Below are 72089 nucleotides of genomic sequence, written 5' to 3' on the forward strand. Positions count from 1 at the left end.
TGGGACGTTCGAAAACTATTCGATATTGGAAGTTTTAATTTTGAATCATAATAGAATATCGGAAGTACATATACATGCTTTTGTTGGCTTACCTTATCTGAAAGTTCTGAAGATACGTGATAATTTTATAAATATTACAAAGCTTTCTACAAGAGTTTTCAGTCCTCTTGTCAATTTGACGACTCTTGACATAGGTCGAAACGCAGAACAGTCACCTGTAAACAAATCTTTCGTCTATCCCGATAAAACATTTGCAGCCTTGAAGAGATTACAATTTCTGTCATTGGACTTATTTATGTTCCCGGAGTTTGGGGATGGATTCCGCTCACTGCAATTCATAACCGTTTTAAATTTTGACCGGTGTTATTTGAAAAACATGGATAGATTTACATTATCAAATTCAACATTTAGAAATTTTTCACCAAAGTTAAAAGAACTATACATTAGACGCTGCGTTAACTTTTTTAGACTAGACAAAGGCATTTTGCAGTATTTTCCCGAATTAAAAGTTTTGGACTTATCTAATTCAAATATTCATTTGTTCCAGGCACTAAATATACTTCACCCCTTTCAAAACAAAAAAATGTCTGTTATCAACTTTCACCATATAAGCGATAAGAGTCTCAACGATGACGAGTTTCCGTATTCTGTGGTCGTGACGAAAAAACTAATGAAATATCTTCGGACGATCTGCGTAGAAGCTTTAGATTTGTCAAAAACGGGTATTGTAGACGATCAACTGAACTCGTTGTTTTCATTCCAATTCCCAGAATGCTTCAAAACCTTCATAATATCATCCAATAGACTACCATCTACAAACATAGAACATTACATGGAAACCGTCATTTTCTTAACAAGGGCGACAAATATGACAACATATGACATGTCATACCTTGAAAGCCAATTTTTGAATCCGGTTTATCTTGATGTATATCATCCGGAAAAATTCATACCGAAACAAGAAGAGCAGCAAAGATTTCAGATGCCATTTCATATAAGTTTTAAAATACCGCCATCACTTGAATTTGTTCGCTTTACCCATATGTCAGTCGTTTCTGCTACTGTATCAATTACATGTGCAAATTCATCTATGAAATATTTTGATATTTCATATAGTATTTTTGAACAATATCCAATTGTACAACAGAAATGCGGAAAACATCTTAGATATTTAGATGTCTCTGGAATATCTTCAACAATGATATTTCAAACAATACCTCTGCCAAGACTGACAACATTAAAAATGACGCATGCCAGCATAGACAGGAGTATTCTTGAAGGCAAGCAATGGATGTTACAACAAGCTCCCGCACTAAAAAATGTAGATATATCTTTCAATAATCTTTGGACATTGCAAGACACGGAATTATTAAACACTTCAGGAATAACACATCTGAATATGTCGAATAATCTTTTCCGGTCAGTTCCTACATGTGTCTCTAAACTACGACACCTAGAATCGTTAGACCTTTCCAATAATTTGATAACTTCTGTTGATAAAACTATTCGAAAATGGTTAGATGAAATTATTGAGTCGACTCAAAATTTTAGCCTCGATTTGAATAATAATGCTTTGGTTTGTTCGTGCACTACACTTGACTTTCTGTTATGGTTAACAAAGACACCGGTGTCATTTGTAAATGGAAACACTTATACGTGTACAATGTCAAATAATTCACAAGTCAATCTAATGGAAGTCACCCAGGATATCAAGAGATACTTTGCTGACTGCAATGCCACCGTGTGGCTGAGAATTGGAATAGTATTAATTTCGTGTATTGTGAGTGTATCGATACCACTTTCAATTGTGTATTATTACAGATGGAAAATAATCCTGTTTATGTTTAGAAAATTCAGACGAGCAGTCGAGAGAGGGTTGCATGTAAATTATGAATATGATGTGTATGTTTCCTATGAAGAAAGAAGCATAACTTGGATAAAGAATAATCTCCTTCCGAAGACTGAACAAGAATGGGGACTGAAAATATGCTTACATGACCGCGACCTTCTTCCTGGACAACCTACTTCAGAATCTAAGGCTCTTTCAATTCATCAAAGTAGACATGCTATTTTTATCATTACTGAAAATTTCAACGAATGCGAGTGGGGGAAATTTGAAATCGAAAGGGCAAAGTATGAGAAATACACGAAAAACTTGATGAAAATCATTGTTATTTTACAAAACGTTAACGTCATTGATATCCCTGAACAACTTGTCGACATTTCAAATGATGTTAATTTTATCGAATGGCATCTAGACGAAACTGGAATTTGTGAAAATCAGACTGAATGGTTTAGACTTAAGACATTGCTTTTTCTAAATTAGAAAAAAAAGAAAATTTAGAAAAAATAGTAAGAACTACCCCTGATAATTTCGAAAATGGTTTAATTCATGTAACAATCCTCTATATACAGCTTTGTATCTTCTCTTTATCTAATCATTTAAAATAAAATATTTGCACAACCATCTGTTTTCATTTGGTTATCGCGTACATGACCGCCTGTTTTATTGAATTTGTATATGTGTTGCAACACGTGATCTATGAATTTTTAACATTGCCATAAAGACGAGATGTTTGATTTGTGATTCTCAACTCACCATTGTTTCTTAAAATGTCCTGTACCAAGACGGGAATATGGCAGTTGTTATCAAATAGTCCGTTTCTATGTGTGTTGGCGTTTGCGTTTGAAGCAGCTCAGTGTTTCTGATGTTCCGTTGTTTTCCCCGTATAGTAGATAAGTTTCCCTCGGCTTTGGTTTGTGGCCCCGTTTTGTTTTCCAATAATCGATTTAAGACTATTGAACATCGGTATACTGCTGTTGTGTTTATTTGACTCATTTTTCAGACTTAGACACCACCATGATTTAATCACATAAGAACACGACGGGTGCCGCATGTGGAGCAGGATCTGCTTACCCTTCCGGAGCACCTGAGATCACCCCTAGTTTTTGGTGGGGTTCGTGTTGTTTATTCTTTAGTTTTCTATGTTGTGTCATGTGTACTATTGTTTTTCTGTTTGTCTTTTTCATTTTTAGCCATGGCGTTGTCAGTTTGTTTTAGATTTACGAGTTTGACTGTCCCTTTGGTATCTTTCGTCCCTCTTTTAAGTAATGGTAAGACCATTAGCGTGTAGTCAATTAAATATGCTCAGTCTATGTTTGGACGATTCAGTTATTGTTATCAAGCTCTACCCAACACCATCATATTGAACTGTCTGAAAATCAACTGAAAAGTTGTTCCCTTCACTGTCATACTGAATTGTGGACTGTCAGAGTCAAAATTACCGTTTCAGACTATAATGTAATTAACTTTTAAAGTAGTATCATAAAAAAAATGTGCAGTGAGATGCCTTATTTCCTCCCATGCCTGTTTGAAACTTCGATTCCAGCGTCATTGGTGATTTTTTTTGGTAGACGAAAATCGCGTCTAGCGTACAATAGGTACATATGGTGAGTGTATTTGTAAGGATAACTACTTCTTGAAACCCATTCTTAAGATTCCAACAGGATATCAACAAGCGTTATGCAGGAGGTAAATTTAAAATTACACCAAGAACAAAATAAGATGTCTGGTTGTCAAAGTTTCCAAGAAACTAGTATTAGTACTGTACAGGGGCCTACTGACTGACCTAAGAGGGGCCGTTCTAGTCACGCTTCAGTGTGATTCCCTATATAAGCAACCAATGCACCCCCCCCCCCCCCCCCCAAATCCGCCTCTGCTGTATTCAATATGTCAACAATATGTTATGTAGGGAAAATTAAAATCAGAATAATACTGAACGTCGATGCAAATTCAAAACAGAAAGTCCTTCATCTAAGTTAACAAGCAAATATTTGAAAAATTAATATATACAAAAAAAACAAACGTACAAAAGACTGAGACAATTTTTTAAAGGTATGAGGTAACTAATACACTTATTCACACTACATACTGCCATGGTTTAACAATAAACAAAAGTATCAGGTAAAGTTGATCTATTTGAAACAATTTCACCTTCTACACTTTTCATCGTTCAGGGATCATAAGGAAAATTGCGATTTTTTATCAGATAAAATATTTCGATGCCTTTTCATATCTGAAAGGTGTTTCGTGCATTTAGTTTAGTGACGAGAAAAAAGGGGAAATAACAAAAATACCTAATCGAATTTTCAAAACAGAAAGTCTTGTCAGCCCTGTGTTGGGTAGTCGGTTACTTAAAGATATTTTTTCATTTATTAAACTGACTTATACTATTATTGTAGCTATTAATTATTTATCACACATATTCATATAAAGTTTTCTGTATTCCTTTTAAAACCGGTTTCTCTGTATGTTTCTTTTGTATCTTTGGCCTCTCTTTTCTTTTGAATAAAAAATCGGGTTATTTTCATTAACTTTTTATTTTTCATCTCGCTCTAATATTTTGCCATGTGATTATGGACTTTCCAAATTGATTTTCCTCTGAGTTCAGTATTTTTGTGATTTTACTTTCTAATGTAAAATATTATAAATACTTGTTGGGGACTTCAACTCTCGCACTGGCCAAAATCCAGATTATATTATTGATGACTCTTCTGACGTTAATGATTTTGGTTGCAACACTATATTAGTCAACACTTTTGTACTGACATGAATTATCATTGATATAGTTATATTTATAAATTTGCTGTTTACAAAATTCTGAATTTTCTGAACTAAGGCTGTTCTACCTCAGGCATAGATTACCTGAGCTGTATTTGGCAATACTTTTATGAATTTTGGTCCTCAATGCTCTTCAACTTCGTACTTTATTTGTCATTTTTAACTTGTTTTTGATTCGAGCGTCACTGGTGAGTCTTTTGTAGACAAAACGCGCGTTTGGCGTATATACAAAATTTAGTCCTGGTATCTATGATGAGTTTATTTACCACACAATTATTCTGTGGATGAAATTCCTAAGAAAAGAAACAACCACGATAATTTAAGTAATGCCCAAGGCATACATTTATTAGAAATTATATATTCAAATCTAAAGATTATTGATGGCAGATATGTTGGCGACTCCCTTGGTTACTTTACATGTATAACTACACATAGATTAAGTAGTATTGATTATGCTATAGTTAGTGAAAGTCTCCAGTCCTCATTTCTATATCTAGTTGCTCATTGTGAAAACCAAGGATTTACGTTGGTTCCTAGGAATCTTAACAAAACTATCCAAGAATTGGATCTTTCAAACAATATGATCAAATCATTGGAAAATGGAACGTTCGAAAACTATTCGATATTGGAAGTTTTAATTTTGAATCATAATAGAATATCGAAAGTACATATACACGCTTTTGTTGGCTTACCTTATCTGAAAGTTCTGAAGATACGTGATAATTTTATAAATATTACAAAGCTTTCTACAAGAGTTTTCAGTCCTCTTGTCAATTTGACGACTCTTGACATAGGTCGAAACGCAGAACAGTCACCTGTAAACAAATCTTTCGTCTATCCCGATAAAACATTTGCAGCCTTGAAGAGATTACAATTTCTGTCATTGGACTTATTTATGTTCCCGGAGTTTGGGGATGGATTCCGCTCACTGCAATTCATAACCGTTTTAAATTTTGACCGGTGTTATTTGAAAAACATGGATAGATTTACATTATCAAATTCAACATTTAGAAATTTTTCACCGAAGTTAAAAGAACTATACATTAGACGCTGCGTTAACTTTTTTAGACTAGACAAAGGCATTTTGCAGTATTTTCCCGAATTAAAAGTTTTGGACTTATCTAATTCAAATATTCATTTGTTCCAGGCACTAAATATACTTCACCCCTTTCAAAACAAAAAAATGTCTGTTATCAACTTTCACCATATAAGCGATAAGAGTCTCAACGATGACGAGTTTCCGTATTCTGTGGTCGTGACGAAAAAACTAATGAAATATCTTCGGACGATCTGCGTAGAAGCTTTAGATTTGTCAAAAACGGGTATTGTAGACGATCAACTGAACTCGTTGTTTTCATTCCAATTCCCAGAATGCTTCAAAACCTTCATAATATCATCCAATAGACTACCATCTACAAACATAGAACATTACATGGAAACCGTCATTTTCTTAACAAGGGCGACAAATATGACAACATATGACATGTCATACCTTGAAAGCCATTTTTTGAATCCGGTTTATCTTGATGTATATCATCCGGAAAAATTCATACCGAAACAAGAAGAGCAGCAAAGATTTCAGATGCCATTTCATATAAGTTTTAAAATACCGCCATCACTTGAATTTGTTCGCTTTACCCATATGTCAGTCGTTTCTGCTACTGTATCAATTACATGTGCAAATTCATCTATGAAATATTTTGATATTTCATATAGTATTTTTGAACAATATCCAATTGTACAACAGAAATGCGGAAAACATCTTAGATATTTAGATGTCTCTGGAATATCTTCAACAATGATATTTCAAACAATACCTCTGCCAAGACTGACAACATTAAAAATGACGCATGCCAGCATAGACAGGAGTATTCTTGAAGGCAAGCAATGGATGTTACAACAAGCTCCCGCACTAAAAAATGTAGATATATCTTTCAATAATCTTTGGACATTGCAAGACACGGAATTATTAAACACTTCAGGAATAACACATCTGAATATGTCGAATAATCTTTTCCGGTCAGTTCCTACATGTGTCTCTAAACTACGACACCTAGAATCGTTAGACCTTTGTCAATAATTTGATAACTTCTGTTGATAAAACTATTCGAAAATGGTTAGATGAAATTATTGAGTCGACTCAAAATTTTAGCCTCGATTTGAATAATAATGCTTTGGTTTGTTCGTGCACTACACTTGACTTTCTGTTATGGTTAACAAAGACACCGGTGTCATTTGTAAATGGAAACACTTATACGTGTACAATGTCAAATAATTCACAAGTCAATCTAATGGAAGTCACCAAGGATATCAAGAGATACTTTGCTGACTGCAATGCCACCGTGTGGCTGAGAATTGGAATAGTATTAATTTCGTGTATTGTGAGTGTATCGATACCACTTTCAATTGTGTATTATTACAGATGGAAAATAATCCTGTTTATGTTTAGAAAATTCAGACGAGCAGTCGAGAGAGGGTTGCATGTAAATTATGAATATGATGTGTATGTTTCCTATGAAGAAAGAAGCATAACTTGGATAAAGAATAATCTCCTTCCGAAGACTGAACAAGAATGGGGACTGAAAATATGCTGACATGACCGCGACCTTCTTCCTGGACAACCTACTTCAGAATCTAAGGCTCTTTCAATTCATCAAAGTAGACATGCTATTTTTATCATTACTGAAAATTTCAACGAATGCGAGTGGGGGAAATTTGAAATCGAAAGGGCAAAGTATGAGAAATACACGAAAAACTTGATGAAAATCATTGTTATTTTACAAAACGTTAACGTCATTGATATCCCTGAACAACTTGTCGACATTTCAAATGATGTTAATTTTATCGAATGGCATCTAGACGAAACTGGAATTTGTGAAAATCAGACTGAATGGTTTAGACTTAAGACATTGCTTTTTCTAAATTAGAAAAAAAAGAAAATTTAGAAAAAATAGTAAGAACTACCCCTGATAATTTCGAAAATGGTTTAATTCATGTAACAATCCTCTATATACAGCTTTGTATCTTCTCTTTATCTAATCATTTAAAATAAAATATTTGCACAACCATCTGTTTTCATTTGGTTATCGCGTACATGACCGCCTGTTTTATTGAATTTGTATATGTTGTTAACAACACGTGATCTATGAATTTTTAACATTGCCATAAAGACGAGATGTTTGATTTGTGATTCTCAACTCACCATTGTTTCTTAAAATGTCCTGTACCAAGACGGGAATATGGCAGTTGTTATCAAATAGTCCGTTTCTATGTGTGTTGGCGTTTGCGTTTGAAGCAGCTCAGTGTTTCTGATGTTCCGTTGTTTTCCCCGTATAGTAGATAAGTTTCCCTCGGCTTTGGTTTGTGGCCCCGTTTTGTTTTCCAATAATCGATTTAAGACTATTGAACATCGGTATACTGCTGTTGTGTTTATTTGACTCATTTTTCAGACTTAGACACCACCATGATTTAATCACATAAGAACACGACGGGTGCCGCATGTGGAGCAGGATCTGCTTACCCTTCCGGAGCACCTGAGATCACCCCTAGTTTTTGGTGGGGTTCGTGTTGTTTATTCTTTAGTTTTCTATGTTGTGTCATGTGTACTATTGTTTTTCTGTTTGTCTTTTTCATTTTTAGCCATGGCGTTGTCAGTTTGTTTTAGATTTACGAGTTTGACTGTCCCTTTGGTATCTTTCGTCCCTCTTTTAAGTAATGGTAAGACCATTAGCGTGTAGTCAATTAAATATGCTCAGTCTATGTTTGGACGATTCAGTTATTGTTATCAAGCTCTACCCAACACCATCATATTGAACTGTCTGAAAATCAACTGAAAAGTTGTTCCCTTCACTGTCATACTGAATTGTGGACTGTCAGAGTCAAAATTACCGTTTCAGACTATAATGTAATTAACTTTTAAAGTAGTATCATAAAAAAAATGTGCAGTGAGATGCCTTATTTCCTCCCATGCCTGTTTGAAACTTCGATTCCAGCGTCATTGGTGATTTTTTTTGGTAGACGAAAATCGCGTCTAGCGTACAATAGGTACATATGGTGAGTGTATTTGTAAGGATAACTACTTCTTGAAACCCATTCTTAAGATTCCAACAGGATATCAACAAGCGTTATGCAGGAGGTAAATTTAAAATTACACCAAGAACAAAATAAGATGTCTGGTTGTCAAAGTTTCCAAGAAACTAGTATTAGTACTGTACAGGGGCCTACTGACTGACCTAAGAGGGCCGTTCTAGTCACGCTTCAGTGTGATTCCCTATATAAGCAACCAATGCACCCCCCCCCCCCCCCCAAATCCGCCTCTGCTGTATTCAATATGTCAACAATAATTAAAATCAGAATAATACTGAACGTCGATGCAAATTCAAAACAGAAAGTCCTTCATCTAAGTTAACAAGCAAATATTTGAAAAATTAATATATACAAAAAAAACAAAAGTACAAAAGACTGAGACAATTTTTTAAAGGTATGAGGTAACTAATACACTTATTCACACTACATACTGCCATGGTTTAACAATAAACAAAAGTATCAGGTAAAGTTGATCTATTTGAAACAATTTCACCTTCTACACTTTTCATCGTTCAGGGATCATAAGCAAAATTGCGATTTTTTATCAGATAAAATATTTCGATGCCTTTTCATATCTGAAAGGTGTTTCGTGCATTTAGTTTAGTGACGAGAAAAAAGGGGAAATAACAAAAATACCGAATCGAATTTTCAAAACAGAAAGTCTTGTCAGCCCTGTGTTGGTTAGTCGGTTAATAGATATTTTATCATTTATTAAACTGACTTATACTATTATTATAGCTATTAATTGTTGATTATTTATCACACATATTCATATAAAGTTTTCTGTATTCATTTTATATCCGGTTTCAACGTATGTCTCTTTTGTATCTTTGGCCTCTCTTTTCTTTTGATAAAAATTCGGGTTATTTTCATTCACTTTTTACTTTTCATCTCGCTCTAATGTAAAATATTATAAATACTTGTTGGGGACTTCAACTCTCGCACTGGCCAAAATCCAGATTATATTATTGATGACTCTGCTGACGTTAATGATTTTGGTTGCAACACTATATTAGTCAACACTTTTGTACTGACATGAATTATCATTGATATATTTATATTTATAAATTTGCTGTTTACAAAATTCTGAATTTTCGAAATATTAAGGCTGTTCTACCTCAGGCATAGATTACCTGAGCTGTATTTGGCAATACTTTTAGGAATTTTGGTCCTCAATGCTCTTCAACTTCGTACTTTATTTGTCATTTTTAACTTGTTTTTGATTCGAGCGTCACTGGTGAGTCTTTTGTAGACAAAACGCGCGTTTGGCGTATATACAAAATTTAGTCCTGGTATCTATGATGAGTTTATTTACCACACAATTATTCTGTGGATGAAATTCCTAAGAAAAGAAACAACCACGATAATTTAAGTAATGCCCAAGGCATACATTTATTAGAAATTATATTTTCAAATCTAAAGATTATTGATGGCAGATATGTTGGCGACTCCCTTGGTTACTTTACATGTATAACTACAAATAGATTAAGTAGTATTGATTATGCTATAGTTAGTGAAAGTCTCCAGTCCTCATTTCTATATTTTTCTACGCCTGAAATTGGTTACTTGTCTGATCATTCACAGACAAAACTACTTCTCAAATGTCAATTGAGAAAGAATGTTCCAGCAGATTCATTTATTACAAATTGGCAAAATACTGTTGATTACAGATGCACAAACGACTCTAGAGTTGAATCTGTAAATGCTCTCAGCGATGAAAATATTATGAATGACATTGTAAATTTTGATTCCAAAACATTTTCAAAGGACCAAAATGGAATAAAATAGCTTAACTCAGTTTTTCTTAAGATAGCAGACAAATCATGTGAATTGTGAGAAAAGAAAAAATACGAAAACAAAACTGGTTAGAAAAAAGTGGTCCGACATAACATTTGAACAAAAACACATCTTTAAATTTTATTAGTACCAAGATAAGAAAAACCCCTTTAATAATGAACTGAAACAAAACTATGTTTTTCAATTGAAATCATTAAAAAAAAAGCTGTTAAAAAAAGGGCCTATTAAAAATTAATTTATTCATTTATAATAAACTCTCAGAATCTTTACTGAAAAGTCCTTCTGAATTTTTTGAAAACTCTGAGGTTAATTGACAGCAAGGAACAATCTAATTAAAATATTGCCTGATCTCTGCCAGAGATCAATATTTTAATTAGATATGTAGTATAACGTAATCAGAGATCAATATTTTAATTAGATTGAGCAAGGAAGGAAGTGAAAAAGATGAAGAAAAGGAGATAATTTCAGATTTTGAAAAGTTTGTAAAGCATGTTCAACAAGAAAGGTATATAGGGAAGAAAATTTTCAGACAAGTGCTTGTGTGTATGCATGTCTGTTTCGTAGTATTTTTGCGCTCAGACTAATTTATAGATGTAATAATTCCCCGTCTCTAAAAAAAGTACCCAATGTCAATGACATCCCTTGACGTTGTCTAGATACTGAATCTTATATATCAAGGGTAATCAGTTCAGTTCAGTTTCTTGTATATTCCTCCATTAATTTTGGACCACTACCCAGAGGGTATAGTTTGAGCAACTATGTAGACCTAATCACCGTTAAAATCCGGAAACATATCTTTTCTATTGCGACTTTGTGTAGACTATTAGAAAAGACTTATTGAAATCGATGAGAATTTGTATTTTTGTGTGCGTTTAATATTCTGAAGTATATATGTGACAGTCATCTGGTAAGAAGTTGCAATATTGATTTGCTTGTTTCCATACTCCCCCCCCCATATTTCGTTCAGTCATTTTTAGGTCAACATTACTTTGCCGTTTGTGTAGCTGTTGAAACTCATCTCCAGCAACATCAACCCTTGTCCAAATAATTATGCATACCTACCAACTATCACTATTTGAGGGGTATTTCCCCCATGGAGACTCCCAAATTAAAATTTAGAAAGAGCAATTTTGTCCACAATTTTACACAAAACAATTATTTTTTAGTGACGTTAGGCTTATAAAAGTTGATCTCATTGGGGTCTAAGCGTGACACAGGATTGCCAATTTTTTGTAAGCGTGAAAGTTAAACTATTGTGTCGTGAAAACAGGAAATGAGGTCTTGTGGTACCTGGGAAATGACAAAAAAATGAGAATTGCTTACATATATATATAGTGTAAGCGAGATATGGGAATCTGACAAAACAGTAAGCGGGATCTGGGATCAGAACCCCCCAATGAGACCCCCATAAAAGTATGAAGAAGCCAAAAAAAAAAACATTAAAATGTATTTAAAGGCCCCCTTGAAGGTTTTTTAGGACTATGACAATAATGACAGCCATCTTGCATGCAAAACCCCCCTGGGCATTTTGAAAAGTTGGCAGGTATGATTATGACGTCTTTGAAGGCTATTTTAGAATTTTTGCTTTGACATCGATGGTAGGCGTCAAAGAAAAGAAATAATATAATAGCCTTTCAAGATGTCATAATTATTTGGACTACACCAACCTGTGCCGTGGCAAATTATGAAAACATAATATAAACACTATATCCGCATTACACTTTAATACATTAAAATTAGATATTGAAATCTGTTAATAAACATTTCTCTTTGCTAACGTTTTCTTGTTCTATTAGCCAAAAAAAAAGGGGGGGAATTGTATCTGTTTTCAAGTTTTGGTCTTTCTTCAAGAGTGAAGAGTCAAGATACATCATGTACATGTAGTTTACTGAAATTTTATGGACACAGATTCGTAAATGTGGTGTGTGATTGCCATTGCTGCTTGGAGTGGTTTCATCAAAAATGTTTCTGACTTAAACATGCTCCAAAAACACTTACTGGATATAGAAACGGTCATATTGACTGATATTGTATTAAATAAAAGATTAAAGAAATTGTATGTTAAACATGTAATTGTATGTATTGAAAATATAAAATAAATGTCTTCAACTTTTATTATTTAGTACTTATAATATTACTAGTCAATGCTAGTCCCATAGTACCATATTTTGCTGTTGTTCATGTAACAATAACGTAATGTAACCTTAGCCTCAATAATTATTGTTACATTCATAATTAATCAGGTCCTTATCCAACCATGTTCCAGCATTCAGTCTCCAATGTAACTATAATATTTTTATTATTGTTACATTTCCATGTAACCATAGCCAGTGCCTATTTTCTATTTCCATTTCCTTTTACTGATTTTACTATTTTTCTTATTTTTTTTATTATCAATGTGCCATGCCACCTGACATATATACATGTGCATAAACCATGCATACACTACATGCACTATGGCATGTACACTACTAAAAAAACACCATTTCACCCTTTTTTAAACTGCTTTATATTTTTAAATATAAAAGCATATTGAACCATAGATAGAATCATTTATTAGATATATATGTGTAAACATCTGTTTTTTGTTGTAATTTGTAATGTTATGAGGGCCTTGAGGAAGATTAGTCATTGTAAATATCTTTATTTACCCGACTTGAAATTAAAAAACATATATTCATGATATTTGGATAAACGAATTCAATAACAAAAAAAATGAGAATTGTCAGGACTCAGAACTGTTCAGGATTTTAAAAACCAAAACAAAGTGAAATTTCTATTATGAATTTTATTAATTAAACTTGTCTCCTTGATATGGAGTTCACTTTACAAATAAACTCATCATAGATACCAGGATAGAAATTTAATATTTAAGCCAGAAGTGCATTTCGCCTACAAAAGACTCATCAGTGACGCTCTAATAAAAAAATGTTAAAAGGCCAAATAAAGTACAAATGTCATGTCAGAATGTATTTAATTCAATTTCAATTTCCAACACAATTGTTGCAATTGATGTTTCACCAATTGTGCAATGATGCAGACAAAAACAGCATTATTTATCTTGGTTCACTTAGCTTATTCTCTGAAAATCCATGAAAACTGGTTACCCAAAAATAATTATGAACACCCATAGTATGTGACTCTATTTCTGGGGCGGATCCAGCCATTACCCAAAGGGTGTTTCTAACGATATGTGCCCATTCAAATGCATTGATCATGCAAAAAAAGGGGGGTTCAACCCTGGATCCCCCTCTGAATCAGCCACTGCTAGTAATGTTTTGTTAGTTTTTTTCAGCCATTTTAATTTACAGCACACCTCCTCTGGCTCCTGCAATAAATAGTACAATAACTACAATGTTCTTCCCGAAATTTGTTTCCATACTCTAACTTTATGTTGCCGTAACCAAATTTTATGAAGCTAAAACGCAATGCTAATTTCTACAAAACACAGGTCACGTTTGAATTTGGGTGGTGTTTTTTACTTTTGAAGAGTTATGTCCCATATATTACCATGATTACAGTTGGAAAAATTTGTTTATTTATTTATAATGAACTCAGATATAATTTGGTGGCATATAAAAACTAGTATACATTATTTAAGGGTGAGCTGTAGTGTGGGATTTTCTGGCTGTGTTGAAGACCCATTGGTGGCATTCGGTTGTTTTTTACTCTTTGGTAGTCTCAGGTTGCCTCTTTGACACATTCCAAATTTTCATTCTCTGTTATACTTAAATCATGATTGCAGTTATATATATTTTTTTGTACTAGTGTACATGTTTTTGTCCAAAGTTTGAGGCTGTCACCAAAAATTTAGAATGAAATTTTGTTATTATTAAAGTACCCATTATTTGATTTGATGTATAAATTTCTATTTAGCACATTTAAACATGTTAAAAGGATTAAGTAAGTTTCCCTAAATCATCTCCTAATACTGTGGATCATTATTATTCTTGGGTACCAAATTTTGTGGATTTCATGGGTAAAGGTGAACCACTAATTCAAATGTTCAACGAACAACATAGTTTCAATAACTAGTGTACACAGATATTGGGAAAACCATGAAATCAAATATCCACGAATTTGCAAGCTTTTAGCAATCCACGAAAATTGATACCCACGAAAATAAATGAATCCACAGTAGCTGAATATTGATATAATTTGAATAATTTGAATGATCTTTCTGGTTATCAACAATTTATCTTTGTGAAGCTGCTTATTCTGAAATGAATGGAAAGTAATATTCTTAACCATAGAAATCGAAAATTCAGTTGAATTATCTCCCTTGATTTGGAAATTTTTACTTATCTCCTCTATCACAACAGTATCTCATGTGCAGCTGTTTATTACAGATTGAAATATTTTTAGATTTATTTTTAACTAAACTAAACCACAGAAATCCTAATTTAGTTGAAGTATGTCCCTTGAACTTAAATATTAGTGATAAAAAATTTGACTTATAATTTATATCCCTTTTCACAGCAGTATATTTCTTAGTGTTCACAGCTGTTGATTACAGAATGAAATATTTTAAAGATTTATTGTTAACTTAACTAAATCACAGAAACTTCCAAATTCAGTTCAATTATCTCCATGAACTAAAATATTACTAATCAAAATTTTGACTTATCTGATATCATGCTTATAATTTATATCCCCTTCAACAACAGTATCTCTGTCCTGTGTAGCTGTTTTATACAGAATGAAATATTTTTGTAATTATATTTTCTTTTAACTTAACTAAAAAACAGAAACTTCCAAATTCAGTTCAATTATCTCCCTTGAGCTGGAATATAAATGATGAAAATTTGAATTATATTCCCTTCCACAACAGTATATGTATCTCTGTGTAGCAGTTTATTACAGAATGAAATAATTTTAGATTTATTTTTAACTTAACTTAACCACAGAAACTTTCAAATTCAGTTCTTTTATCTGTATCTGTATAAAAAAATTGACTTATAATTTATATCACCTTCTCTGTGTAACTGTTTATTACAAAATGAAATATTTTTAATAGATTTATTTTTAACTCAACTTAAACCACAGAAATCCTAATTCAGTTGAAGTATGTCCCTTGAGCTGGGATATTAGTGATGAAAATATTGAATTATCTCCCCTTCCACAACAGTATCTCTGTGAGCGGCTGTTTATTATACAGAATGAATTAAAATATATAATCGTAACAACAGAAATTCCGAAATTCAGTTGGATGATCTCCCTTGAGCTGGAATATAAGTGATGAAAAATTTGAATTATCTCCCCTTCCATAACAGTATCTCTCTGAGCAGCTGTTTATTACAGAATGAATGGGAAATCAATACATGGTGTTAGTTTCTGCCAATCACACAGAAAGGTAATGTATTCCCTTCAATCAATAAATGGATGTTTTTCATCACTACACAGGAAACTGGAGGGCTTTCATAGTCATTGTAAGTGTAGGGTTATCTCAAATGGTTAACATTGTGGACTTGTAATTACAAATCTGGATTTCTATGAGGTAAAGATTGTTTTCTTTTTGATTTGAGAGTTTGTTTACTGTTTTCATGTAGATTTGACATTGTAAGACAGTCTTGTATCCATGATAGAGTAGGTGGAATTCAGATATTAGGAACATAAATTTTTGAAGTAGAAATGTTAAACATTTACAATGTCATGAATGTAGAGTACATGTAAGCCAAAAAAGTGTGCCATGAAATTGTGTCCTATATGGTAATTAATTGAGAAATTTTGTGAATTGAAAATATCATCAACTTGATTTTTTTTTTAAATTTAAAAATTTGATTGATTGGGGGTGGAGGTAGGTTGTGTCCTGATCCTTAAATCCTGAGGTCCTGATTGAACTTTAGAAATAAATTTAAATCCAGACATCCCGAAATACCAATCTTACCCAATCTTAAAAACACTGCTCTGGGAGTCCTGATAAAGGTCCTATCCCTACCTCATTGATATGAAAATTTTAAGATTTAGAAATGCTGTTTCTTAGAAAATTAGGTGTTGAACTCATTTTCCAGGTTGTCCAGAGCATTATTTGTACTTCACTTAGAACAAATCTCTTTTAAAACTACTGATTTGAACCAAACATTGAAGGAATGTTTCCTGGAGTCTCTGGTTTATAAACTATAGATTTTACACATGTATATATCTGAGATTTTGATTTGAAAGCAAACAGAAGAATAGTTCTAAAAATAGTACATGCAAAATTTAGCTAGTAACTGGTCAACTAAAGAAATTACTATTTTTACCATGTATGGCTATTTTTATGACCATAACACATTTGTTAAAGGCACAAGATAAAAATTTGAACACTAATTGCAAATTAACCTAATCAAGTTAAACAGGGAAAGATCCCAGTTTCACATAATTGCAACTATTAATATTCACGTTATTTTTCTACTTGTGAAAGTTGTGAAAATAAGTTGGTACTGAAATTTTTTTGGTTTACATTATTGCCATATATCAAAACATTGTATCAGCATTTGCATTTCACTATCAAAATTACATACATGGAAAAGATATATCTGTGTCAACTGACCAAGATTACTCACTAAGGAGTGTCAATGAGTCCTGGACTCATGAATATCTGTCTGGACTCATCACTTTCAAAACTGGTGAGTCCGAAGGTGCATCTGCACGAGTATATATAAGATTAAAATATTTTGTATGAAGTAAACACAGTTAAACACAAATATCATCATTAATAGCAAAATTTTAAAAGTAATGTAAATTTAATCATTTCATTGGTTTATAAGGTCATGGAAACTAAAATGATAAATTTTATTGCAATGAAAATATCTTGTTGTTGTTGTTGGACTCACCATGGCAAAAAATGACAAGTCCCTGGATTCGACTTCAAAAATCCTTAGTGAGAACCCTGTGCAGCACAAGAATTTATAAAGTGTCAGCTATAGAGGCTAGAGTTATATATAGGGGGAGGGTTGAGATCTAAAAAAAAAGTTTAACCTAGCAGCGTTTTTTTGACAGTCCCAAGTCAGGAGCCTTTGGTCTTTATTCGTCTTGTATAATTTTTAATTTTGTTTCATTTATATATTTCAGAGTTTTGTATGATGTTCATTATCACTGAATTAGTGCATATTTTTGTTTGAGGGTCAGCTGGAGGAAGCATCTGTTGATTTTCTCGCTGTTTTGAAGACACATTGGTTGTCTTGACCATTTTCTGCTCTGTGGTCTGGTTGTTATATCTTTGACACATTTGCTATTTCCATTCTTAAGGTTTCACTAAAATTAATTTGGCTCGTTTAATTTTCATAAATTTTTGACAATGTATTTACAGCTTTAACCCTTTGACAAAAATATAAAAAATCAAAAATTTTTGAACCTACCATTTTATCAGAAAAATTACACTGGTTATATAGCAGTTTGACAAACGCTAATTTTGATCATTGAAAAACTTTATATTCCCTTTACAACACAATGTAATTAAAACGTTTAGCTGACTTTACAGAGTTATCTCCCTGTAGTGTTAGGTACCACCTTAATTTTATTAGATATATTTTAGGATTTATGTACATGTAACCCTGACATATTTGACCTAAGTGTGACCCCACATTTGTAGAAAATCATCTAGTTTCCTTCAGCTGAACATGGCTAATTAATCGAAAACTCAATAAACATATATCCTGTCGTTCAATATTCATGATTGTGGCCTCTTAAAGCTTTTATGCCATTCTATCCATATTCAATACAAAATTCATTAATTTTTATCTCTAAATCTTTAAGGGACTCTTTCATTAAATCATATCAGTAATTTTTCTCAATTACTTTTATCGGCAAAATCAAAGGAAGTCAACTTATTTGTGTGAAGGTTATCTAGAAAGTATTTTTCTTTTTTAGATGTCGTATATAAGAAAAATCTTATTAAGATAGGATTAATTCATGGTTAAATACATGTAAACACGTATGAATGCATTGCCCTTAGAATCACATTGGATAAAACAAACATGTGACAAATGCGGAATTTTGTTGCAACACATTTTTGGTATGTAATTTTGTTTTGCCATGTGATTTTTTTGCATTATTGAAGAAATTAATGATTTGAAACTGTTAGATTACATTTACATGTACTTTATGTATATATATATATATCATGTATATAAAGTACATGTACAATGTACAATGTAAAAGGAATAAAATAGCTTCATTTATCTGACATGTTTATATATATAAATATATATTCTTCCACTATCTTAGTTATATATAAAGATAAGGGGATGTGATATGATTGCCAATTAGACAACTATCCACCAAAATCCAAATGAAATGCAGAGGCAGATTAAGAGGGTATTTCAGGGGGCCTGGACCCCCTTTTGAAGGAAATATTTGGATTATTATATAGGGAATCACTGGAGCATGTCTGGAGCAGGCCCCCTCTTATAGGCAGTCAGTGGGCCCCCTCTTATGAAAATATCTGGACCTGTCACTGAAAAAAGGAAAAACCTAAAAATACTGAACTCCTAGGAAAATTCAAAAAGGAAAGTCCATGAATCAAATGGCAAAATTAAAAGTTCAAACACATCCAACAAATAGAAATGGATGTTTCAATGGATAGTTATTTATAATTTTTTTTTATTCATTGTTTGAATGTAATATTAACTTGAAATTGATAATTGACATTATTTATCTTTTTATGCCCAACCTACGATATAAGGGGCATTATGTTTTCTGGTCTGTGCCTCCGTTCGTCCATCTGTGCGTCCGTGCGTCTGTTCGCTTCAGGTTAAAGTTTTTGGTCAAGGTAGTTTTTAAAGAAGTTGAAGTCCAATCAGCTTGAAACTTAATACACATGTTCCCCATGATAATATGATCTTTCTAATTTTAATGCCGAATTATAGTTTTGACCCCAATTTTATGGTCCACTAAACATATATAGAAAATGATAGTGTGAAGTTCAGGTTCAAGTTTTTGGTCAAGGTAGTTTTTGATGCAGTTAAAGTCCAATCAACTTGAAACTTAGTACACATGTTTCCTATGATATGATCTTTCTAATTTTAATTCAAAATTAAAGTTTTGACCCTAATTTCACGGTCTACTGAACATAGAAAATGAAAGTGTGAGTGGGGCATCCGTGTACTATGGACACATTCTTGTTTAACATTTTTTTTAAGAATAATAACTTTAATATAGATATATAATATATATGTGGTATGCTTACCAATGATTATTAAAGCTTCCTTAATCACAATTTATAAAGTTATTCTTCTCTTCCTGATCCTATTTTGGCACTAATATGCTTTAGGTTTAATTGTAATGAAGATGGTTTTTGCAGGGTTTCAACTGATCCTGGGGAACCCAAAACCCCAAAATGTTTGTGTTAAGGTAGCACAATACAAAGATTTTATAACTCCAACTCCCAAGTTTAAAAATGCTGTAACTTTCTTAATAATGCTTGAAAATTTATAAAAGTGGTAGTTTTGGATAGCTAACAGATTACTCTTTCAAATTAAAACAATGTTAGTATTATGCAACAATTATGTAACTAATTATAATTTTAACTGTGTCTAAAATATTTTTCACCAAATTTCCACTTTCAAATGAAATTAGCTTCTACATAAGTATCCCTAGAGGGTTGATTTTATTATATGTTGTTCCTATGGCCATTACCTACAAAAGGGTGTCTCAGGTTTCAAATAGAATGTATAGAACAAATTTTACACCTGATTACACCTTATCTTCTTTTATGTGGTTAGGATGTTAACACTAACTAGAGATTTATGAGAGAATGGAATACCATAGAGAAAATCTGAGACACCCTTTTGAAGCCCATGATGTGTTGAATAAGATTTCAATAACATTTTCTGTATAGTAAAAGAGATGAAAGAGCTAAATTCATTCAAGTGAACTTACCTAGATTTTGCCACTAATTACGTAATAATTAATTACGTAAAGATTGCATAATAAAATTATTGCATTCATTTAAAAGACTAATCTTTAATCTATTTTTATATACCTCTTTTATTATTTTCTAAGCATTAATAAGAAAGTTACAGCATTTCAAAGGTTGGTGATTGGAAGTAAAAAAATCTTTGTATTGTGCTACCTTAAACAGACAAAATGTCTGCAATATATAACTATAAATGTAGCTCTAAAAGGAGATATAAACACCTGTCTCCCCCTACTCTAAATTCACCTCTATTTAGTTTAAATCATTTAGTGATTATATTCTATTAAACGATCTTTAAATGCTACAGGGTTTATAAATACTGGATCAAAATAAATTTAAATTTGAAAAAAGATATACACAACAATTTACAAGAAGATTATAACAATGTTGAAACAAAATTTAAAAAAAATTAGAAATGACCACCATGAACAACAGAGAAAGTTTAATGGTCTGTTTATGTTTCTATTTGAACCATTTAATCCCTAGAGGGACATTACTTCAAATTAATGATAAAAGAAAGTTCAGTTTAATTGAAGTCTGGAGCTGGCATGTCAGTTAACTGCTAGTAGTCTGTTGTTATTTATGTATAATTGTCATTTTGTTTATTTTCTTTGGTTACATCTTCTGACATCAGACTCAGACTTCTCTAGAATTGAATTTTAAATGTACGTATTGTTATGCCTTTACATTTCTACATTGGTTAGAGGTTTAGGGGGAGGGTTGAGATCTCATAAACATGTTTAACCCCGCCGCATTTTTGCGCCTGTCCCAAGTCAGGAGCCTCTGTTCTTTGTTAGTCTTGTATTATTTTAATTTTAGTTTTTTGTGTACAATTTGGAAATTAGTATGGTGTTCATTATCACTGAACTGGTATATATTTGTGTAGGGGTCAGCTGAAGGACGCCTCTGGGTGCTGGAATTTCTAGCTACATTGAAGACCTGTTGGTGACCTTCTGCTGTAGTTTTTTCTATGATCGGGTTGTTGTCTCTGTGATACATTTCTGTTTTCCATTCTCAATTTTATTATATCTCTCTAATATAAATGTTTTGGTCATTGTTGAAGGCTGTGCAGTATTACAATATTATAAACCCCCATTGATTTTGGTTTTGTCAATTGCATTTATGTATGTGTGTCATGAATAAGGCTAAACTGAGGTATTATAATGCTGAGTTCACACATCATTCGAATTCCATTTGCAATAACTTAAGTTCGAATTAGTTTAATTCGCATTCGAAGCATTTTATGTCCTGACGTCAATTCTAATTCTAATTTTAATGCAATCGCAACAAATTTGGTTTACTGTCCGTAACGACGTTAACTTTTAATTCTTATTAACAAAAACATATTTCTAATGCGAATTGGATAATTCAAATTAGCCAATTTGAATCAATGAGAATTAAAAAATGAAGAGTGTGTGAACGCGATTAGCGAATTATATTTTTGATTCACATTCAATTTGAATTAATTATAAATGTACATGTGAATGAAGCATAACAGTTAACATTAGATATGTTCATGATTTCTGTGCATTTCTTTTCTCACTCAACAATATATGCAAGCATTTAATAAGTTAAAAAGTAATATAAACAGCCAGGAGTTCAACAAATTATTCTGAACACATAATATCAGTAAACAATATACATTACAAAATAATGTTTTCAATCTTTAAAGAAAGTTATTTAAATTTCTCAAAAGAAATAGTATATATAGAAATTCAATGTATTACAACTACTATCTTATCAATAGACAATTGTATGGTTACAAGTTTTCATCTTGAATATAACAAAAGTGGGATTTAAACAGATTGTATTATTTTGTTGAATGTTTTTATTACACCAGGTTGGATATACGGTTATAACTAATCTTCTAAATTTGTCTTGCCTCAAGTCACGATCAAAACAATTTTTGAACTTTTATTTTTAAATTTTCACCTGTACCTGTGCTGTAGCTGATAACATGATATTGATCTGACCATTTTGTAAGTTTTATATACTATAAATTCAGAAATTATTGTGTTCATTTATTTTTGTGATTTTGTGGTTTTAGATTAATAAATGCTATTTTAATTTTTTCAATATTAAGAAAAATCCTGTTTAATTTCTATACAAAATTTAAAAATGTGAGTTTAAATTATTGCTATTATAACCCTGTGTCATTTTTCGCAATAATGAAAACATTGCAACATTTTCTGAACTTAAAGTATATAATATATATAAATACAGATGATGGAAGAAGATGTACTTTATTCATTTTATTTTTCTCTGACTGATCGGTGGGAAATTCATAACATTATATTTATATATATTCCCCATTTATGGGTATTATGTTTTCTGGTCTGTGTGTCTGTTTGTTCGTCTGTTGTATTGTTTGTCCTTCTGTCAAGGTAGTTCGTGAAGAAGTTGAAGTCCAATCAGCTTGTAACATATAGTACACATGTTTCCTATGATATTTCTAATTTTCATGCCAAATTAAGAGTTCATTTACAGCACATGTACTATATTAACTTCCATGATTAGGCAAAGTGGGTTTTGAGGCTTGAAAATACTTATGATTAATAAATATTAATGACACAAATAATTGATTAGGTATGTGATCGTATTGATCAGATTAAGAATGATTATGCATTAAATGTACATCAACATAGTCTTCTGTTATCTGAAAGGCATCAGCCCCAATGACATGACACCCCCCCCCCCCCCTTTTCCTAAAAATCAAATGGTGGCTCCCTTATGGCCTAATAATAGGATACAATTATTTATTAGAAAACATGATGTCATAACTGATTAATAATGTATAAGATCTAGTCTTCTGTTATCTGAAAGGCATCAGCCCCAATGACATGACACCCCCCCTCCCCCTTTCCTAAAAATCAAATGGTAGCTTCCTTATGGCCTAATAATAGGATACAAATATTTATTAGAAAACATGATGTCATTACTGATTAATAATGTATTAGATGTAGTCTTCTGTTATTTGAATGGTGTCAGCCCCAATGATATGATACCCCCCCCCCCCTTTTCCTAAAAATCAAATGGTAGCTCCCTTATGGCCTAATAATAGGATACAAATATTTATTAGAAAACACGATGTTATAACTGATTGATTATGTAATAGATCTATATAAAGTCTTCTGTTATCTGAAAGGCATCAGTCCAAATGATCCCCCCCCCCTTTTTTTCTAAAAATCAAATGGTAGCTCCCTTTTGGCCAATTATTAGGATACAAATATTTATTAGAAAACATGATGTTTTAACTGATTAATAATGTATTAGATCTAGTCTTCTGTATCTGAAAGGCATCAGCCCCAATGACATGACACCCCCCCCTTTCCTAAAAATCAAATGGTAGCTCCCTTATGGCCTAATAATAGGATACAAATATTTATTAGAAAACATGATGTTATAACTGTCTGATTGATTATGTATTAGATGTAGTCTTCTGTTATTTGAATGGCATCAGCCCTTATGACATGACACCCCCCCCCCCCCGCCTTTTCCTAAAAATCAATTGGTAGCTCCCTTATGGCCTAATAATAGGATACAAATATTTATTAGAAAACATGATGTTATACCTGATTATTAATGTATTAGATCTAGTCTTCTGTTATCTGAAAGGCATCAGCCCCAATGACATGACACCCCCCCCCCCCTTTCCTAAAAAATCAAATGGTAGCTCCCTTATGGCCTAATAATAGGATACAAATATTTATTAGAAAATATGATGTAATTTCTGATCATACGTGTAACAGATGGTTCATTATAATGTGTATAGTACCATGATATATATATTTATTGACTAAATATTTATGACAGAATTTTGTTCTGTTTAATTAGTCACACTAATATAAATTTCACACATCTAAAGATAACAGGATTTAATATATCAATATGTCATAATGTCATTCAATGACAAAAGTAAAGGATAATTTTATTTTATAATATTTTGTAAAATATATATGCAGAATTATTGTGTCATCTAATCTGATCTGATAGGTTATTGAATACACTATTTAAGAAATAATTCATGGGGGCTTGAATATATCGTTATTTTACCACGGATTGGCCCTTTATGACAAATATTTTACCCTGAGCGATATCGAGGGGTAAAATATCGGCATAAAGGGACAACTCGTGGTAAAATCTAGATATATTCAAGCCTCTATGAATTATTTCGATTCTAATAAGACAAATACGACAATTCTTTTGGATCGAAGCGTTCTAGGTGGAGGCAAACATTTGCCGTTCCCATAAATTAACGAACTTTTAGACTGGCAGTAAAAAACGGAGCAAACAGAATAAGTGACATGCTAAAACTATTTACAATGACATATTTATATAGATTTGGATTAATTTTTAATGATAATTTACTTATATATCTTCTATGTAAATTAATAAAAAAGGGTTTAAACCACATTTTAGCATCGTTTGTTTATGTTTCCTTGTGATGATTTTCGGTATCAGAAGAGTGTATTTTCCCGTAAAATGCTTAAATGTTTACGTCATCATTCTATGACGTCGTGTACTTCATCCATAAACAATCATATGACGTGGGAGTACAATTGGAACAGCCCAACCAATATATTCATATTTTACCACGGGTGTGTACTCAAAGCGTTTGAAGGACGTCATGTTAGAATAATTATTATGCAATTCAGCACGGTAATGGTTAATACTTGAAAACTTCTAAAAAATTTGAACATTAAATTCAATAGTTTTGATCAGCATCATGTGACTGATTGGTAAACAGTCAGGGACTTAAAATCACTTATTTCAGTAGCAAATTCAAAGTTTTGTCACAAATTGTGATTGTGTAGTTTTACCAAAATTTTAAACACATTCAATGTAGGTTTAGATCATATCTTTTCATTAGAAAAATTGAAAAAAAGAACTTTTTGCTTCTTTTAAGTTACGTAAGTAGCACTTAGGATTATGCCATTGGTGCCAGTGGCGGATCCAAAACTTTTCTTAAGGGGGCCGGCTGACTGACCTAAGGGGGGCCCTCACCAGTCATGCTTCAGTGATTCCCTATATAATCAACCAAAAATTTAAACAACGAAAGCAGGCCCCCCAGGGCCCCCCTTGGATCTGCCTATGGATGCTATCATTTAGCTGCAAATTCTATTTAACTTAACAAAAAATGCTATTATTATGGCTTTACATAATGAACTGATACTTTCTTCACAGATTTTTTCCAGCAATGGGAGTATTTTTCCTGTAAAGTTCAAGGTTTTATCTTTCAGATTATGTAATAAAATGCTACTGTTCGAAATTGGTGGGGGTTATTAAAATAATGATACTTAAAAAAAGAAGTGTTTTGGGAAGGAAATTGAGGTATGATACTTTTATAAACAAGTGATTTTTATGTCATTATCCTAGATTCAGTACAAAGTCATCATCTGAAATGGCCTGGTCAACGGTGACAACCTATCAACACAGATGTTGGTTCTGATGAATTTAGCAACATAATTAGTCCCTGGATCATTAGTATTTTTAAAAAACTACAATAAAATTAAATCACTTCTTCTAGTGTTAAATTTGTACTACTTAAATAGGCCATTATTAAAGAAAGACAACTCTTACTTCCAACCTTTATGGACATAATGTTACTTGAATCATGCAGTGATTTAGGAAATCACTGATTTAAGTTAAATTAGTCCCCTGACTGCTTGAGAATTTGTGAAAAAAAAATGAACATTCAATTCAATAGTTTCATCCTGTGACTAATTGGTAAAAGGGTAAAGATCAACTGTCAGTTGTTGTAAGAGTTTTGATATGTTAAGTTGAAATCATGAATTCGTAAATTTTTACAATTTATATACAATCAAGAATTGGTTGATGGTTATGATTATTGGTTATTGGTTATGGAATATGCGTTTCAAAGATGATATCAGATATGTTCCTTATGTTGTATCTACAATCCGTTCCTTTTTCAAGAGTGTGACCTTCTGAATTAGACTATATTTACCTGGTTTGTTCTAACATCAGCAACATGACAGGTGCCATATGTGGAGCATGATCTGTTTATATAAAAAAAGAAGATGTGGTATGATTGCCTGTGCTATGAGATAACTATCCACAAAAGACCAAAATGACACAGACATTAACAACTATAGGTCATTGTACAGCCTTCAACAATGAGCAAAGCCCATAGTTTAATAATAAATAATTAGTTTTCTATGTTGTGTCTCTTGTAGTAATATTTGTCTGTTTGTTTTTTTCTTTTTTAGCCATGGCGTTGTCAGTTTATTTTCAATCTATGAGTTTGAATATCCCTCTGGTATATTTCACTGTGAAATTCTGTCTATGACAATATTTCCTAATCAAATTATGTCCTTTAATCAATGAAATTGTTTCAGGATTGCAAGTTTCTGACTAATCGAATAATTCAAGCCCTTTCCATGTCCGATTTTCTCCCACACCATGTAGCCTTCGTAGATCAGTGGAATATAACGACTGAATTATTCGGGTTAGTTTCTGACATTAAAGTTTGGTTTTCATTTGAACAGTTTGGAAATACTGCAATATTTTTAATGCAAAAATTAAAATAAATCTCATTATTGTATTTTATAAAAATGTATTATTACTCTATGTCTCTGCTGTCAATAACAACATTGATAAAACATAGATCTGTAAACTGTTTATCTTATAGACTATTATGTTAGCTTTCAAAATAAGTTTTATTTATCAATCTAGCTTTAGAGGTTCCAGAGATATTAGTTATAATACAGCAAATTTTACTTCCGTGTTTTCCACTGCTGCGTTTTAGACCCTCCCATCAAATTTTAGTACAATCAAAACATAAAATATATTTCACAATGAATAAAGCGCGTAGCAGGTTATTTTACAGTGTGGACCACATTATTTATGTTGTTTAAAATAGACTGACAATTAAAATATTACAGTTATTTTATATAATTCAATTCTAAATTTTTAAACTGGCGTAAATCATGAAAAAATGTTGATGACGTCATGGTCACATGACATAATTGTGTTTATGATAAGAATAAGAATAAGAATTTTATTAGTAATAGGATTTGATTAATATGATATGATTAACAGAAAGATGTCAGCCAATCTTAAGATACAAATCAAATCAAATCAAATCAAATATTTTATTATAGTCTCACCTCTCTACATGTACAATACAAACATGAACACAATATATATACAACATGTTTTAATTAAAAGTACAAAACAATCTTAAAAACATTCGAGAGCCACTCTCAAAAGAGTTATGAGAGACTTTTACATAAAAAAGGACAGCTCGATAAAAATATAAAACATTTTTTATCTATATAAAACATTCTTCCTTTGAATTAAAATATCATGGCAGATTTTGGCCGAATAAAAGCATAAATTTTTATTTGTAAATAAAAATATAAATTTTATATATGCACTACCTACAAAATAAATTATTAAGCTTTAATAACCGTATTATTAATATTTATAATAAAAGTAAGCATAACGAAACCAGGGCGAAGGGACTCTCTGGGCGAAAGTACCCAGGGCAAACATGTAATGAAGTTTGAAGGGACCTGATTCCTAATTCCATTGGTATAATATTAAAGTTACAAATGAAATCGGGAGAAAAGAAATCTAGAATTAAATCTGCTTAAGATTAGGCTGTTAGTTTTCTTGTTTCAATTGATTTACATTGTCATTTTGGTGCCTTTATAGCTGACTATGTGGTATGGGCTTTGCTCATTGTTGAAAGCAGTACAGTAACCTATAGCTGTTAATTTCTGTGTCATTTTGGTCTTTTGTCATGTTGAGGAGAGTTGTATCATTGGCAATCATACCACATCTTTTTTATATTAATTTTGATAAATGACCTTTTTTTGAGCTATTGAATTCGAATGTGAAAAAGAAACATGGGTGTTAAGGGACAAAATAAATTAACCTGTATCTTAGGAAAAAAAACTAATGAGTCCATACATGATCTGACAAAAATTCCTAAACATTTGACAATTTGTCAGAATATAATAATTTTATTTGCAAAAATACACCCATATGGGTCAAGCAAACACAAATACAACATTTAATACAGACAGTGAAGAATTACAAATAAAAACATAAAAAAAAAAACATAGTTATAAATGGTAATTAATGTAGCCTTTGATGGACATGGACCTCATTTTCGCAATTCTAATGATTGCTTTATAAAGTCACCAATTTCTGTCAAAAGCTCAGATTTAGGATTTAAAAGTTGTTTTAGCTTTAAAAGTGGGTATAGATGCACGTAATATTAAAAAAAAATCCCAATACCTGTATTTATCTTTATAAATATTTAATAACATTTACTTTCTAAAGCCGTATTTGAAAAAAATAAATTTTATAAAATCCGTGTTATTTTTTCATAGTTTATGAGAAAAAAAAGTTCCAGTGTTGAATGTACCGAGAGTCTAGAGAGAATAATTTCCCGCCAAATTTCTACTTGATAGAACTTGGATGAATTTCGATTTTCTCTAGTTTTATCTTCAAATCATACGCGAATCACGTGATCGCAAAAAATACAATAGACTAATAGGCAATCGTAACTACTCGGCCATTCTCGCTATGCAGTACAATAACTTCGTGCAACCAGAAAGGCCGAGTAGTTCCGATTGGACTAATAGGAAGGCAAGCGCATAAGTGAACGGAGGTCGATATTTCCGATTTAAGAAAGATGCCCGTTGATAGGATACTTCCTGACAACTCTAGGAGAGGATAAATTAATGATGACACTACGCATCTGATGAAACTAGGGATCGTTCCCAAAAATCAAAGTTCCAAGATATGGCGTTTGTCAGGAAAAAAATCTTCTGTCGCGACATGTCTTTTTCACCTTGCTTGTGGCCGCCATTAGTTCACAAATTCTTGGAATCACAAAATATCGACAAAGGAAATATTTGACGTCAAACGCTTGAAGTGTTTGTTGTATCAGGTCGAGTTCAAGTGTCATAAATTAGTGTCAAAGATTAACACAAAATAATTACTGCTGCACTTGCTGAATAGTCTCGGTACCTAGTCCCCCCTTTTTAGGCATGAGTAATTTTATTCGCTTCCTGGTAAGATAAAAAATAAAATAATAAGTAACATATGACATGTATTTTTTTTTTGGGGGGGGGGGGGGGCTATGCATTAAACGTCCTCATTTAATATTACCTCTCAAAAACCTGTTTATAATGTACACTAAATTAATGTATGATGGGTCATTTACAATTCCAGAGAATGTAGCAAATAATGTAAAGAATTCAGATAATGTCCTCGGATGATAATGAAAGAACCAACCTAATGTCAACTGAGGGTGAGAAACAGAAAAAGACTCCAGACTGGAGTAAGTTTGGACTCACTAGTGATGAACAGAAATGGGCGTCGCCTCAGAAATCTGACAGTACCTTTGGGAGTTATCAGCAGGGTGGAGACGAACAGCAAAATGACCTCTTTAGAGAAGAACAGGTAATTACTCATAGTAGATTTATATTATTATCAAGATTATGATCCTTGAAATTAGCAACAGACAGACAGGACATGTCCTATAAATGAGGGTGGTGATGGGGGTACATGTACAATCATGACGTATAACCATAAAATTGAGTGCAAATGATGTTAACAGTAATTTCTGGTGCATGATGATAAAATTTGCACTATCTTGTAGACGAGTTTTTTTTTTTTTTTACGAATTACGTTAATTTTTTTCTCCAAAAATAGCAGTAACGATAATTATTTGAGGAATCACTGTAAAAATTTAATCAATTAAAGGTTAACAGCAGCTGAAAAATGGCCTTTTGTCACCTGATGGTAAAGGGCATTACAACCCTCATTTACATTATTATCAACTTTATGTTCCTTGAAATTAGCATAACATAAGGAAGATGTGGTGTGAGTGCCAATGAGACAACTCTCCATCCAAATATCAATTTTAAAAAAGTAAACCATTACAGGTCAATGTACCGCCGTCAACACAGAGCCTTGGCTCACACCGAACAACAAGCTATAAAGGGCCCCAAAATTACTTGTGTAAAACCAATTACATAGTACATTTATCATGTTTATATTCTTATCAAGATTACGGTCCTCGAAATTAGCCCTGTACAGACAGGACATGTCTTATAAATTATATTCTGACATGTCAATTTTTTTGTTAATTTTGTAATACATTCCTCAGGAACGTTTGAAAAATCATCAATTCAGTCCTGTAAATGCCAAACCCAAATTTCTATGACTGATTATTTAATGAAATAATTTTTGACACTTGACTGAGATTTCAAGTATCAGTGATTGCCAATGTTCAATGTTTCTCACTTGATTTTAGTGAATTTGCAAGTGGCGCTTTAACAACCAGGATAATATATATCATAGGGTTTTTTTTTTCAGTACAATTTTTGGAGACTTGAGTTCAGCCTTCACGCTTAAAACTTTTTAAGTCCACAAGCCATGCAAACCAGAAGCTTAATTTTTTGAAAATTTTAAGTTGAGTTCGGATGGCTTGTAGAGAATTTTACAATCCCTGAAGAAAGTTTACAAGCCATGGCTGTAGGACTTGTAGTTGAATGTGAAGACTGAGAGTTTCTTTAAATTTTTTAACCCAGCACTTCACATGACCTTTTAATACCAAGACCAATTGTTTGTTTTTTCAGAACTTGTCAGAACACAAGCCATGGTGGAAAGCCAACTTTTTCATTATGGAGCCGGTGTTGTTTGGCACATGGGATGGTGTGTTCACTTCTTGCCTCATCAACCTCATTGGAGTCATCATCTTCCTTCGAATGGGATGGATTGTGGTTGGTATTGAATTATAAAGTTTTATTATTCTAATATTGTGGATTCACTGATATTCGTTGGATACCAATTTTCATGGATTTCTTTGGAACAGGCAAACCAAGAATTGAAATGTTCAACGAATGACAAATTTTTTGAAGGAAATTATGCAATTTTTTTCAAAACCATGAATTTAGATATCCACGGATATGCAACATTTTCTCACGAAAATGGGTACCCACTTAAATAAATGAATTCACAGTATTGTGTTGTATATCAGATTTAGTATGCATAGCAGAGTCAAGGGGTTGAAATTTTCTTTAATTTTTTTTTCAGAAATCGCTAAATTTCAGCTTGAATTTGGCCGACTCTTAAAATCTATGCGTTTGATATTTTGTTGGTCTACTCCTGTATTATAAGGCATGTAGGATATATATGGTACCCAAGATTCAACGTTCATTTCAGTGTATAATTTTTTGTTTCAATTTTGCTTTAAATTTTGAAAGTTCAGAAACATTTGTATTTTCAAGTGAAAGGACCCCACTCAGGAAGTAATGGGTCCTGTAAAGAGCACCAATTTACAGTATAAGATAGGATAGGAGGATCTGGACTTAATAATTAAAAGACTGGTACTAATTTGTTGTGTTTTCTATTCCAGGGTAATGCAGGAATATGGATGACCATATTCATTATCTTCTGTGCTGTATTTATTGTGTTCATTGTAGCCGTGAGTGGAATCGGAGTGTGTGAGAGATGTAAGATGGGTAAAGGAGGTGTTTACTTCCTGTTATCTCACGTGATGGGAGGACGAATAGGTGGCAGTCTAGGAATCATCTATTGCTTTGCACAGGTAAATGTCTTTTTATACCCCGCCATAGTTTGTCTTTTTATGCCCCGCCATAGTTTGTCTTTTTATGCCCCGCCATAGTTTGTCTTTTTATGCCCCGCCATAGTTTGTCTTTTTATGCCCCGCCATAGTTTGTCTTTTTATGCCCCACCATAGTTTGTCTTTTTATGCCCTGCCATAGTTTGTCTTTTTATGCCCCAACATAGTTTGTCTTTTTATGCCCCACCATAGTTTGTCTTTTTATGCCCCACCATAGTTTGTCTTTTTATGCCCCGCCATAGTTTGCCTCCACCAAATTATATGAAACTTACACAAATTATTTATCAAGTATCTCAAAACATAGATCAAGATTGAATTTTGGTGGCATCACTTAACTGGTCTAGAGATATGTCCCATTACTAGTGAAAAAATTTGTAAGGGTTCCGCGGAACCCAGTGTCTCGCCTACTTTTGCTGTAAATCGCAGGCTCAACAAAAAATGAGGAAAAAAATCATTAAAAAAATTCCTCTTGATACTATCTTTTGATTGTAAGAAGCTTCTGTCCAAGTTTGGTAAAAATCTAGGATAGTTAATGAATCTAATTAATGTTTTAAAAACTTAAACTGCCGACTGTATGTAATGTTAACTGGAAGAAAATCTAAGTCCATTTAAACGTAAAATACAGAAAAAATGGAGTTATCTTTTTACAATATTTACTTCTGGATACTATCTTATGGTCATAAATAAGCTTCTGTCCAAGTTAGGTAGAAATCCAGTATAGTTTAAGAAAGTTATTAAAATTTAAAAAACTTGAACCACAGAGTGAATGTTATGTTTCCCCGCAGAAAAACTAAGTCCATTTAAAAGTAAAATACGGAAAAAATGGAATTATTTTTTTACAAAATTTTACTTCTGGATACTATCTTATGATCATAAACAAGCTTCTGTCCAAGTTTGGTAGAAATTCAGTATAGTTTAAGAAAGTTATTAAAATTTCAAAAACTTTAACCACAGAGTGAATATTTGTGGACGACGCCGACGGAATGTAGGATCGCTTAGTCTCGCTTTTTCGACTAAAGTCGAAGGCTCGACAAAAATCATTCTCTAACTTTAGTTTGCCATTACCAAGTGTTATGAAACTTGTATGCAATATTTATTACAATACAACTAGAATCAAGTAGTAATTTTGGTAGTGTCACTTGTACAGTTATGTCCCTTTATAACTTTATACATGTATGATATGTAATCAGGGGCATCACCATTGCCCATTTATTATTTATATAACGTTTCGTCAGTCAGAGGATTTAAAGAAGTGATTTAATATGTAATCACTGAAATACGTACCATTCTGAAAAGTAACAAGATTTACCTCCCTTTGAGTACAATAAAAAATCACTTATTTAAGAACAATTTTTAATTAAAACTTAGGAAATCACTTATTTTAGTAATGTTTGTGTGATTTTGGTGTTTTTCAAGTAATGCATAATATCTTTGTCGAAAAACATATTTAATGCCAAGGTACCACTCTATACCTGATCAATAAGATTGAGAATGGAAAAGCAGAATGTGTCAAAGCCATAACAACCAGACCATAGAGCAGACAACAGCCTATGACTAAAAGAATTACACATACACCATGTACACCAATATAAGTTTTAATATTTAATTTCTTGTTTTGTAGGCTGTAGGATGTTCGTTGTCGGTGATGGGATTTGGTGAATCTATCCTTGGATTAACAGGGTTAGATAATCCATGGATAGCTAAAGGCGTAGCAACAGGTCTAGTCATACTTCTCTTAGGTAAATTATATTAGCAACTGGTTTAGTCATACTTCTCTTAGGTAAATTATATTTGTTTAACCTGGGAAAAAACTATAAAACAACAAGCTTAGACCATGAACAAAATTATATTTGTTTAACCTGGAAAAAACTATAAAACAACAAGCTTAGGCCATGAAAAAAAATTAATAAAAAAGAAGATGTGGTATGATGGCAAATGAGACGACTCTCCACCAAATGACACAGAAATTAACAACTAAAGGTCATATTATGGCCTTCAACAATGAGCAAAGACTGTACAGCATAGTGTTATTAAAGGCTACAAAATTGTGTTTGTATGGCCTAACCCTACCTACCCAGAAAATAGCTGCCTTAAAAATCTATTGTCCTGAAAAAGGTTTTATTTATCAGATAGACTGGATAATATTTACTTCAAATTCTCTTTGACGAAAAAAGAAAAGGAAGTGCATACCTTTAGGCCTATCTTCAGGTAGAGTTTGGGCAAACCAAAATATATTTAAATGTGGCCTGAAACACACAAAATGTAATAAATAAAAAAATGCAATATGCCATTTTGAAATATTTAATTATACGCTCTATGAATTTTCAAATTGAATCCTGAATATCAATTAAGATTTCTAGTCTTAGCAGTAATACATTTGTTTTATAATGGATTTGTTGAAAATGAATCTTATGTTGAAATGTAAAGTTGAACCCTATGATGGTCATGATGGCATTGTTTTAATGAGGCTGACCATAGTTGTAGTGTTGAAATGTAAATTAACCCTACGATGGCATCGTTTTAATGAGACTGACCATAGTTGTAGTGTTGAAATGTAAATTAACCCTACGATGGCATCGTTTTAATGAGACTGACCATAGTTGTAGTGTTGAAATGTAAAATTAACCCTACGATGGCATCGTTTTAATGATACTGACCATAGTTGTAGTGTTGAAATGTAAAATTAACCCTACGATGGCATCGTTTTAATGAGACTGACCATAGTTGTAGTGTTGAAATGTAAATTAACCCTACGATGGCATTGTTTTAATGATACTGACCATAATTGTATTTTCTTTGTAGGTATTAATGTAGCGGGTGTCAAATGGGTCGTCAGATTCCAATTAATACTACTTATTGTTATGTTTTTGTCTGTGATGGATTTTCTGGTGGGATCATTTGTACATACAGAGCCAGGTAATCTTAATAGATATAGGAAGATGTGGTATGAGTGCCAATGAGACAACTCTCCATCCAAGTCATAATTTTTAAAGTAAACCATTATAGGTCAAAGTATGGTCTTAACATGGATCCTTCAAGTTGGCTCACACCAAACAGCAAGCTATAAAGGGCCCTAAAAATGACATGTAAAGCCATTCAAACATGAAAACCAATGTTCTTATCAGTATATATAAACATGAGAAAAAAACAAGAAACTAGAAACACTTATGAACCACATCAACAAACGACAACGACTGAATATCAAATTTCTGACTTGGGACAGGTTCAAATAAATGCAGCAGGTTTAAACATTCGAAAGGTACCAACCTTTACCCTTATCTGAAACAAAAGTGTAGCATCACAACATAGAAATATTCTTCTCATTTCAGAGTCTGGTTTCACAGGATATGAAAGTTATAATCTCCAAAACAACTCAGGACCACATTATGTTGAGGGTCAGAGTTTCTTCACAATTTTTGGACTATTTTTCTCCACTGTGACAGGGATTCTGGCAGGCATTAATATGAGTGGTGATCTCCACGACCCTTTATCTAATATACCAAATGGCACTTTGGCAGCTTTAGGATCCTCGTAAGTTTACACTGAATTTTAATGTGCGTATTGTTATGTGTTTACTTTTCTACATTGGCTAAAGGTATAGGGGAGCGTTGAGATCTCATAAACATGTTTAACCCCGCCACATTTTTGCGCCTGTCCCAAGTGAGGAGCCTCTGGCCTTTGTTAGTCTTGTATTATTTTAATTTTAGTTTCTTGTGTACAATTTGGAAATTAGTATGGCGTTCATTATCACTGAAATAGTATATATTTGTTTAGGGGCCAGCTGAATGACTCCCCAGGGTGTGGGAATTTCTCGCTACATTGAAGACCTGTTGGTGACCTTCTGCTGTTGTTTTTTCTATGGTCGGGTTGTTGTCTCTTGACACATTTCCCATTTCCATTTTCAATTTTACGTATAAATAATCATGATAATTTGCATAGATCGAAGCTTTTGTGCTGTTTATGTTTTTCAGTATTTTGTTATTTATTTTTCTCCAATAAATTGATGCCTTATGGGCTGTTCCTTTAAAACAAACATGGTACCAAGGGTACAGTGTTCTCCCCAGATATTTCATTTAGCATCCTGGTAAAGAGGGGTAATTTTTGAAATACCATCTTGTTTCTAAAAATTATAGCATCACATCCATAACACAATCTTTAAGAAAATCTATTCAGTTAGCATCACATTTAAGATTTTAGCATCACATTACTATGATGCTAAAGGGCCCTGGGGAGAACACTGGGGTAGGCACTTCATATATATAGGTTGACCATCTATAGAGGCAAATCAAAATTTCACTTACATTTCCACTATTCAAAACAAGAATGACACCCACACATAGTTAAGATTTGGATGTGACTTCCATGACTCCCGGTGCATGCTATTATGGAATGGCCAAAAAAAGGTTTTAAAATTTTCCTTTTTATTTAGAATGCATATCATAGTTTTAATTCAATAGTTATTTTTTTACGGGAGGTAGGGGTGAGGGGATGGGAATTATTATACTAAATTGTTCAGTGGACATTTGGGGGAAGGGCTGGTGCAGGGGATGGGATGATAGTTATCATTTACAATTGTACATTATTTGTCATTTTCATTATATAACATGTGTTCATTCTTTGTAGGATGACAGTTCTATCATCTCGTTGAATTTATTTTTCAGAACTTTGCTGTATATATGTTTTACTATTGTGTTAGGAGCTTCATGCCTTCGTCCCTACCTCCAAGCTGACTATATGATATCACAAAAGGTAAGCTAGATTGTCAATTATTCAATTTATTATTAAACATTGGTTAATGAGGATGGTTATAGGGCTACCTTAGTGACAAATAACTGTAAAAATTCTTGCCAAACGACGTTAAAGATAATATTTGTAGCAAGACAGTATAATATGCATTCTTTTAGCCACTAGAAAAGTTGAATGATTTTGTCGAATTGTGTTTTTTTTTCAAAACTAACCTCAATTATTTGCAACCTCTTGACGAATCACGATAAGGATATTTTGATGGTTAAATTTTGACCAATTTGACGGTAAAGGGTATTACTACCCTTGTTTATGTCTTAAAATTTAATACAATTTTTGAACAACCTTCGATCATACTAAATTGAATAATGTGATCACTGTTTAATTCTGTAATACAGTACTTTTGAAATAAATTTAATGTCAATGTTTTCATGTTATTTGACTGAAAACAGAAAAGAGTTCTAAGAGATACAATATAAAAGTAGGAAAGTATGTCTGTATTACAAATTACCTAGCATTATTAACACACAGAATTATTTTATTTTAGACTGTACAGGGTAGTTGACAGCAATTCTATTTTGTATTTTAGGTATCTGTAAATGTTTTATAATGTTTTGTATATTTAGGTATCAGTAGTTGGTGTTTTATGGTTAGCAGGATTGTATATATCATCAATATCTAACTGTATGGGTAGTTTATATGGCCCACCTCGAATCTTACAGTCCATAGCCAACGAGAATGTTATACCACTTATCAGAATTCTAGGCCAAGGGGTAAGTTGACAAAATATTAGTTGATGTGTTGTCTCTTTCATACCAAATTTATCTTTTTTCACCCCATAATAATCTGATAAAAGTAGGATGATGTAATTATTGACTGTATATAGATATAGGAAGATGTGATACTAGTGCCAATGAGACAACTCACCATCCAAATAACAATATAAAAGTAAACCTTTATAGGTTAAGGTCCAGCCTTCAACACGGAGCCTTGGCTCACCCCGAACAACAAGCTATAAAGGACCCCAACATTTCAAGTGTTAAACCATTCAAACAGGAAAACCAACGGTCCAATCTATATAAAAAACAAATGTGAATTCAGATTTTAATGCATGCATTTATTATTGCGATTTTGTCATTTTATACCACAATGCAATTTTAATTTGTTACGATATTGCGAAAAATCCTGTATAATTGGTATAGAAAATTTCAAAACGCAAGTTTATAATATTGTGAATATAACTTTTTCACATTTTTTGCAATAATGAAAACATTGCAATAGTTTCTGAATTTACAGTAAGATTTAACTGATAATTAGAATAAAGGGGGGAAACCTTTCAATTAAAAAAAGAGGAGCACCATATTTTTGAAGGACCATTACAAGTTGGCATCCTGTTCATGCTGTTTGTCCTTGTTAAACAGACAAAAAAAAAGGTTCTGTGAACAGGTGAACACTCTTGAATTTTCAAGGAAAAACAAAATGGACTTATTTTAATGTCTGAAATTTCAACTGTCATATCCTTTAGATGTTAAATTTAGTAAACCTTTTGAACACATTGAAAGGACATTGGGGAAAAAATGAACAAGTCTGATAACTTATTATATGTTATATGGAAACAAAAATTCTATTCTTATTTAGATTTTCATGTTGATTTCTTGTCAATTCATATTTATTGTTTAAAATTTGTATGAATAACATTATTCTTTTTTAATTTTTTTTCAGAGAGGCCCAAACAAAGTTCCCATCTACGCATTAATAGTTATAATTCTTATCGTTCTGTTATTTGTTTTTGTTGGAGACGTTAACACATTAGCGCCAATTGTCACAACAGCTTTTATGATCACATACGCTGCTGTAGACTACTGTTACTTTGCTCTTGCCATGACTTATGATCGTCGTCAAGAACGAGACTTGAGATATGGACCTCCAAAGAGGGATTCCAAGGGAGAAATTGCAAATGGAACTGTTGGGTACGGCACAACAGGCTCCTCCCTGGATGTTAGGCCAAAAGATTCATTTGAGAAAGTGAAAACCGACTTGGATAAACTTTTCCCCGAGAGAATGACCCAAAGAGGGCAGCACCATCATATACGAGAGAGTAGCTATAAGACTCTGAGTAATGATTCCACACCAGATGCTGACTTTGATGCTACGAAGAGAGACAAATCATTGGATGCCTTCTCTGAACATACAGATACCTCATCTCTACTTGTAGACAAAGATGGCACTGGTAGGTTTCGATCCTTGTATGTTTTTTTCAGATAGCTGGCAAAAAAGTAAGGAGATGTGGTATGATTGCCATTGGGACTACTATCCACCAGAGTTTATATTACGTGGATAAAAGCTATCATAAGCAACTATGGATTGGAACACTGGCAGAAACCCATACAGCATTGTCTGCTTTAAAATACTCATGACATGAAATTTGTGAAACATTAAAATAAAAAACAGATAAGAAAGACATAACCAACAACAAAATGCATTACCATTTGATGAATTATAAAAAAGAATATGTGGTATGATTGCCATTGAGACAACTCTCCAAAATATACCAAATTACACAGCAATTAACAATAGCAGGTCATTATACTGCCTTTAACAATGAGCAAAACCAATACAGCATAATCAGAATTAGTTCATATTACTTTACCGTAATAAATGAACAACCAGTCAAGTTATGAAACTATCTGAAAACAAAGGATACGACCAGAATTCATTTTTATGGCCCAGCAACGAAGTTGTAGGTGCCATATAGTTTTACCCTTCTCCGACATTTCGAAATTCCGCAATGCTTTAACTCCGTAATTCTGTAATTCCGTAATTCTGAAATTCAGTCATCCCATTATACAGAGTTTTTTCTAAATGCCTTCAGATATTAGGCTGATTTTGGTATGTGTGTTAACCATGACTAGTTACAGATCAAGTTTAAGTTTCGTGCTGAAATTACAGGCTTTGGACTTTGATAAATTATTGAAAATCACAGTTATACAGATTTTGTGTCCACATGTGTTATTGAAATTGCAGATTTTTCAACTTTTTGGGAGGGGGCCATTCGTGTCGCTATGACACATCTAGTATATATACATGAACGGATAAACCTTCAAGAAAATCATGTTTCATAGTATTAAGATATATGATAAAGGACAACATGTTTGAAATAAATTATCACTTTGTTTTCATTATTGTTAATTATGATGTTGGTGTTATTTTTCATTGGTCCAACTATTTCTTAAATGACAGTACACTTGGATATGATTTCTTGCAAAATAAAAAAGCAAAATTTACATTATTATTTTATTACAGGTGAACCAAAGAAATCTTTGAGTGATGAGATCACAAAGTTACCAAGCTCCTGGTATTCTGTTCTGTGCAATAGATGGCTGTCATTATTTGGTGTAAGTTTATTTGGTATTCTGTTCTGTGCAGTAGATGGCTATCATTATTTGGAGTAAGTTTATTTGGTATTCTGTTCTGTGCAATAGATGGCTATCATTATTTGGAGTAAGTTTATTTGGTATTCTGTTCTGTGCAATAGATGGCTATCATTATTTGGAGTAAGTTTATTTGGTATTCTGTTCTGTGCAATAGATGGCTATCATTATTTGGAGTAAGTTTATTTGGTATTCTGTTCTGTGCAATAGATGGCTATCATTATTTGGAGTAAGTTTATTTGGTATTCTGTTCTGTGCAATAGATGGCTATCATTATTTGGTGTAAGTTTATTTGGTATTCTGTTCTGTGCAATAGATGGCTGTCATTATTTGGTGTAAGTTTATTTGGTATTCTGTTCTGTGCAATAGATGGCTATCATTATTTGGTGTAAGTTTATTTGGTATTCTGTTCTGTGCAAAAGATGGCTGTCATTATTTGGTGTAAGTTTATTTGGTATTCTGTTCTGTGCAATAGATGGCTATCATTATTTGGTGTAAGTTTATTTGGTATTCTGTTCTGTGCAATAGATGGCTGTCATTATTTGGTGTAAGTTTGTTTGGTATTCTGTTCTGTGCAATAGATGGCTGTCATTATTTGGTGTAAGTTTGTTTGGTATTCTGTTCTGTGCAATAGATGGCTATCATTATTTGGTGTAAGTTTATTTGGTATTCTGTTCTGTGCAATAGATGGCTGTCATTATTTGGTGTAAGTTTATTTGGTATTCTGTTCTGTGCAATAGATGGCTGTCATTATTTGGTGTAAGTTTATTTGGTATTCTGTTCTGTGCAATAGATGGCTGTCATTATTTGGTGTAAGTTTATTTGGTATTCTGTTCTGTGCAATAGATGGCTGTCATTATTTGGTGTAAGTTTGTTTGGTATTCTGTTCTGTGCAATAGATGGCTGTCATTATTTGGTGTAAGTTTGTTTGGTATTCTGTTCTGTGCAATAGATGGCTATCATTATTTGGTGTAAGTTTATTTGGTATTCTGTTCTGTGCAATAGATGGCTGTCATTATTTGGTGTAAGTTTATTTGGTATTCTGTTCTGTGCAATAGATGGCTGTCATTATTTGGTGTAAGTTTATTTGGTATTCTGTTCTGTGCAATAGATGGCTATCATTATTTGGTGTAAGTTTATTTGGTATTCTGTTCTCTGCAATAGATGGCTGTCATTATTTGGTGTAAGTTTGTTTGGTATTCTGTTCTGTGCAATAGATGGCTGTCATTATTTGGTGTAAGTTTGTTTGGTATTCTGTTCTGTGCAATAGATGGCTATCATTATTTGGTGTAAGTTTATTTGGTATTCTGTTCTGTGCAATAGATGGCTGTCATTATTTGGTGTAAGTTTATTTGGTATTCTGTTCTGTGCAATAGATGGCTGTCATTATTTGGTGTAAGTTTATTTGGTATTCTGTTCTGTGCAATAGATGGCTATCATTATTTGGTGTAAGTTTATTTGGTATTCTGTTCTGTGCAATAGATGGCTGTCATTATTTGGTGTAAGTTTATTTGGTATTCTGTTCTGTGCAATAGATGGCTGTCATTATTTGGTGTAAGTTTATTTGGTATTCTGTTCTGTGCAATAGATGGCTATCATTATTTGGTGTAAGTTTGTTTGTCTGTATCTCTAAATTTTACAATAATAGTTGTTTCTGTTTAAGGTGGTACCTAACACTACAGGGAGATAACTCTGTAATATCAGCTAAACGTTTTAATTACGTTGCATTGTGAAGGCAATGTAAAGCTTCTCAATGATCAAAATTAGTGTTTGTCAAACTGCTATATAACCAGTGTAATTTTTCTGATAAAACGCTTGGTTCAAATTTTTTGATTTTTTTTTACATTTTTGTAAAAGGGTCAAAGTAAATACTTTGTCAAAATGTTATGAAAATTAAACGAGCCAAATTAATTTTAGGGAAAGTGTTGGGTACCACCTTAAAACACATGTGCACATTGAGATTAAAACAGGCATCCTTAGTTCATAACCCTGGTATCAGGAAAGAATGATTGGTGTTGAAAAGAAAATGGAAAGGAAAAAAAAGATAAAGAGACGTAAACAATGATTACATATTTCAACAAACAAATAAGGGAAAAAATCAAGAAAAGATTGTCACAGTAAACTTCAGAAAATGCAAAATTCTACAAATCAGTGTTTGTGTTATATTTCGATCATGTAAGACCTGCATGGGTAGTCAAAGTCATTAATTACCCACTATGTAATAGTAAACTACACGTTAAAAAATTTACAGAGAACTAAAGGAAAACTAGTAATGAACTTCTTGTCCTCAGATTGGACAAAAATGTAAAAATTGATTTCTCATACCTGTTGTTTTTTACTTTCAGGTCATTGTGTGTATTATCATCATGTTTTCCATCAATTGGATTTATGCCTTCGTTGAGTTATCTGTAGCTTTCATCATTTATATTTACATTGGGCAGGCTAGCCCAGGTTATTTTCCAGGTAAAATATTATTGTATATATCAAATTCAACATGAAAAACTTGTCATAAATGTCTCTTGTTGAAACAAATTAAGATGCAATCTGTAAACTTCTCTTTAAAATATAATTAGGAGACAAAAAAAGGGAACTGTAAATTCAGATTTTCTAAGGAATGGGCAAAAATGTGTGCTTTATTTTTGTGATTTGAAAGAACAAGACACTTTAATTAACATTTTGGTTATCAGAATGTGAGTTCTTCTTATTGCAATACTTGCGCATAATTCACATATATATATATAAAAACCTCAATAGTTTTTGAATTTACAGTATCCTTTTATCATTCAAAAGCTTTTATCATTCAAAAGTCTACGGTTATTAATTGCATTTAGGCCAAAAAAAAATATATGTCTGTTTCCTGCTTCCAAGGCCAAAAAATCAGGGTCGGTAGGTCGGGATTTTTTTTTATTTATTTATTTTTATTTTTTTTTGCACTTCCTGTCAGATTTGCAGTCGGTTATATGTCATGTTTGGTTAGGGTCCTGTACCCCTAAATGATTTAATCCCTTTAAAGAAGCTTTAATTGAATAATCCTCCAAGTGCTGACATTTTTAAACTCGCTTATTGTGGCACATTTGTGCTGGGAGCAGCCATTTTTTGTTTGGGCATAGTAAAATACGGATCTGGTTCGGACCGGAAACGATTTTTTTCCAGACCGGAACCGATTTTTTTCCGGATTTGAATAAAAAGATTTAGGGTCGGGGGGGTTTGAGTTAGGGTCGGTCGGGAAACAGGAAACAGACATATATTTTTTTTTGGCCTTAGCATATTTTACCTTCTTGTAATATTTTTCCTGTATGTTTTGTTTGTTTTATTTGTATTATATGTAGAACTGATTACATTTTTCAACAAACAGTTTTGACTGAAACATGTTAGAAAATAAAAAATTGTCGATATTACTGAAAAAACAAATACTATGATGGGCTATCAATAAGGTTTAAATAGATAAGGTAGTTCTTTTTAAAACATTTACTTATGGTGCATATCTTACAACGATTATCTCACTATTTCAGGTATAGCAGAATTTAACATGTATGATTGGATAAAAGAAGGATTCCAAAGATGCTGCAGGTAGTTAATTAGCCAATTCTTGTCATTTTTATGCCCCATTTATGAGCATTATGTTATCTGGTCTGTGCGTCTGTTCGCCGTCCGTTTGTTTGATCGTTTGACCATCTGTTCCTCTTCAGGTTAAAGTTTTTGGTCCAGGTAGTTTTTGGTGAAGTTGAAGTCCAATCAGTACAGTTGTCTTGGTGTGTATCATTGAAGAGACATAATTTAACCTTCATATTTGGATATGAGGAAATGTGGTAAAAGTGCCAAGTATGGACTTCAACACAGAGCCTTGGCTCACAAAGAACAGCATATTTTGTTCAAATTTGTGTGTAAAATTAAACCTATGTAGAATGTTATGATCATTAGATGTCCAATTTATTTATGCTTTACATTCTTCAAGAAATCATAAAAAAAAAGATCATTAGACTTTTGTTAATATTTTATTGCAGTTTTGAAACTAAACCATTTTATTCTTAAATTTTCAGGGGAGGTAAACATCCAGAGGAAATTATTGTTGCCCCAACAACACCCGCTGTCCAAACACTGGCATCCCAACTTACAGAAGACAATGAAGATTTTGCCAGTAGAGGGCGTTATCATCAATCAGAAATAGTCAGGGGAGAGAACTTTGATGAATATGACAGCAGCTAGTCACTTGTGTGTTTTAGGTCATGTAGTTTTAGAATGTAAATTCAGTATTGTCAATGAATGTGATCTTTATTTTTGAATCAGTTGGTGACATAAAATTGGCATTGTTTTTAGGGTAGTCATGTATTAATGATATGATTGAATAATGTTAATTTCAGAAATTTTTGCCTTCATTTATGATTTTGGCAGTTAATCAGTTTACAGACTATAATTTGCTGTATTTAAAAGAATCCAGAAAAATTTAATTGGAATTTTAGATTTACAATGCTGTCTTTCTTCTTTACAGCCGACAAACCATGCCAAAATTTCTGAATTACTTTTATTGATGTTTTTACATTTTTTTCTGAATTTAAATTGAACCAACTATTTTTGGCCAAACAGATAAATCTTCAACCTCAGAAGTCAATACAAAATACAAAAAAATCTTATTTATGGTTCTTGGCTTAAAGGTGGCTCATGGGTACAAAAGTTTTAGCAAAAAATTAAACCTTTATTTTTTCATTACAAATTTATTTTTTATACACTATTAGTTGTCACTTTATGATATGGTACAAAAAACAACCCAAAAAATTGATTTGGTTTGGCCCCAGATGACTTTTAAAATTGAAAAAGCTCCAAATTATCTCCCTTTGGTGCAAAAATGCCATTTTTGTGCCTTAAATTTGAAATATCTTTTTTAACTCATCGGTGACCTATATTTTTTATTATTGTTTTCAAATAAGCTGTACATAAACTAAATTATTGTAAAATTTAAGCGATTTCTTATATTAGGTTCTTTTTTTATTTCGATATTTCCTCTTTTTCTCCTATTAGTTCAACAGAAAAAAAGGACATTAACAAAAATGTATGCTTCTTCCAGAGGCAGATTTTAGCTTAAATGAACGGTGACCCCATTTTTTTATTTCATTTTTCTTTTAAGTATATGATAAAGTTCATTTATGAAAAAATATAGGGAAATCCTATATTAGGAAAAAAAAATCATTTATACCCAGGAGCCCCCTTAAGAAACATTGGCATTGAGTTTTTCTTTCAAAAGGGAGCAACACATTTTTCACAGCCAAATGTTTGAAAATGAATTTCATTTAATTAGACCCGTTTAGAAATTCTAGTTATTTTATTGTGATATTTGTTTTTGCTAATTTTCAACTAAAAAAAATTCAAAATGCATTTACATTTTATTTTTATTGTCTTCATTTTACAAATATATTTTATTTTTTAAGGATGTAGGTATGACCACTGGGATTATTACCTCCCTTGAAAGTTTTTTAAGCAGAATCTCAATTATGGTGTTAAGCCAGGTTAAATAGGTATTTTGTTTTCTTTTTTCTGTCCATCTTTTTTTCTGCATATCAGTTCATATACTTTATAATTCAATTTATTGTAAAGAATATATTTTAATCTCTTTTATTTTTTGATAAAATGTGATTAGAATTAAATTTTCATAAATCGTTAATTGCAAAAGTATTGTTTTAGTCCATACTATGTAATGAATAAGATTTATGAATCTCAAGTCTTTCCCCCCTTGTCTGTGGCCTCTAACTGCCTGCTCTGAGTTACAAAACATTGTAACATCTATTCTGTAAAAAAAAATCAATAAAAGAATATTAAGCATTTCCTAGGTTCTATAAAAAAAATTATTAATTAATTAATAAAAGAAAATTTATTTTCTCATGAGCTTTTTGGAAATTCAATCCATTTTGTCAATCAGCACTGTGATGATGACATGACAAAAATAAATGAAAGGTTTTTGGAAAGTTTCTTCCATATAACGGCTGAGTAAACCAATGAAAAAGTGTCTGAATTTGTATAATACAGCTAAAAGATTATGGAAAAGGTTAATATTAGGAAGATGTATTCTACTATCATGACTATGTTATAAACTAATGATATATCAGTCAGTTTATCGAAGATCTTCATAGCTTTAAAGTGTCATGGGTAAAAGTATTTAATCACTGTTTTCTTGTAAATGTTTAAATCTCAGGGCTCTGGGTCATAACACTTTTCTCCATACTCAAAAAATGTGCTAGAAACACCAAATCTAGTATTTTGATTTGATACTTTTTGAGTTTTGAAGTATAAACATGCCTTAAAGTGCTATGTCCAAGAGGACTGATCTTGATATTTGAAAAATTGTCAAATTCTCATTTGATCACTCTGCCCAGTGATTGATTTCTTTAGTATTTTTCACAGCATTAGAAAAATAATTGGTTCACTGTATAAGGTTTATAATTTTTATTTTGAAATTCCCAATCCATATTATAAAAGTGCAATGAACATGAGGCCTGATCTTGACATTTGAATTTTTGAAGGTTCAGCCCTGTGATGGATTTTTTTTCTATTTTTCACAGCATTAGAATAATAATTGTTGACTGTTTAAGGTTTACAATTATTGTTTATCTCATAATCTCCATCCACATTATACATGTTATAAAAGTGCAATGAACATTATTATATTGTGCAATTAGCTGTAATCTTTCAACCTTTTATGGTGTGTAATGAAAAAACCTTTGTTAGTGACCGTAACCCAACCAACATTATTTGTGTTTAGGGTAGTACATTTTTTCTCTGTTTAAATGAGGATTTTAAAACTTAATATTTCAACAACACACCTTGAAACTGGCAAAGGTAATTTAATAGACAGAGGACTATTTTTTTCCGCATTCAATGGAAAAAAACCCAACAAAATTGCAATATTTTTCAGCATATTACTGTTAACTCAAATTCTTTGTCTGACCTTTTCCACAGAATTTTATACACTATCACATTCACTTTAAACTTTTCCATTTCCTAAATTTATGGTCAGCTTAAGATTTTTTGCCTATGTTTGATATGTAATATTTATATTAACATAAAACAGCTGTTGTATTATTTATTTTTAATTATTATACATGTATATGATCTCATTTGTGAAGAGAGAATTACTATAATTTAAAGTTATATTTACATTTTTTCACATGTGACAAAAGCAATGGTTCTTACTGTTTCAAATGTTTATTGATTTTATATTTCATAGGTGTAAATTTGAAAGACATATTGTCAACTTATTGCCAGTGTAAACTTATTTTTATTAACAATATTGTACACACGACAAATACTAGAAATAGGTATGTGCTATGTAAAATATTGTGAAAATGAAATAGGGTTAATATAGCATTTATATTAGGATTGTGTTAAGCCAGTGAAGAAATTGTCAACTTATTGCCAGCGTAAACTTATATTTATAAGCAGTCTTGTACACAATTTCAAATACTATCAATAAGTTTGTGCATTTATATTAAGGATTGTGCAAAGCCAGTAAAGTTATTACGGAATTAGCAAGTATTTATTACCCATTAATCCTTTCTAATTGAAAACATATTTCTTTTCTCATTTAAAGAGCATTTCCAATTTTTGTTTCTTGCTTCTTTTTTTTAGCCAATTGTGACCATGCTTGTTCCCTCATATTATGTAAAAAATAATAATACAACCAGATGTTTTCTTTAGAGATTAAATAAAATAAAAAAATGGGTTCTAACAAATCGTTTCTGATTAAAAACAAGATTCTTTCTAAACTTGGAGAGTATTTCCCATTCTTGTTTCTTGCATCTTTTTCACAGCCGATTGTGACCATGCTTGTTCCCTTATGATCTGTTAAAAATAATAATAAAACCACATGTTTTCTTTAGAGTTAAAATAGAATAAAAAAACATGGGTTCTAACAAATTGTTACTGATTTATTACATGATTCTTTCTTAATTTAGAGAGTAATTTTCATTCTTGTTTCTTGCTTCTTTTTCACAGCCGACTGTGACCATGCTTGTTCCCTTATGATCTGTAAAAAATAATAATAAAACCACATGTTTTCTTTAGAGTTAAAATAGAATAAAAAAACATGGGTTCTAACAAATTGTTACTGATTTATTACATGATTCTTTCTTAATTTAGAGAGTAATTTTCATTCTTGTTTCTTGGTTCTTTTTCACAGCCGACTGTGACCATGCTTGTTCCCTTTTGATCTGTAAAAAATAATAATAAAACCACATGTTTTCTTTAGAGTTAAAATAGAATAAAAAAACATGGGTTCTAACAAATTGTTACTGATTTATTACATGATTCTTTCTTAATTTAGAGAGTAATTTTCATTCTTGTTTCTTGCTTCTTTTTCACAGCCGACTGTGACCATGCTTGTTCCCTTATGTTCTGTAAAAAATAATAATAAAACCAAATGTTTCCTTTAGAATTAAAATAAGATTGACAATATGTGTCCCAACAAGATTTTAGGATATCCATTAGACAACACAATATTTCAAAGAAAAGACCGTAGCAATATTTTACACAAGACAAATGCTAAAAATAAGTGCATTTGTATAAAGGATAGTGCAAAGCCAGTAAAGTTACTGATATTAGCAAGATTTCTGATTAAAGACCTGATTCTAAACCTAGAGAGTTTTTCCATTATTTTGTTCTGACTTCTTTATCACAGCCGATTGTGACCATGCTTTAACCTTATAGTCTGAAAAAAATAATTCTTTGTTTGACCTTAACAACAATATTATTTCATAGAAATTTACATTTAAAACTGAAAAAAGAAGTGTAAATTAACAGAATTATAAGATATTTACTTACAAAATTTATGGGAGATTGTATATTTCTTTAGGGCTTTTCCATTACAATGGATAAGGTAGGATAGAAAGGCAACTGACAATCTTTTTTGCTTACATAAAAATATTTTTGATGACACCTCAACCTATATCCATATATAAAATTTTCATTTCCGAATTTATGGTCAGCTCTAAATTTTGACAGAAATATAAATCTGAATAGATTTATTTAGCACCTCCAGGTGTTCTTACTTGGCAGCCTACATTAATGTTGTCTGTCCATTATTCTGGAAATCAAGATATTAGTTTTGATTTCAAAATTGTCTTCTTGATGAGAGTAAAATAATTATTATACATGTATATGATCTCACTTGAAGAGAAAATTACTACAATTTTAAGTTATATTTATATTTATTCATATGTGACGTCAGCAAAGGTTCTTACTGTTTTAAATATTTTTTTTACATTTCATAGTCGATTGTATGTAGATCTTTAGAAGAACTATTGTCAATTTATTGCAAGGGTAAACTTGTATTTTTTTTTGTAATATTGGGCACAAGACAATATTGAAAATAAGTTTTTGCTATGTAAAATATTGAAAATGAAATAGGGTTATTGTTGCATTTATATGAATGATTGTGCAAAGCCAGTGAAGTTGACAATACCATTTTAGCAAATATTTATTACAGATTAATAGTTTTTGATTTAGAACATGAATCTTTTTTAAACATGGAGAGTATATCCAATCTTGGTTCTTGCTTCTATGTCACATTCAACTGTGATCATGCCTGTTCCATCATAATCTGTAAAAATAATAATAGACCGAATGTTTCCTTTAGAATTAAAACTAAATAAACAATATAGGGTCTAACAAATCGTTTCTGATTTAAAACATGATTCCTTATTTTGAGAGCATATCCCATTCTTGGTTCCCACTTCTTTAGCACAGTCGACTGTGATAAATGTGTTCCCTCGTATTCTGTAAAAATAATGATAAAACTTTTTGTTTTCTTTAGAATTTAGATAATATGAACAATAAGGTTTCTAACAAAAAGTTTCTGATTTAGAACAAGATTTGTACTTAACTTGGGAGAGTATATCCCATTTTTAGTTCTAGCTTCTTTGTCACAGCCTACCGATATTCTGTAAAAATAATAAGAAACCTTTAGAATTGAATTAAAATAAACAATATGGGTTGTAACAAGATTTTAGAACATCCCTAGACATAATGTTATTTTAAGAAATAACCTTAGAAGTAAATGTAAAACTTATATATATAGATTCAGTATAATATGACCATAAGCAAAAAATAAACTGCATTTTATTATGGGCTTTTATTATCTGTTATTATACCTCCACATTATAAATTCATAGAACGAAACCCAACCTTCCATTGTCTAATAAAAAGTAAGGTCTATGTAATCTATATTTGTCTACATAAATACATGTTGATTCAATTTAAAAAAAAAAGTGAAATTGTAAGGAGGCAATGTCTTTACATAACACTGTGATTAGATAACGGAGGATCTCCAGGTTTCCTTTGAGGGAAACTTACCTAGTAAGATTTCTCTTCATCTCTGCAAAAAAAAATTATAATGTTCATACAATTTATTGTAAAAATATCTTTTTAATATGCCTGATCATTATTTTTTTTCTAATTCAAATTAAAAAAAAAAGCCATGACATTAAATGGTGCTTTCTTTTTGACTGCTCTGTGTGACGAGGTACATCACCATCTCCAGTTGTCCTTACCAGGCAACATGCATTAATGTTTTCTCTGCTAAAGTGTGTAAAAAAAAGATATCTTTTTACAGCCAAGTGTGACTAGGTATTGGACGATCTCCAGATGTCCTTTCTAGACAGCATGCATTAATGGTGTCTCTCCTAAATCTGTAAAAAAAAATAACGTAAATCCCAAGCTATCTTTTGACTGCTCTGTGTGACGAGGTATGTCACAATCTCCAGATGTTCTGTATAGGCAGCATGCATTAAGGTTGTCTCCTAAATTCTTTTTAAAAAAATTCAAAAAATTCAATTTTTGACTGCTTTGCATGACTAGGTATTGGACGATCTCCAGATGTTCTTTATAGGCAGCATACATTAATGTTGTCTATCCCAAATTCTGTTAAAAGAAATCTAAAAAAAAATCGACAAGATATCTATTGACTGCTCTGTGTGACGAGGTACATCACAATCTCCAGATGTCCTCTCCAGGCAGCATGCATTAATGTTGTCAATCCAAAATTCTGAAAAAAAAGAAGAAAAAAAAATATATATCTATTGACTGCTCTGGGTGACCAGGTATTTTACAATCTCCATGTGTCCTTTATAGGCAGCATGCGTCAATGTTGTCTCCTAAAATCTGTATAAAAAAAAACTGACCTAAAATCTCTTATGACTGCCCTGGGTAACCAGATAAGTCACCACCTCGAGTTGTCCTCCCAGACAGCTTGCATTAATACTGTTCCTGGTAAATTGAGCCAAAAAATTTATGTTTATACTAGATAATATGTTACCATAATGATAACTATAATATAAGCAAAACATGTTTTGTTGTTATTAAAGATCACAAATATATGAATAATTTTTTTTTTTTAAAGATTCTATTGTTTATGACTGAGTAATTTGATGTCCTATTTTAAGCAAATGAAATATTGTTTTATCCATGTACTGCATTAAAAACGTCATATTCCTTACCAAAGTTTTAGACAAAAGTTGTTTCTTTGTAACATATTTTCAGCAGTCTTTAAAGCTTTTGCTTACCTACAATGGAAGGTTGGTAACAGGAGAATAATCAGCCCAAAAGTGAAAAGTATGCATTGAACTGACTTTTAAATATGATTTGTTATGATTTCCCCTCTAAATTTTCATATATAAATAGACGATCAATCTTTTTGGCTACCACAATTTTCTACCCAACATAAAAGTGAGCATTACATTTGTTTTTCTAGGAGATTGTACCTCATAATCAAGTCAAGCTATTATGACCAAAAACAATTCACTTAAAGAATAACTCATTTTACTATTTTCCACTGCTGGTTTTCAAGATTAAACCAAACATTGATTCTTATTCAATAGAAAGTGTGATTATATTGATGAAATAATATCTTACATCACACAGCCTGTGAATTTCTTTTCATTGTTGATTTAATACATTAATACTTCTAGGAGTCCTTTACTAGCAGCCCACATTAATGCTGTCCTTCCAAATTTATGGAAAACAGATTGCAGCCAACATTAATGTTGTCCTTCCAAAATCTGAAAAAAAGAAGTTTATATGTAATTTAAATTCAAAGTACTCATTTTTATGCAGATGTTTAATGAGAACATATGTTCAAACTACTATTAAAAGATATTAATATTAATGAGACTTATAGTATGTAACTATATATTTTTGCGTGGTCAGGCCACTGTAATAAACAATTCCATACTGAAGAAATTATCAGATACATTGCAATCAACTCACTCTATGTACGTTACATTTTGATTGTGCATATTAACTGTAAATTCAGAAATAAATGTGCGCAATTATAATTGCGATTTTGTCATTTTAGACTTAAATGCGATTTTAATTTTTACGATTTTGAGAAATATCATATATACTTTATATCAATTATTTTGAAATGTGAGTTTAAATTATTGGGTTTACATCTCTGTCGCATTTTTCGCAATAATAAAAACCTCGCATTAATTTTTAAATTTACAGTAACTTTTTCTTTTATATACTTGTAACTAGGCCAAGTTGTCTCAACAGGCGCTTATTGTAAGCAAATGTTTAAGGACCATATCTTTGAAATAAATCCTTTTTGTGAACCAAAATCATTCATCCAACTTTTATGAATGAATTACACGTTCAAATAATTTTAGTTGCTTCTCTGGGCAAATTCGGATTGATATTATTGATTAATAAATTATGTTTAGAATTAAAAAAAATATATAAATGGGTTCATGGAAAGATGATTCACTATGAAGAAACGAGTGATAATGTAGATGTAATAACAATTTAAATATTTTGGTATATGGCCCCTTTATTACCTGCATTGTTAATATGGTCATATTTCCACACCTTCAGGAAGGTATTGTTTTATTAGCCTACAGTATTGTTAATGTTTATATTTTCATCTCTCCAGGTGTCCTCACTGTGCAGCATGCAATAATGGTGTAAATCCAAACTTCTCTAAAAGAAGATGACAGCTCACATTGAAGCTGTGTCTTTTATTTTAAAAGGTTTTATTACGCTTGATTTAAATTCAAAGTTAATGTGTCTTTGATCTTAATTGTTAATTGAGCAATTTTGGTCAAATGACAAAAATATTAATTTTAATGGATTTAGATCAATTACACCTCCAGGTGTCCTTAATTGGCAGCCCACATTAATGTTGTCTGTCCATAGTTGTGGATAACAAGACATTTGTATCTATTTAAACAAACAAAAGTATCTTTTTCTTGACAAGAGTAAAATAATATTGATAGGTATAGATTAGGTGAGATATGAAAAAAATTCAATTCCTAATTATAAGTGCAATATCACTTCAATTATTCATAATCAGTGGTTATGAGACTTATCACACTGGCAATGCCATATCACTTCAATTATTCATAATCAGTGGTTATGAGACTTATCACACTGGCAATGCCATATCACTTCAATATTCATAATCACTGGTTTTATGACTATATGTCGAAACTGAGCATTGAAACTGAACATTTGAATATTCATAAAATATATAGTACTTAACTATGAAAAAAACGACAAATGTTTAGAAGTAAAACATTTTTTTCTTGGTTGTTTTTTAATTTCTATTTTTGGAGAGAGAGAAATTATCAAGACCATTGAGCTGTTGGCTATGAATAATTTTGTGAATTTAAAATGTTTTATTATGTTTGTTAGTTATTTTATTTTGTTGTTGATATTTTAAGGGATATTTATCTTTTTACAATTGTTTTCATATTTTATATTGAAACAACACGACTCTGTAGGAACCTACTATAAACCAACTTATTTTCACCTATACTCTGTTTTACATTTTAGCCCCTTTCTAGCCGCTTTTGAACTAATTTATTTTCACCATTTTCTAAAAAGGTTCAAAGTTTAAAAGTTAATTGAAGCAAGTCGGACATTTTCACGGAGATTTATATTTGCATTTTTTCTGCAGTTGACACAAAAATAAATGGCTTTGAAAATAAGTTGTTTTATAGTACTTGCTGTACACATTACAAATGATGATATGTTAACTCTGTAAAATAGGGTTAACAATCTGGTAGTTTTAATATAAAGGTTGCTATTTATTTTGTTATGCTTTAAGGTGGGATTTATGGCAAAATGAAATAATGTTTTTTTTTTTTTTTTTAAAGTATTGCTTTATGTAAGAAAAGACTTGTCAATGAACAACATAATTATTTCCTGTTGTGGGATTGTATTTGCCCTAGTCAGATATTTAAAGGAGAAGGGGCATTAAGCCCTAGTTTTGGCCCAAGAAAATGAAACGTTTGATAACTATTTCAAATTGGCACATAACGTTTAGAAATGCATAGGGTCAAGAAATATAAATGAAAAACATGAAGATTTTTATCTGATGACGTCACAATTACGTCATAATATGTACTATTTTCACAAAAATGATGAAAAATACAAAATTTATGCAGTTTTCTGACTTTATTTCTGTTTAGGAAACATCCAGCGCAGCCGAGAAACAACAAAATAATTTAACAAAAGCTTTATTATAACTATTGGCATTATCTCACCAAATGTAAAGTTGTTTCTTGGGTGCGCACATACTTTTTCAGTCTAAAATATACTTCAAATTTGATGAAAAAACAAGGAAAATCACAAAATTTAACAAAATATGCAAATTAGGTTAAGATTTGTTGCCATGGTTACTTGTTCTATGTCAAATTTGTTTTGTTTTTCTTAGTACCTTATACCTTAGACAAGTTTTCAGTAATTTAAGAATATGTATGATAACTTTAAAATTTGCAGTAATTTTTGGGCCAAATAAGGGCCTTATTGCCCCTACTCCTTTATAGTACTTCTAAGCTTGATTAATTTATTTATTTTTTTTTCCTGTAAAAAGTTCATCAGATTTTACATTGTCATTTTGTGAAATATCAGACCAGTATTTGAAATTATAATTGTTGCTATTATCTCCCCTTATTATACATTCCAGATTTTCTCTCCTTGTCAGACATTCCAGATTATCTCCCTTAGTCCCAGCTTTGTTAACTGTCATACTTGTTGTAGGTTGTCCAAGTATATATATTGTGATATATGCCAAAGTTAGAAAAATTATATTTTTTATTTTATTGTCAAATTATTTTTGTTTTGAAGATCAATAAATTACTGTTGTATCGTAATAGTGTGATTATTTTACTGCCAAGCTTATGACAGGGTAGGTGACATATAGATTATGGTCAGTGTCTTTGTTGTCTATCCGTTTCTAGTTTACTTTTGAAGGTGTGACCTCATCAAATTGGATCTAAGTACTAAAGAAAGCTTTCTTATGAACAATTATGCAAAAGAAAAAAACGACCACTGAGGAAAATTCAAAAAAGGGAAGTCACAAATCAAGTATATCAGATTAAAGATTTGGTACAAGAAATATAAAAACATCAAAACTGTTGGTGACCTTCTGCTGTTTTTTTTTTTATTTGGTCGGGTTGTCTCTTTGACATATTCCCCATTTCCATTCTCAATTTTATGTGATAATTTTTGTTCAATTATTTATGAAGGTAAAATTGTGAAATTATAATTCTCTTTTAGCAGCCAGTATGGTTAAATTTGGTAAAAATGGGTGAAGTAACATTGATGACGAATAATCAACTTGCAAGTTTGAACTTTGGTGGTACCTTTTTAACTGTGTTAGGGTTATGTCCTTTTACTAATGGCAACATTGTAAAATTTTTAGTTTCCATTCTCTAACTTTTGTTTGACTCAGCCAAGTGTTTTGAAACTTATACATAACGCTTATTGCCACAAAAAAACAGGTCAAGTACAAATTTGGGTGGTGTCACTAACTGTTCCAGGGAAACTCCCGTTACAAATTGCATATTGCTGAATATTTAGTTTCCATATTCTAACTTTAGTTTGACTCAACCAAGTGTTTTGAAACTTATACAAAATGTTTATTACCAGAAAGCACAGACCAAGAGTGACATCACTTAAAGCATTCGAGTGTTTTGCCCTTTTAAAATGGAATATTTTTTAGTTTCTGTTCTTTATCTTTGTTATGACTCAACCAAATGTTTTGAAACTTGTACACAATGCTTTTTACCACAAAACACAGATCAAGTACTAATTTTGGTGGTGTCACTTATCTGTTCTAGAGAAATGTCCCTTTACAAATAGCAAAATTGCTGAAGTTTTAGTTTCTGTTGTCTAACTTAAGTTGGACTCAAGCAAAGAGGGGCGAAAGATACCAGAGACCAGTCAAACTCATAAATTGAAAATATATTGACAGCCCCATGACAAACAGACAAATAATAGTACACAAGAAACCATAAAGAAACCTTAAGACTAAACAACATGATATCGGGTGCTCCATAAGGGTATGTCGATTCTGCTCCACATGTTGCACCCGTCATGTTGCTCATGTTATTACAAACCCGGTAAATAAAAATAATTTGATGGGTCACATTCATAGTGAAAAAGGAAGTTACGATATAAGGAACATATCCGATATCATCTGAAACAGTTATTCAATAACGATCAACCAACTCATGATGGCGTCCGTAAAATTGTTTTGAAACATGTACGCAATGCTTATTATCACAAAGCACAGATCTAGAATGGATTTCGGTGGATTGACCTGAAGCATTCTAGAGTTACGCACCTTTATATATGGAATATGTTTAGTTTCCATTCTCTAACTTTAGTTTGACTCAATTGAATGTTATGAAAGTTATACACAAAAATTACTGGGACCAACACAAACTGATTGCTTTTGATGATTTTTGTACCATTTCATAAAGAAAAAACTAAGCTAGTGTTATAAAAAGATTTATCTTTTGCAGAAATTTTTATATCCTCGAGCCACTTTAAAGTGTACATTATTAATCTGTCATTATTTAAATGATATAACATGTATTAGGCATAAAACGTGTTTCTCTCTGAAAATCATTGTATTCATGATAGTATGAAGAAGAAATTGCAAAAAAAAAAACCTGTTATTTATGGGCAATTACTCCTATAGAAATGAATTTTTCAGTTTTGACGTAAATGGACAATTAGTAGAGCTCATTCTTGTTCCTTTCAGCTCTTCTCTTTTTAAAACGATTAAAAAAATAGATAAAACTTGCATTGTACCCCTATGTTATATTTTTAGCCATGTCGGTCATATTGGTTGGAAGGAAACATTTTTCAAATTTTTAATACCCGAATGATGATTGTGTCCAAGTCTGGTTAAATGGTCTAAGAAGTTTCGGAGGAAAAGGTTTTTGTAAAAGATTACAAAAATTGACTGTAAAAGTCAATTACTCCTCAAGGTGTCAATTGATCATTTTGTTCATGTTGATTTATTTGTTGAACGTATTTGCTGTTCATGGTATACTCTATCTATAAGAGTATTCCAGATAACAACCAAAAACTGCGATTTTTTTTTAATTTTCAAATTATGGGGCACAACCAAGCAACAGTTTGTCAACTTGTTCGATTTGGCAGATATATTAACCTGAATAATCTCTTGTCAGATTTGCTCTAAATGGTTTGGTTTCAGAAATATAAGCAAATATCTACAATTCACCCCTATGTTCTGTGCTCAGCCATGGTGGCAATCTTGCTTGGTGGACCGGTTCATCGGACACAGATTTTGTCGAGCCTGCGACTTTTGTCGCAGAAAGCTCGACATAGGGATACTGATCCGGCGGCGGCGGTGTTAACTAACTGCTTAAAATCTTTTATTTTAGAAGGTGGAAGACCTGAATGCCTCATACTTTCTATCTAGATGCCTCATGTTACGAAGTTTCCGTCAGTCACATGCCCAATGTCATTGACCTCATTTTTCATGGTTCAGTGACTACTTGAAAAAAAGTTAGATTTCTTGAAATGTTACATTCTCTCTTATTATAAGTCATAGGATAACTATATTTGATATGTGCGTACCTTGCAAGGTCCGAATGCCCGTCAGACAGTTTTCACTTGACCTCGACCTCATTTCAAGGATCAGTGTACAAGATGAAGTTTTGGTGGTCAAGTCCATATCTCAGATAAGCAATAGGTCTAGTATATTCGATGTATGGAAGGACTGTAAGGTGAACATGTCTAGCTGACAGGTGTAATCTTACCTTGACCTCATTTTCATGGTACACACAGTGGCCAAAGTTAAATGTTTGAGTTTTTGTCTTGTTTTCTAATACTATATGCAATAGGTCAACTTTATTTGGTGTATGGAAATATTTTATAATTTATATGTCAGTTTTGCAGGTTTTATTTGACCTTGTCCTCACGGTTCCTAGTTTGTTCAGTGTTTTTTGTGTGTTTGGACTATTTTTCTTAACCTATAAGCAATAGGTCAACTTTATTTGTTTTAGGAAAGAATTGTTAGCTGTACATGTCTGCCTGGCATGGTTCATCTGATCTTTACCTCATTTTCGTGGTTCATTGGTCAATATTTAGTTCTCTTGGTTAATGTTAAGTTTGTGTGACAGTTGGAATAAAGTTTTATAATTAGGACTTTTAACATGATATCAACGATTAGTAAAATAAGCGAGACATTTCAGTATGTGCACTCTTTTTAAACTAACTATTCTAATGATGGTTGTGGCCAAGTTTGATAAACTTTTACTAAGTAGTTTCAAAGAATATTTTGTTAAAGGGAACCATGTTAACAACGGACGACGACTGACGACGGACTGACAAGTGATGAGAAAAGCTCACTTGGTTCTTTTGGGTCAGATAAGCGAAAGATGTCTTACTTTTAAACATATCTCAATTGTTGGAGAACTACATACAAACCAATTGGTAACCGACCAAAAGTCTAATGAGAAATGATATGCACATATCTTTTAATTATACTGTATGGAAGCCATCACGAATTTGTTTTTCGTTGCAGTATTCAAAATTTCTCTAAAGCTTTCTTGTTGGATAATGTTCAATCCCAGTATATTGTACAAGTCATACATTATTATGTAAAATATTTGATTTTTATCAAACATTATAAGAAATACAAACATTGGATTTTAAGAACATCATTACAGCTTTAATATATGAAATATATTAAAATAAAAATTTTTGTTGAATGTATTTAACCCTAAAAGTAATATGTATATTTCAGCTAAAACGAATGATTTATTTTCGTTGGTACATTTCAACTTTTTAGATATACATCAACATTGTCCCACTATGTCAAAATTTATTTACAATTCCGAATTTAAAACGAGTCATACAATCTAACATTGATCAAGAATTTCAACATTTTATACTTTGTACTATATAAAACTTCAATGAGAGTCGTGGTGTAGTGGTTAGTTCATTGGACTACTAACACATAGGTTCCTGGTTCGATTCCCGTCTGGGATGAAAATTTCAGGAACTGAATTTTCGGCTCTCCCTTGACACCATTTGCGAGTATGGTCTCGAGGAAACGATGATAGTCCGTCGGAAGGGGACGATAAATGGCTGACCCGTGTTAAGAGAGAGTCATATCTCTTGCACGTTAAAGACACCCTTGTAGATTTCGAAAAAGAGCAGGCTAATGCCGCTACAAGGCAGCACTCGCACCCGCAAAGTGGAAAGGGATTAATATAAGTTGCAAAACTTGTTTCCCAATCCACTATAAATAAATATGTTTAAACTAAAATAAGTGAAATAATCAAAATTGCAATTACGGTACAGCATTGTTAATAAATTATTCAAACTTTTAAATGTATATTCAAATAGTATAACTCGATTTATTTCACTTGACTTGGCAGGGTCTAACCGGTTCGCTTACAATAATTTAAACCAGTCCACAAGTCAATCTTTGTAAATTCCTTTGATGACACTGACCGGTGTTTAGAAATAAATAAAAAATTATAACGGCAATCAACCTTATCACACACATCTTCAAATAGACTGTCCTAATGCAAAATCTCATAGAAATTGATCCAAATCCACCCATTTAGGTGCGAATCATATCTCTGGCCTTACATTGATACTGTGCTATGTACGCAATGTTTCGGGTTATTTCGGAAATGTTTTTATTCCAGGAAAACCTTCATCAGAGACCACCCCTATTGTTTTTGTTTTGATTTTTTTAGTTTTGATTTTTAATTAATTTCTTTTTTATTACTATTTTACATTAAAAAAAAAATTTTTTTTTTTTTTCTTTTAAATATTTTAAACAGTTTTTGAACTGTGTTTTTAATAATTACACTTTTTGATTTTGTTGTTGTTTTTCTTCACCTTTTCAACCAATGTTGAATTAATTAATTAAGCGTTTCAGAGTACGAATTTGTCCCCAGAAGAATATCAGTTTACATGTGTTGTTTACATGATGGTCATTAATGAGTTCCGCACAGTAAAATGTTTAGTACAGGAACTGTGAGGTTTAGATAAATTATTTTATAGCTCGTTTAACTAATTCACCAATGTTTCTGTTTCTTTTGAAACCTAGAGATAATCCAAGTATCTTCCTAACCTTTCAAATGGTCCATTACCCTGTGATAGTATTGGTCTACCAGGGACATTTATAGCTTTTATTTGATTGTTCTCGTTTTCAATGTTTTGTAAAACTTCACGGTCTAGTTACGGGGCGCCGAATGGGACTCTTGTGGTTTTGTACTCAAAATTCAATTTTGTACGGACAAAAGTGACTTTTGTTCAACAAAAATTAGTTCAGTTTAACAAAATTTGTATCATACTACAAATTTGAAATTTTGTCATACAAAATTATCTATCAGCGGACAAAAGTCACTTTTGTCATGACAAAATTCATTTTTGTTACACAGACTTGACTTTTGTTACCTAATTTGAGAATTGAGCGACAAAAGTCAATTTTGTATTTAAATTAGTTGAGTTTGGTTTCTGTGAACTAATTTGCATACAAAATCGACTTTTGTTACACAAAATTGACTTTTGTTACACAAAATTGACTTTTGTTACACAAAATTGACTTTTGTTACACAAAATTGACTTTTGTTACACAAAATTGACTTTTGTTACACAAAATTGACTTTTGTCTCAACAAAATTGACAAAATTGACTTTTGTCTCAACAAAATTGACAAAATTGACTTTTGTCTCAACAAAATTGACAAAATTGACTTTTGTCTCAACAAAATTGACAAAATTGAATTTTGTCTCAACAAATTTAACAAAATTGAATTTTGTCTCAACAAAATTGACAAAATTGAATTTTGTCTCAACAAAATTAACAAAATTGAATTTTGTCTCAACAAAATTAACAAAATTGAATTTTGTCTCAACAAAATTGACAAAATTGAATTTTGTCTCAACAAAATTAACAAAATTGAATTTTGTCTCAACAAAATTAACAAAATTGAATTTTGTCTCAACAAAATTGATTTTTGTCTCACGAAAGTCAATTTTGTCTCATAAAAGTTAATTTTGTTGTTACAAAATTGAATTTTGTCATCACAAAAATGAATTTTGTCGTCACAAAATTGATTTTTGTCGTCACAAAATTGATTTTTGTCTCAACAAAATTGACAAAATTGACTTTTGTCTCAACAAAAATGACAAAATTGACTATTGTCTCAACAAAATTAACAAAATTGACTTTTGTCTCAACAAAATTTACAAAATTGACTTTTGTCTCAACAAAATTAACAAAATTGACTTTTGTCTCAACAAAAATGACAAAATTGAATTTTGTCATAACAAAAATGACAAAATTTAATTTTGTTTCAACAAAAATGACAAAATTGAATTTTGTCTCACAAAAGTCAATTTTGTCTCACAAAAGTTAATTTTGTTTCACAAAAGTCAATTTTGTCTCACAAAATTGAATCTTACCGTACACAATTGACTTTTGTGATTTAATTTCCATATCAGGTAACAAAAGTCAATTTTGTATGCAAATATGTTTATATTTGCATACCTTTAAGACAAAATTGACTTTTGTCATGACAAATATGAATTTTGTCTACAAAAATGAATTTTGTCATGACAAAAAAGAATTTTGTCTACACAAATGAATTTTGTCATCACAAAATTGAAGTTCTCACAAAACAAGTCTGTAGCACATAGTTTTGTAAGACAAAAATGATTTTGTTATGACAGAATTGAATTTTGTACAAAACCACAAGAGTCCCATTCGGCGCCCCGTACTAGTTTGCAAAAGGTGTTTTTTATATAATATTGTTCATTTTTAATGATATTTCATCAATACAGTTTTCTTCTTTCATTTTGTAAATTATTTCATATACCTTTTTCTGAGTGTTTTTAAGATTTATCTCTTGGATGTGTGCATAATGTATACTATCCATGTTATCATTCATTTGTTTTTTACCTTCTGTTAGGTAGTCAGAAAGATTTTTAATGACTGTTACATTGTTTTATCTTCTTTATGGATGATGATAGTTTCATCGTGTTTTAGATTCTTCAGTTAATTCCTTTCTTGTAGTGAAAGGTTAAATTCAGTTTTAGGAGCAGATTAAGATAATTCCATTTTCGTATAGAAAATATATTTTTCAATAAGGTTGTCGGTAAATGCCGGCACCGAAAATTTGATTTCTCCTTGAAAGGGTGAATTTCACTTTGTATATTTGGATTTTCAAGGAATCTCAAATTTCTTTCCGTTTTTTTTTTAAATCTTTCATTATTTGTTTTATGGATGTTTTTGTTGTTAAAAAGGGTTGTCCTTTAGCAAGAACTAGTGTTTCTGGTTGTGATAATGTTTTAGAGGATAGGTTCAGCACAAATTGTTTTGCAATTTTAAGCTTGATTTCTTTTTCATGTTGTTTTATTTTATTTTTAACGGCTTTGAATTTTTAAATGTTTTTATACTTTTTCTTGGTTTTATTAAGTCTTCTATGTTTTCCCATGCTTTTCTTTTTGCATTGGTAATAATTTTATTTTGTAGTATTTCATATACTTAAATATGATTCTGTATCACTATTCTCATTGGATGTTTTTAATTGTGTAATGACCACAAGGGGTGTGTCCTTCTTCATTATTGTTTGGTCAGTATCTATAATTGCTATCTAGACCATTCGTAATGCAATTATTTCTTCATCATTCCGACAAGTTGACTCCACATGATTATTAGATTCCAGCTTATAACACACACCATAACTTATAATTCCGACTTACTAGCAACAAAATAACTTTACAAGGGGTGTACCATATGCGCTTCAATAATTTTGTCTAGAGATTGCTGATCATTGTTGTGTGAAAAGTCCAGAACCATGTCAAAACGGATCTATTTGTTTATTACGTAGATAAAAGCGAAATATGAAAAATATATCTAAGGGAGAGCTCAAAATACCATTGGGTCCATATCATTTAATAACAATAAACATATGAACAGGTCAAAATGAAAATAAAGTATGTAAACTGGTTCCCGGCTGATTATAACTATACAATAATAATAATACAAGCAGATTCCAGTTTGTATGTAAAATAGTAAATACGAAACCAAGAGCGGTAGGCAGAGGAATGTAATGGAAAGTAAATACGAAGCCAAGCGCGGTAGGCAGAGAAATGTAATGGAAGTTCAGGTCAATAGTATTGGAAACATGCCGCTGTAAGCGTCATTTTCCAAAAATAAATATCAAATTTGTTCATATATTACAGGATACATTCATAGGTACCAACACATTTTGTAACAAGACAGCTAGGTATTCGTTGGTTAATGTCCATTATATTTTCTTTCGTGAATTGTTTTGTTATAAATCAGGTCATTCGTTTTATCAATTGACTTGTTTCATAATTTTCATGTGGGATCTTTTATATTTCAGCGGCATGGATCTATCTCATTTTTGAAATCCGTATGGTTTGGTTTCCTATAATTGCTTGCATCCCCTTCACTTTTGAACTTCAGCGGATAGCTGTTTCAATGACAATCCCACCGATCCCGATTGAAGAGTTTTTATACGTTCCGTAGATGCTTTGCAATACTGCACTAAATATCTATCGGTTCAAAATATTAAACAATGGTGTCAACCCGTGGAAGAAATATAACATACAAAGATTACCACCTGCTAATTTGCTCAGCATGTAGCAATAATTAACCCAAGTGTTATTTCCGAGATAATCATTTACAAAAATCAAAGAGCAGAATGATCTGAGGGATACGATTGCCATAGTTTTCATTGACACATGTATAGCAGTTCTGCCAAATTTTCATTAAACAAATGCATGAGATTTGGCCAAAATTAAAAAGATCAAAGAGGAAAGAAATAGATCCAAGAATACTGTTGCAAAAAAAGCATGAACATGCGCGAGTCTCAAGCATTTTTGGCCGGTAACCCTGGTACAGCTGGATAGTATTATTCTGTAAACTAATTCAACTGCACATGCAAAATGTAACAATCTGAATAGTCACTCAACTTAAAGAATAGCCAATCCCCGTTACAAGTGTATGAGCCATGTACTTATTGTGTTTTATCGAATTATAGTTATCCTGTACCATTGTAAACTTGTACCATTAAAAAAAAAAACTTGAACCATTGCTAACTCGTACCAACTTATTTAAATGCATTCAAATGGTGTTAAATGATGAATATACATGATATACGTTTCTAGAATTTGACTATACTTTTTGGACTTTTTGGATTATAACTCTTCATCCTTTATATAAGCTTTGGATTTCAAATATTTTTGCCACGAGCATCACTGAAGAGACATGTTTTGTCGAAATGCGCATCTGGTGCAACAAAATTGGTACCGTTGATTTTATTACTTTCACCCAATACCTCTTAAGTCTGTAAAATGTATATAATTTGAAAGTACAATGACCAATTTGTAGCTTATGTTCCTTGTATATTGGATAGAAAATACTGTGGCAGATGTAGATAATTAAGGTATATACAGTTTCACCCGAAGAAAATTTTTCATGAATAATAAAATCTTAGCAGTTAGTCAAAATGATTGCCAAAATTATTTTTACTGTCTATAAATAAATGTAACAATGAAATTTAACTGATTCCTGTTAAGGGGGTCCGCATTTTCCCCGCAAAAAAAGCACATGGCTTCCAATAATTGTAAACATAGCATTCAATTTGTGGTCATGGATTACAGCTTTAATTAACTTAAATTGGATATATACATATTCAACATGTTCAATTTTAATAAGGTACAGTTAAAGCAATGTTTTAACTTTCCTCTGGATTAAGTTCTACAGTGGCGCATCCAGAACTTTTCCTAAGGGGGAGCCCGCTGACTGACCTAAGAGGGGGCCCGCTCCAGTCATGCTTCAATGATTCCCTTTATTATCAACCAAATTTTTTCCACAAAAAAAGGGGGGGCTGGATCCGCCTATGTTCTAGTTTGAAAGATCAGTTAAAACATTAATGCTTTAAAACATTCTTTATTTTTGTCTAAGTTTTCATTTAACTCCTGTGTAAAATTCAAGTAATTCAACTTTATTTCTATTAAGTTTACAAACAGAAACCCATAAAACATCATATTTTTTATATATATGTAACACTCCCAAACGTGTCCTTCCCCCCAAACGTGTCCGATTCCCCTAAACGTGTCTTTTCTCCCTAAACGTGTCCGAAATGTACAATATTCCCCAAACGTGTCCGATTTCATAACCCCCAAACGTGTCCGGTAATTGTTATTCGCCAAAACGTGTCCAATATGTAACGCCAAAACGTCACACGTCTTTTAGTGCTAATACTGTACATGTATCTCCTAAATAAAATCGCTGATAACGTTTATCAGATTTAGTTAGTACAATGTAGGTTTTTAATGATTATAATAATTGAAAAATTAATCTGTTATTATTAATTAACTTTGACTGAAATTGCTTATTGTCCAGTTGCAAGTATTTCATATTCATTTAGAGGGAAAATGCACATAATTCTGGAGTTAAATTAATCGTTAACTTTGTACTTATTAACTCCAATGATACCTTTTATATTTATCCGAATATTGCATGGCCGGTTTTTAACAGCATTCCCCCTACTTTTGCCAATAGTTTGTGAGTCAAAAGCTCATCAAATCATTAACTGGTTATCCGGGTTTTTTTTTTTAATAATTTTTAGGTTTCCAGCATCACTAAAGACACACAATAAAGAGACGTCCAGTGCCAAATATTTCATGCATTTAAGTTTTAATGTTTTTGCAGTTCAATTTACCTGTTTTTATTTTTTTTTTACATTTGAACATACATGTTTTAATGTTTTTACTGTTCTATTGTAAAGATAAACTTTAGACTATTGGTTTAGTATTGTCCAGTTGCAAGTATTTCATGCACATTTAGAGAAAACATACAAGTCTTAATTGATTTTTCAGTTCCACTGAAAACATTAACTTTAGACTGTTGATTGCGAATTGTTCAGTTGCATAATTATATAGAACAATAACGTTTTAATGCACAGAGAAAGAAACAGTTATGTGTACAGTTTAACTAAACATATTTGCCTACAATTTACATGCAATATAGCCGAAATGACGCCCCCACTTAAACCCAGTTTAATTCTGCCGATATGAAAAAAGTACTCACGTGTCTTATTTATATTTTTAATAAAATGGTAAGATTAGTGTCATTAGTATACGTTAATGAAAAAGCAATAACCAAATAATATAAAAAAGAAGATGTGGTATGATTGCCAATGAGACAACTATCCACAAAAGACCAAAATGACACAAACATTAACAACATAACACTTAATATGCATGAACACGTTTTGGGGATTGGACACGTTTGGGGGTTAGTTGCGAAATAGACACGTTTGGGCGTTTATACCAATGACACGCTTTGGCGCTGTTTTCAACTAGACATGTTTGGGGGAATCGGACACGTTTGGGGGGGGGGGGGGGGGGGGGGAGGACACGTTTCTGAGTGTTACATATATTTTTCTGAATGTTACGACTTCCCAGTAGTACAAGTTAACTTTTTTGGTTCCAATGCCGTGGTACGAGTTAACTTGCTTCCGTATCATATCACCGTAATTCTAGGAGAAACCCTAAACTGGACCCCTATCATATTGTGTTCACTTATCGCTACACTGACCTTCGGTGCGAAGCTATATATAGAACGGCGGACCAGTTTAGGAGGAACCCCATTTCTTACTCTTTAATTATTGAAGTTCCTTTGGGTCAGAGGGCATGACTCCTTTCCGTACACACTTCTCTGTTTACATTGAGATCGTTCTTAATATAATACGACGTTTACCGGCATTAACGAGTTAATTCTTCTTGACGAATACTTCGAAAAGGGAGACAACTCGAAACGATAACATGGAAGATTCCATTTCTGCTGAAGGGGTGTTATAGGTAATTTTTACGATGAAACATTTATTTTAATTTAAATTATGCATGTGATTTAAAATTATGCAACAACAATAGCCGTCCATATGCAGACAGACATAGAAAGAATCCCATGAGTTTCAAATTAATCAATGAAGCGGGGAATCACTCAATCTGATACCCCTTGAAATCAGGAAAACTACACGCATGTGGGGTCTCACTAATTAGCGACAAAAAGCGTCAAGAAGCGACAAGAAGAAAAATAATAAGTGACAAAAAGCAACAAGACGCTATTTAGCGACAAGAATACATTTTGTTATATTGAAAGATGAAGAAATAAAAAAAAATTCGATGAAGAGATTGTGTACTTTTTATTATCATATTGATAGATGCAGAAATTAAACATGTGTAGAGCAAAGGAAATGTAAACGCTAAAATAAAAACAAAGATTTGTCACCTTCCTTTTGAAGGATTTAATAAAACAAAAACATGAAATATTATTTCCTTCCTAACTGTACAATTAATTTTTCCTGATATGACCAACATTAGCTGTGGCTTCACTCTAAGGTAATACACAATTAAGAGCAACAAATGAGATTAACTAGGTGCGTGTCCTTTGTTTTATTGCAACAATAACATCCATTAACACCTTCATCAATTACACGCACCAGAATATAAAATTATTGTACCGAATAGTGAACACCTGTTGAAAACTCAAGATTGTCATCAGTTTCCTTTAATCTTCAATCTATATGCATAAACATGATAAATATCGTTAAATGAGACAATACACTAAATAAAATGATGAAAAATATTCACATTTTAATTATGTTTTCCTCTTGTTTGATTTCAGTTCTTAATTTGTATTTCACAATTTGTGTATGAATTTTCTGGACAATTATGCACAAATAATGCATTTTGCAAGTTAATTATATATTGTACAAAAATGGTTTAAAAACAAATAAAAAGACAAAATATACTTCCTGTGATATCTTATAAAATAGCATGTAAATAAATGTAGCAACTGAATTAGATTTACAAGTTTCATTCCCCCCCCCCCCCCCCTATCAAAATTAACTTTCCTGTCGTTGAAATTGTTTTCTTTTGAATATTTTTTGAATATTTATTTCGAATAAGTAATATAAATAAACAAATGTTTTCTTGTCGCTTAATAGTTTCTTGTTGCTAATATTATTTTTCTTGTCGCTTCTTGACGCTTTTTGTCTCTACAATTCTTTTTGTCTCTAATTAGTGAGACCACGCATGGACATTAATACATAAACAAACCGCGACTTGCGATTTGGAACAAGAACGTTTATTAAATGATATGATGAATGGTTCTCCATTTCTTTATGAGAGTACAGTATCAAATATCAGTTTCATAACGGTAAAATATAGAAATACTCCACTTCAGTTCTTGTGACAGAAATAGAATTATCGATCGGCTTTCAGAGAACTCTCGCAAGTTATCAAAATTTGGGAATTCCCTCTGACGTGTTTCTAAATTTATAAAAACACTAAATATAAATACTGTATAATTCTGATTTTCCGTATTGTTAAAAACACGTATATAAGTCAAGGAAAATATCATACATGAAGATTATGAGTAAAACATTACAGGAAAGTTGTTTATGTTCAATTGTTTTGCTTGTTTTTACCTTTTAACGCAAGACAATCATAAGAATCTGAGATGTTGCCGAATGTTTAGAATAAAACGAGTGACGTGAGGGAGTGTGTCATAGGGTCAATGGTAAAAGTCTACAGATTGCTTGACAGCAATCGTATCCCAAAAATGTGCAAACAATAAAGGCATTAAGGTCTTTGTTGAAATATTTGTTTGTTTGTATAGTGATTAAGATGATAACATAATGTTAAGTCCTACATTGATTATTCGTTCAATGTGTTTGAGCTTTTGACTTTGCCATTTGATTAAGGACTACTGCTTTGAATTTTTTTTCAGAGTTCAGTAACTTTGTGATTTTACTCTGTACTGCTATTTTACATTTATAACTATTTTATATCTGTTTTTTGTTCCGCATTTTATTGGACTGTCATACAAGTGTTAGATTAAGCTTGATATACAACCAGTTTTTATCCACGATCTTATATATATGGAAATGCCTGTACTAAGTCACAAACGTGACAGTTGATTTTCAGTTGATTTTCAGTGGATAGATATGTTTGAGCTTTTGATTTTGCCATTCCGACAGGGAATTTCCAATTTTAATTTACCTTAGAGTTGTACGATTTTCTAAAGGGGGGTTCGTTGGACTCACAAACTTGACTTTAACAGTCACAATTCGAACAGAACATTGACTTTAACAGTGCTTATTTGTTTTCAAGGGTGTGTGTCCGAACTCCCTGAACCCCCCTGGCTACAGGTATGGTATCTATAGGCAAACATTGTGTCTAACCTTCACCTTATGTTATAAGGTAAAGTGTTATCTTGACATTTATCAGCAAAATAAGGAAATATGTAAAAAAAAAAAAACAACTCCCCCGCATATTAATGTAAATTCAGAAAAATATTGAAATATTTTTATTATTGCAAAAAAATGTGAAAGGGTTATTATTGCAATAACTTGAACAGGCATTTGAAATTTTTGGATATGAATAAAACAGGATTTTTCTCAATATTGCAAAAATTAATGAGTTTACAGTATTTCTTGATCTTTCACGGTCATAAAGGTCACATGACACTCAAAAAAGGTTTATCAAACATGTCAAAGTTATTTGTAGTCTAAAATTAGTTTACCCTTGACTGCATCTAAACAAATAAGTCTATCAGTAAAATAAGAAAAAATCAAAATATGCAATATTGGATAGAAAACCATCCATAAGCTACTATGCACCATAACACTGATAACAAATAAAAATATAATAGACTAACAAAATTTAGTCTATGACAATTGGAATAAAAGAATTAAATGTGACAAAAAATGTTCAAAATGAGTGATTACCACACAAAGTAATCCAATGACAATGTAAATTTAAAAAATAATATTCAATTCTTATTATAAGAAGAGGTGGTATCAGTGCAGATGACACAACTCTCCATTCACGTCATAATTTGTTAAAGTAAATAAACTCATCATAGATACCAGGACTAAATTCAGTATACGCCAGATGTGCATTTCGTTTACAAAAGACTCATCAGTGACGCTCGAATCCAAAAAAGTTAAAAAGGCCAAATAAAGTACGAAGTTGAAAAGCATTGAGGACCAAAATTCCTAAAAGTGTTGCCAAAAACAGTTAAGGTAATCTATGCCTGAGGTTGAACAGCCTTAGTATTTCAAAAAATTCAAAAATTTGTAAACAGTAAATTTATAAACATAACAATATCCCATTATAGGTCACATGTTTGTTATAGTACAGGTATCTCCCAGCAATACCATTGATATCAAGAATTTTAAAATCAGGAATGTAAAATCTTAACAGTCAACATATGGTCTTCTACCAGAAATATGCCATTACCATGATTACAATGTATCTGTGTTTTAATCACAAGTCTAGAAAATAATGAAATCGCTACACGAAGAGGCAGTTTTAACCTTTCCCCAAAAAAGGTAAAGTTTAGAAGTAAAAGATGATTTAAATTTTAACTACCTGATATTTGAAATGATGCTTTTGTACAGTGAATAAACCAGGCATACTCCTGAATAAGGATGAAATATAAATTGTATTGTACAAATGTTTACAGTTAAAACCTTTTTTAAAGGTGTACATACATGTTGACATAAATATGTGATAAATAGACCAGGTATACTTCTGAATTAGGATGAAATATAAATTGTATTGTACAAATGTTTACATTTAAAACCTTTTTTTAAGGTGTACATAAATGTTGACATAAATAAACCAGGTATACTTCTGAATAAGGATAAAATATACATTGTTTGTACACATTTTAACATTTAAAACATTTTCTTAAAGTGGTACCAAACACCTTGACCAAAATTAATTGAACCCATTTAATTTTCATAAAACTTTCATAAAATATCCACTTTGACCCTTTCCAAAAAACTTGAAAGGCACATTTTATTGAACAATGAACTTTACTATAAATGGGGTGATATAAATTTATAGAAAAAAGTGCTATTTTAAATACATTGTGTTAAATGAAAATACTGAGAGAACCCTGTGACTTTTTGGTCCTTAATACAGATAACGATATATTGTGGATTCTTGTATTTTCTTAAGTACCAATTATATCCTTGATTAAGGATATCTTAAATGTTAAAGGAATAGTGAATACTTAATTGTTTGCCAGAGGCTGTTAAGCCATAAATAAAATTTACATTCTTGGTTCTGACACTTGTACCCATCAAATCCACCAAATTGGTATCCAACTAAAAATAACTAATCCACAATATCTTTACTTTACATAATAAATGCATAACACAGACAAAATATATAAATATCAACAACATCTTCCTTTTTTCTCTGGTGTCATTGCTGTACTTTCCCCCAAGTCTACCGTCCCACGATTTTTATTTTTCATTTTTATACGTTCTACATCTGACAATGGCAGGCAATGTCCAAAAATATATTCAAACACCTCGTCCACATTTATTCCTTTAAGACTAGAGGTTTCGAAATATGGATCGTGTTTTAATTTGGCGTACTCAATATTAGGATTTATCTCCCTTGCATATTGTCTGGCTTCGTCAACTGTTACCTTACGTTTACTAGGTTCTAGTAAGTCTAATTTAGTTCCTACGATAACTTTCAAACAATTATCTTCTGTTGC

General features: G+C 31.7%; 3 protein-coding genes across 6 annotated transcripts in view; 2 read left to right on the forward strand and 1 right to left on the reverse strand.

The window, feature by feature from the left end:
* Positions 1 to 7611, forward strand: part of LOC134690224 (toll-like receptor 10) — a 7904-nt gene extending 293 nt beyond the window's left edge. The window contains exons 1-2 of the mRNA XM_063550199.1: positions 1 to 362; positions 6743 to 7611. The exon at positions 1 to 362 is cut by the window's left edge and continues 293 nt beyond it. Of these exons, the coding sequence (XP_063406269.1) occupies positions 1 to 362; positions 6743 to 7215 (835 nt within the window). The 3' untranslated portion in view covers positions 7216 to 7611. The remainder of the gene's footprint in view (positions 363 to 6742) is intronic.
* Positions 7612 to 11307: 3696 nt separating this feature from the next.
* On the forward strand, positions 11308 to 46375 carry LOC134691390 (solute carrier family 12 member 8-like). Of its 4 annotated transcripts, none has more exons than XM_063551910.1 (14): positions 11308 to 11411; positions 29610 to 29840; positions 31022 to 31165; positions 31801 to 31992; positions 33650 to 33767; positions 34831 to 34944; positions 35358 to 35559; positions 36690 to 36777; positions 37398 to 37544; positions 38494 to 39001; positions 40075 to 40166; positions 42548 to 42665; positions 43715 to 43772; positions 44243 to 46375. In XM_063551910.1, the coding sequence occupies exons 2-14, from the start codon at positions 29643 to 29645 to the stop codon at positions 44406 to 44408; spliced, it is 2145 nt and encodes a 714-aa protein (XP_063407980.1). In that variant the 5' UTR covers positions 11308 to 11411; positions 29610 to 29642; the 3' UTR covers positions 44409 to 46375. The 4 variants fall into 4 exon arrangements, with proteins under 4 accessions (XP_063407980.1, XP_063407983.1, XP_063407982.1 ...); XM_063551913.1 differs by lacking the exon at positions 11308 to 11411 and adding an exon at positions 15905 to 16001; XM_063551912.1 differs by lacking the exon at positions 11308 to 11411 and adding an exon at positions 22344 to 22381.
* A 23473-nt stretch (positions 46376 to 69848) lies between these two features.
* The window catches only part of LOC134691391 (ras-related protein Rab-20-like), an 8453-nt gene continuing 6212 nt past the window's right edge, over positions 69849 to 72089 (reverse strand). Inside the window, exon 5 of the mRNA XM_063551914.1 lies at positions 69849 to 72089. This exon is cut by the window's right edge and continues 28 nt beyond it. Within this exon, the coding sequence (XP_063407984.1) occupies positions 71760 to 72089 (330 nt within the window). The 3' untranslated portion in view covers positions 69849 to 71759.

This window comes from Mytilus trossulus, chromosome 11 (assembly GCF_036588685.1).
Source record: "Mytilus trossulus isolate FHL-02 chromosome 11, PNRI_Mtr1.1.1.hap1, whole genome shotgun sequence".
NCBI lineage: Eukaryota > Metazoa > Mollusca > Bivalvia > Mytilida > Mytilidae > Mytilus > Mytilus trossulus.

Bases quoted from the DNA above. Each gene is read 5' to 3' on its own strand.
- LOC134691390 (XM_063551910.1), top strand. From the start codon at position 29,643: ATGTCCTCGGATGATAATGAAAGAACCAACCTAATGTCAACTGAGGGT. The intron at 34,945-35,357 runs GTAATCTTAATA...TTCTCATTTCAG, and splicing joins ATTTGTACATACAGAGCCAG to AGTCTGGTTTCACAGGATAT. The intron at 43,773-44,242 runs GTAGTTAATTAG...TTAAATTTTCAG, and splicing joins GGATTCCAAAGATGCTGCAG to GGGAGGTAAACATCCAGAGG.